Raw genomic sequence first — 59,969 nt, forward strand, 5'->3', positions numbered from 1 at the left:
TTGGTAAATATGAGTGTCATGCGTGCTGTTTACTGACATCAGACGGCTTCTGGTTAAGTTTTTTTTACCAACACGCTCCCACCAGCAGCCAGCAGCATATTAACATCCCAGCTGCAGGCTTAAATATGAGAGGCTTTCCAAATTCATAAACACAGTATCTGCACTTACTTACTGTAGTGTTAGTTTTTTGTTTGTTTTCAATGCAGAGGGAATAAACAGTTCTGCGCAGGTGTACTGAGAGTTTCTTCAGCGTGCGAGCTTGGACTTTTAACTTTGAAACAGCAGGTGAGTGCAGCGGTTTCCACTCGCTGTGGAACATCCTGTCACATACCTGAGAGCTACTTCCTCCTCAGAAAAACATCAATATTTACCAGAATACACAGAAGCCTCTAAATCTAAAAACCCCCAAAACCCCCGCCAGCAAGTTTTTCTGTTCTAGTGCCAGTTGTCATCCCACCAGTGCCAGCCCTACCACATCTTTATTTATGAGGGCTTTTTTTTTCTAAATATTCTTTTTCAGAGAGAGGACATTTTAACAGCATTCCTCCTGCTGGACCGAAAGCTGGACTCCAAAGTAAAGTTTACATTCCTGGGCTTGTGAGAGGAATGCTGCCCTCTGGGGCTCTGGACCAGACCTGAGGATTACAAGTCAGGGATCACGGATGGAGACTGGGATGCTCAGTTACAGGATGTTGACAACACACAACTTTTATCTTAGTGCGCCTGCAGAAGTGTCGATACTTTACTGATGATTTTGAGTTACTTTGTAGCTCACAGTATGTGAGCTATGGCTTTACATTAAAAAATGCAAAATGTATTAAATTAAAAGGTGCCATATGTAAGAATGAACAAATAGAGGGCAGCATATCACCAGGGTAACTGTTAACTGATGCTGTTGGCTAGTTAGCTTAGTTAGCCGTGCAGCTAGTGGTCCAGCCTGGGGGCTTGGAGCTGCAGGGATCCTAATCTTGACACAGGCATGAAAATCGATGATGATTAGTCAAGCCGACAAATGAGGCTAAAAATAACAGAACTACAATCAAAATTCTTACTTTTTAATCAACATACTCAGCAAAACTCACATTATATATCAGCTGTACAGCATTGAAATGATGTCACTCTTAAGTAACCCTTCAAAATACATGATGAAACAACATTACCCTGAGGTAGATCCAGATTCTATTGACATGGTTGGCCTGAAAGAGGGGTGACATCCTGTGGGCTGAAGCTAGGCATAAAAATAGTGAGGGCATCTGCAGCCATAGATACAGCACTGTTGTGATGGAGAGGGGAAGGACAGACGAGGAGAGGAGACAAGAGGATGCATAAAAATAGGACTCAGTTATGACAAGGACGAGGCTATTGTTAACACGCTTCTGGCTGAAAAAGTTATGTACTACTCAATAGCCGTTACTGCTCTATTTGATAGTCATTATTAGCTGATCTGTGCCCCCAGAGCAGAGCAGGGATTCATTATCTCACACAAGGACTCTTCTGTATGATGTCTGCTGAGGGGCTTGAATCTGAGCAGCCACTTTGAAGGACAGTCTGGACTTTGATCTGAGCTAATTAACATGGATCGGAGTATAAAAACCCTCAGTCGGGAGATATCAAAGCCTTGATTGGCTGTGATAAAGGTCCAACTAGTCTATTGGGCTACTATATGAGACGTATCATCCCAATCACATGCTTAACCCCTTGCATTTGTGTACAGGTGTGTCAGTATAGTGTGTAACTGTTGTATAACTGTACCAAGATTATTTCCACTACAAAGTAATAGCATTACCTAGTAGTATGTTGTGGACTTATTACACTGTGAGAGTTATGGCAGGCAGTCCAGCACTGCCCCCTGCTGGCAGCAATAGGGTTAGGGTTAGGAAAGATGCAAAGGAAAATGTATAAAATTAATATTCAGCATGTGCACATTTCAGGAAGTATAAAATATAATGTGATATGAAGTGCATTGAAAAAAGTTTTACCCAAAGATGAAAATTCAATCATTATCTGCTCACCCACAAACAACTTGGAGCTTGTGCAGCCACTTCAGTTGGGGTGCATGCTAACACTTTTTGCTTTAAAAAGTTTGTTTCTTTTTTAAATTGATTTGGGATCTCTTCTCTCTCTTCTGAAGACTTGGATTACTCCAGATGAGATGTATGATGTCATTTTTTTAGTTATAAAACAAGTCCCCATCGCCTTCAGTTGTTCAGGAGGATGTTTTGCTGTTAAGCTTCATGAATGTTTTGTGGACTGCGACTTTCCATCGGCACGGGGGCAAGTAGATTATGACTGACTTTTCATTTTGGGGTTAACTTATCCTTTAATCAGCCTATAATCAAAATACCAATACAAAATAAAGTAGACAATTTCATTATGTTAAAAATAATTTTGTTTCTTTTAATGTGTCTCTCCCACTAGTACTTTTATAATATCCCTACAGCCTCTGCTCACGTGGTTGTTAGTCCAAAACCAGATTTAATTGGCACATAACTCTGTGTCTTTGCCCCAGAGTCACCTTCACTGTTGCAATTATATATTTAGAGGAGCTACTTTCAGCCTGCTAATGGAAAGGAAAGCGAATAACAACCTGTTATTTCCTCCAAACCTTTCTCTAATGACGCACTTAAAGACCCGACTTCACTGAGCTCAGAGTTTGCCCGGATGAATTATTTCTCTAATTCATCGTCGTCACAACAGAGTGAAACTTCTGTGTGAGGCCAGCTTTTGCTATTGTCTGTGATTTTCTACATCAGCAGGGGAAAAAAACATGTCCCCTTAAAAAACAATTCAGTAAGTCCCTACTGTATGTGTCTATCCAGCTCAAACTTCCTTTGCGCTCGGTCAAACTTTCCTCATCCTCCTCCGCTGTGACGTTCTGTTTGGAAGGAAAATCCTGCTCAGCTCTTTGCAGCAACCTGCTACTTTCTGTGTGTGTAACCAGCCCAAAATACTCCCTGTCCTACTGACGCCCAGTTCAACCTGTCCTCTGCCCCAGTGATATATTTACAACGCTGTGTCCAAAATTCTCCTCATCTGCCACTCGGCCAAGGAAACTTTTGCTTTCTGCGTCACAGCAAGTCTGTTACTTCCACATCTCAATCCAACTCTAACACCGTCTGTTCTGACAAATACAAGCTACCTCCTGTCTGCTCCTTGATCTCATTCTCTCATGGCTGCCTTACTTTTGACAGTCTGTGCAGTAAACAGGGAGATGACACGTGTGTTTAAACTCTTTTTGGACTGTTTTAAAAACAGTTTTAACAAAAGGCGTACCACAGGGATCTGTCGTTGGACCTCTTTAATTTGTGTTTTTTATGTTTCTTTATTAAAAATGTGGTTTGTGACATCATAAATGTAGATTTTTACTTTTACACAGATGGTACCTTGTCACGTTTGGTTCATCCCTAACAATTAGTGAGGTCCTTATTCAACAACAAGGTTCAATCTGAGCCTTTGGAGGCTGTTCTTACAAGCAGAAAACACTGAGTTAATACAGTTTGAAAAAACAGGAACAAACTCTTGCATCACAGGCCGATACAACTGATGACCATCTTAAATCAACGACAGCTGTTGCCAACATCATGCTCATCAAGCGTCATCACTTTGAGCCGTCAGTCCCTATTAGCCCATGCAACAAAGTTAGGCAAACTGACCTTTATAAACATTTATTTTCCTGAGGAAAGTCAATTGAGGACACATACTGTTTTCCAGGTTCACCACCAAAATGCATCTACTGCCCTCTACTGATGGATACAGTTGAATTAATCATCAACAGTTACTGACGTAGGAAGACCATTACTCGTTCAACTTCCTTATATATGTTCCTGAGAGAGTTATGAAATTCAATCTTTGTGTTTTTGGAGTCATTTGTAGCTAAATGAATAAGGACCAAATGATAAGTAAAGCAACCTGTCCACTGACTCTCATCCAGCAGCTGGCCAGTCTGTTTCTCTTTTATTTAATTTTGAATGTTAAACTATGGAATAAATAATGTTTCTGATGTTTGTATTTTTTTCTGCAGAATAATGTGGCCATTAGGGGTGTCACAATTAGATTTCCTCCAACAATGATGGCTATACTGTTCAAAGACTTGCACCTGGATTTGTAAAGATCATCAGATCATTGGCTTTACGCCCTGACAACTGTCATTTACATGTCTTCAATTCATGTGTAAAAAAGATTTTACAACACTTGACTTTTTGACTTTATCCTGGGGGCTTTTTGGAGGGTCGGGTCAGTCAAGTTCAAATTATATTTACTAAAAATACAGATTAGAGTTCTACAAAATTCAGTGATTCACCAGTGAACAACAAAAAGATAGAAATTCAGTTTGTTACAAAGTTCGGTTTTTGCAAACATGCCCCTAGGAAACCCTCTTCCTGAACAAATCCATAAAGGATCTCTGGCATTTTTATTAGTTCAGTTCAATTTAATTCTGGTTTTCTTCCCAAGAGTAAACCCTCTTCTCAAAGAAATCAATAAAGGATCTTTTTTTAAAGTTTTCTTTCTCCCTTTGGATGAGTCGCCTTCACGTTGGAAAGAAAGAAGACTGAACTTTAAGTGGTTTTAATTAGAATTTGATTTAAAATAATGGGATCGTAAAAAAATCATCAAAAACTACTCCACTCATTTCATTGTTCGGTACATTCAGGTAATTTATTCAGCACATGGTAGGCAGCTTAATCTCAGTATTCAAAATATACATGTGATCATCATTTTTCATTCGGGTCACAGAGTTGTAGAAAATAAGTGTTAGTGTTTGCTTTAACATACTCTAGTTTTGGTTATTAAGAGTTTGGTTTCTTCACGTTAGGAGTATAGAAATAAAAACAGGTATTGTAGGTTAATCATACGTGACTTTTCCGTGAGTAAAGGCCCTACAGGCACGCTGTCAACCAACACAGGCCAACTTCAACATGGAATGAGGTCTAATCAAACACATAACTGAGGACACGTGTGTGGTGTGTGGGGCCTTTACATGAAGCACATATACTGTAAGTACTGCACATTAAAACAAACAATAAAACACAACTCCAGCTGTTGCTCGACCTTCGCCTGGACCATCTACTGTACATGTGGCACCTTACATTCTTTGTGTGTGATCATCTGTGACGTGACAAGTATGTAAATCAATAAAAAAAAAAGATTTTCCTTAACGTCCATGCAATCTTTCTAAGCTGTACAGTTAAAAACAAAGGAAAAACACCACATGCACACGGTATCAAAAAAAAGTCTTCTAAGTACTTGAAATGATTGGCTAATAATGGTGTGTAATGAAAATCTAGGATGGGAATGAACAGTACTTATTGATTTATCGTTAGGCTTCAACAACATGATTTTGAACAGAAATCAACTATTAATTTTAATCAATTATAACTTATAACACAGGAGACAATAGACAACAAAGTGGGAGTTGGACTGCAGTAAACTGAATGCAGTTGGGCTACATGTACTGTGAACCAGGGCTGACTTCTGTTTCTTCCCAAATTTACATAGTGCACTTGATTCATAGTTTAATTTCAGAGAAGCTTTTAGCATGTGGACCTATAACATCTAACCTGATAAAGGAAAGCAGCGGCAGCAATATGACATTTTGACGAGACGCTTCTGAAGGTTAATCCCCTCTTACCCACCTGCAGCGACGTGCCGCTTCATTGCACCCAGAAGCATTGTCTGTACTTTAACTTCATTTAACATTAAGAGCTTTAGGAGCCAACATGGCTGCCACTGAACACTCCAATACTCCACCTGTGTGTGTACACCTCCCCCTGACAGTCTTTCCTGTCAAAATAAATCATGCCTAATAATAATAATAATTCAAATAAAGCTGAATTTAACAGCAAAGCTACAAGGGCTCGTCTTGTTTTCACAGTGAAGGAGTGTGTGGTCCTGTCGACGAGGACAGCGATAATCTTAATCGTAATCAATGCATGGAAAGACAGATTTCGTGACTTCCCTCATGGTGGGGGTGAGAGAAGGAGGAGGAGGATGAGGACAGGAGAGGAAAGGATGTTGCTTCACCCTTTTGTCCAGGCTGGTGACTAAACAGGAGAGGTGGAGGGGAGGAGGAAGAAGAAGAAGAAGAAGAAGCCCTCATGATGATTTGGTAGCACCCCAGATGATGAGTCCGATAACAACAGCAGCTACAGCCAACACTATCATGAGGATGCACATCTTCTTCCGGGACCTTGACTGGGGGGTGAAAAAAAAAGGAAAAGAGGTTATTAGTGTTATGAAAAAGTATGATTTATAATCTAAATTTGAATGAAGAGACAGATTTATTTACTAAGTTATTAAGTGACTCACAGCTACTACATGAATCACCTTGTGACTCAACTTTTTATTTTCATTTCAGCTTCACGCCTCTTTCTCTACGTCTTATTTACGAAATCGAGCTGACTAAGAACTTGGTTACACAAGAGAGTCTTTGTGCAGGAGGTGGAGGAGTCATATATGCACACATACTGTTACCTCGGAGACCTCTACAGCAGCCAGATTTAGATTTCTTCATTGTTTCACTAGTTACAGGCCAACTTCTCAAATGTTTGTACATGCGAAAGCCTCTCCATTCTTAGATTCTTGCCTTAAAGGAAAAGTTATTCCAAAAATGAAAAGTCAGTCATTATCTACTCATCCCCATTCCGATGGAAAGTCAGGTGAAGTTTCGTATTTCACAAAACATTTCTGGAGCTTCTCAGCAAAACAGCGTTGCAGCATTCTCCTAAACAACTGAAGTAGATGGGGACTTGTTTTGAAACATTAAACAATTAAAATAATTGGCTCCATACATCTTATCCGGCATAAATCCCAGAAGGCCCGAGATCCCACATTTATTTGAAAAGATTTTATTTACACCATTGACGCATGGTCAAGCTGGTGCACTAACTTCAGATGGGGCTCGTGCTAACGCCTTTAGCTTAGCAGCTACAGTGAAGATTTCATCTTAAAAAATGGTGTAAATAACGTCTTTTGAAATCAATGTGGGATCTCAGGCTTTTCGGAGACATGGATTACACTGGAGGAGCATTTTTATGGAGCCATTTAAGGTTTATTTTGTGTTTTTTTAAATATGTTTAAAAACAGGTCCCCAGCTACTTCAGTTGTTTAGGAAAATTCTTCAGTGCTGTTTTGCTGTGAAGCTAGTTTGTCATGTTTTTAGTTTAAAGCTGACTTCATCAGCATTAAACTAAAAACTGAGTAAATAATGACTGAATTTTCATTTTTGGGTGAACTTTCCCTTTAATCCCTTGTTTATGTATTTGCCCTTCCTCTCTTCTGTGCATCGTCCTTACTGTCCCATGGAGATTTACCTGGTAGTCTGCAGCACGTGCCAGCTGCTGCGTGGCGCTCTGGACATGCGTGTCGGCACTCTCCACGTTGGCTTCTATACTGTCTGCAGAACACACAGGAAACACACACACATTGTACATGCAGCAGGTGGGAAGAAGGGGGGAGCACATGTGGCGCAAATCAACATGGACAAGTCTTCATTTGTGTTTCTAAGTACTAGATTAGCCTTCTGCTAACTTATAGGGGATAAAATGATTCACTTGTGTGGCTGTTCTAGACTTTCCAAATGTTATTAGACCAAATGGATCAAATTCTGATGTGCAGCCAGTCATTTCATAGGACTGTGACACAGAAAAAGAAGTTTGGCCACTGTGTCAAATAGGCTTCAAAGCCTGGCTCTACTCCTGGGCGTTGGGGAAATCTGTCCAAAAAAAAACAACATCCATCTGCCAGCACCTCCAAAGCTCACTAGTCACCGTGCTTGATCTTGTTTGTTTTGCGGACAGAGCCAAGCTAGCTGTTTTCCCCGTGTTTTCCTGCCTGAGCGCTAAGCTAAGCTAACTTGAAACTGGCTATAGCTTCATATTTACCGTACAAACATGAGAGTGGGATCGATCTTCTTATGAGACTCTCAGCAAGAAAGAGTACGCACATATTTCCCAAAACTTTGAAACTATTCCTGCAGCACATTTGAGTAATGTGGCCCTCTCCTGACAAACATTTTGATTCATAAGAAAAAAAACTTTCAAACTAAGGTGGCAGATATTCTCTAAAAAGCTGTTTCACTGCGACATTCAGCAATTACTGTAGTTTTCAACATTAATATGCAGATTTATGCAGCTAAGTGCTACATGTTCAAAGCAATTGCATCTTCTATTTTACGTTACTGTTAAGAGGAGCTTGTGGTGTCAGCTTGACAGGTATATCTTGTTTTTTTAAGCTAACGGGTTCGGGATATGATAAGGAAACATATGATTAAGTTTTTGGATGATATAGAGTGTTTTTTCAATGAATAAAGATGACTGTTGACCCGAGACACGTTCCTGTGGTCATGTCACAGTTTCAGTTATTAGAGGAGCTCACCTATCATGTCTCCCTGCTCATGGACCATCATCCCCAGGTCCTTGAAGATATCATTGATGTCGGTGATGTCAGACTGAGTCATGCAACATAAAGAGGAATGGTTCGTGACTTCACGGTGAACACAGAAACACAGAGCAGATGAGATGCTACATAACAGTGGCCGCGACCGTTTGACTCTTATTTGTACCTCTAACTGCATGATGGCCGACTCTCTCTCCTGGATCAGCCTCAGGTCTTCTTCAGTGATGGCCTCAGCCTGAGCCTGCACCTGGGCATCACTGCAGGAACAAATGTAGATATGAAAATATAGTAATAACAATAATAATAATAGAAATTATAGTAATGATCATAAACAGGGGATCTACCCAGGGAACGGAGGCATATTTCCAAAGCTGTCCTCAGGCTGTCCTCCCTGTTAAAAGAAAATACGGTTTAGATTAAAAAAATACTGTGCTTGTGTCCTTTTTACTGCAAATACACTGTAGAGGACATACTGTGATTTTGTGTGCTGTGGTGACTCAGTACATTCAGGGCGCTGACTGTAATACCTTGTTAAACACAATTTGGTTACACAGAGCAAATAAAACTTGTAGCTTTTAATTCCCCAGTCAAGATATGTTTAAAATAGCAAGGAACTGCTCTCCCGCTTATCAGCGTGAACACAGCAGACACAGTTACTTGACTGTGCAGTCAGATAAGCAGTGAGGGAACAGAGTTGCCAAGCAAGCCAGCTCTCCTGAGGGCATCGGTGACTAAAACAGTCACAGTTAAAGGCTCTGTCGGAGGCACAGTAATGCGAGAGCTACTGTTCGTCTTGTGGAACTCGTTCTGTAAACTCTCAGTGTAAATACATGTGATTACACAACGAGGAGAGAAGCTGATAAAAACAAAGAAATACAGGCTCAACAGCACCTTCCCTTTGAGTTCTGATCAGCAACTTATTGAGAATTCAATGAGGAAACTAAGTGCAGCCTAAACATTTAGATATTGTGATTTATTGATGCTCATCTGCTAATGTATGTGCAGCTATTGATACATAAGTCATAAGCTGAGATGAGCTCTGGAATTGGTTGACTGCAGTGGGAGATGTTGCTGGAAGAAAACAATCTCTGCATCACCTCATAAACGTGAGTCAGCAAACCTTGTTGAGAAACTCTTGAGAAAACTCATAAATGCAAAAAACAACGATTATCTGGATGCTTTCATTATTCTGTATGCACATTTTTTATTCTCAAACCAAAGTTTTCTACATCAATACCTAAGAGCTGATACTTCCTCCTCTCTCTGACTCTCTGGATCACTTCTGAAACAATATGGAGCTTTTCCCCTGAAGCCTCTGACTGGATATGTCTCTATTTGTGTTTCTGAGTACTCCTGGTTTTTGTTATTATCATAAGGCTGTATGGTTTAAAAATAAAAAGTCCCAAAACCCACAAAGCAGAGTGAAAAGTGCTGTCCCAATCCTATTACACTATTTCAGCCCCTTGCAGACTCTCTCAGTCAAACACTTACCGGGTGACATCAGCTTAGTCTGTGAAGTGATGAAAACTTTGAAGGTTGAAACGTTTCATCATTACACTTTTGGGAATCTTACAGTATTCTGAGTGCATACTGCCTCTCATTCTCCTTTGTATGCACCTGGTTGGATGTGTAAAATATCCACCCTGCACCTAATATGTCTGTCTTCACTTATCAGGTTGATGTTAGTGTGCAGAAAAGCTTCTTAACATGAGGAAGATTAAAATTTGTTGAGGATGATGTTTTGAAGGACCTGCAGACGCCCTGTATCGGTCACTCACTGACTGTTTCACTGGACCTGTGATGTTGCAGGTGCAGCAGGTTACTCACCGACACCCTGGAGCTGGCTCTGACTCTGGCCACGAACTCTCTCTCTGCGTTGGCCGCCTGCCGCTGGATCCTCTGGAAGCTGTTCAGAGCGGCGGAGAAGTCGTTCAACAGACGCTCTTTCTGTATCTTCCTTTGCCGCTATGACACGTCGAAAGAAAATGTTAATGAAAAAAGCCAATAAACTTACAATACGATACAAAATCCTTTATTGCCCCCGTGGGGAAATTTTTCTTGGGCTCAGTGCTGCTTTGATACTTTTGTTTGGGAAAGAATGTTTTCAGTTGAGTCCAGTACCTGATCGGGGCCAATAGGAAGTGCACTGAATGCCTTCATCAGTCGGTCAGTCTCCTTTGCAAGCTGGTTGCCTTGCTGCTGTTTCTGTTGCCTGGTGACCAAATACAAATATTCTTTGATTTTGTGAAAGTAGAGAAATACAGGCCAGACGGAAAAGAAAAAAGACCGCTGAAAAAATGCATCAAAATGAATTCTTCATAACTTTATGACTGATCACTTGACAACTTTGGTTTAACCTTTTCTCCACCTGCATTTGTACAAAGATATTCACTGTAATAGACCGTTTATGCAGAACCAACCGAGTCCCCATAACTCACAGCGTCTGTTGCAGCTGGCTGCTGTCCTGCTCTGTTCCCAGCAGAGCAACTGCCCTCTGCAGCTCAGAGGCTGGAGAGGAGAAAATACATTGTTTGTCTGTACAGAAGGATCTCCATGTCTAAACCATGATTCACATTTAAGTCCATGTATTCTGAATGTTGCAGCTGATGATGGCCTCTGTGAGTGTGTGTGTGTGCGTGTGTGTGTGTGTGTGAAATGTAGTGTGTGTATTACTCAGTAGCGTCAGCTTCTGGATGTTGGAGCTGATGTTGTGGACCAAAACATTGGGCTCCTCTGCAGTCCCAGCATGGTAAGCCATGATGGAGAGCTGTGAGGACACACGACAACACGTCTGTCACTTTATTTCCTCACGAGTCGGACAGAGAGGTCGTCAAAAGTAATGGTTAAACAATATCTAAAAATAACAGACAGACAATTGAAATGAAAAGCTAAATGTGATGAATAAACTGTTATAGTTAGCTTAATATAATGGATAAACAGCTGAAACAATTACTTAAAATGAATGCATAAACTCCTGGAATAATCAGCTAAAAAATAATAGAGGAACGATTGAAATAATTAGCTAAATAAGATGAAAAGGCTGTACTGTTATAGTGAGCTAAACGCATAAACAGTTGGAATAATTAGCTAAATGTGATGAATAAACTGTTATAGCTAGTTAGCTAAAGGTCATGGATGAACAGTAAACTAACTAGCTGCAATAAACAGTTAAAACAATTAAACTTAATAGATAAAGTGTTGAACAATTAGCTTACAGAGTCGTTAAGGACGCGTGTGAGCTCTGAGTTTCTTAACCGGCCTTCATGTGGGTCGCCAGGGCTGGTCGGTTGAGTCAACGACCCACAAGTGGCCCTAACGACTCTGAAACTCAGAGCTCACACGTGACCTTAACGACTCTGTGAGGACACTCCCACACAGAGGTTAAAAGCCTGCAACTCCCCTCCAGTTAGAAGAAGATGATGAAGATGAGGATAATCCTCCGAGCGCACTTTAATTTACATTCTTGAATCACGACATGCATTCATTGTTCTGTGGACTCAAGTAAAAAGGCACTGAAAGAGAGATTTTTGTCTTGTCATGTCATTATAAGCTACATTACAGAAGGTATAGGTCTGCTGTGTTTCATATGACTGAGCCTGCAATTAAAAATATAAAAACATTTGTTTATTTAAAAATATTTAGGCTATTTGATTGTTCTATATAGATTATTTGGGCATTTTTCTGAAGTAACTAAAACGTAGCATAATAAGTTATACATTACTCTACACAGACAGTAATATTGTAACCTTATATATTACTTTAAAATGAAGGTAACTAGAAATATGTAATATTTTGCATTTTGAAAGTAACTTGCCCAACACTGCTTATCACGATATAACGATATCCAAAATCTAACACGATATATAGTCCCATATCTTGATAACGATATTATATCTTTCTGTATAGTCACAGAGGAGTAAACAAACCAGATAGTATTCACATTTAAGTCGCTTGAATCAGAGAATCTTGGCTTTGTTTCTTAGAAAAATACAAACCCGATGATCAGAATAGGTGGCACTTAATTAAATAATTAAATTGTGATCTCTGACAGGGTGGGGAGTGTGTACCCAGGCTCAGTCAGGCAGACTTCCTGTGCTGCTGACTCAAGAGGATTGAAAATGATATTCAAATAACCATCTGCTGGGAGACTCACAGCTCAGCCCTGGTGTGATGTTAACAAATAATAATGTCAACCCTCTTTATTAAACCTAAAACACTCCTCTGACTGCTGCTCTGTGCTGTCAGTGGACCTGCTGCACCCTTCCTGCCTGTGTGTGTCTGTGTGTGTGTGTTTGTGTCTTTACTTCACCAACTGCCTGCGAGAGAAATGCGGAAATCAACTCGATCACTTTCCAACATCATGCAGAGGAGCGCATGACTGAACACCGTCTACACACGATGACACACTTCTTGTTTTTAAACGTGAACTTTAAACTCTTTCTTTTCCGACACGCAGAGGGAGCAAAAGTCATCAAGTTACAATCAAAGTCGCAGCACGATTTGAAGATCTCTCCCTCTCCCTCCCTCTCTGCCTCGTTTTACTGACACATCATTATTTTTTTAATCTGTTTGCTCCTAAATATTAAAGACACCCATCATGAGATAGTGTTGATTATGTGTCTGCGGTGTCAATCCTCCCCTGAATGTTCGTGTTAGCTGAAAGTTTCCACTTTACCTTTCTTGTGGCTTGAAGCAGCGGTGTTACTTCCTGACTCTCGGCCACGCCCCCCGTCACATGACGTCTGCAGGAGCGGAGGCAGACTCATTGGTGGAGATGTGACGAGGCGAGGTATGGAGGACTAATACTGCCAAAATAAAATAAAAAAAAAAAGTTAATGTCATTAAATGCATCAAAATAATATTTAAAAAAAATAATATATCATTGTCATTTATAAAACTGTGACATCGATACTTATTCGTCATTTAACTTTCATATAATTTTTTTTACTTTAGCAGCACAGATAGAAACTATTTTTGTGCTGGACGTTTGCTATCATAAGTAAACCCGGCAGATGTTTGCTCATCGAGGTTCAGACAGGTTAATCACACAGCTACTGCAACAAACTCCAGCTCCTGGTGAACCAGCCGTTCTCATACATCTGTTCAGGCCAACAGCCAGTCAGGATCACAGTTGTTGTAACTAACTACAGTGGTGGAATAAAGTACTCTGATCTTTTTAAAGGTGCATTATGTAGTTTTGGGGAAGAACCTTACAGACAACACAATTTCACTTTGTTTATATTTGGCGGACCCTGCCACCTTCCTAGCTTCAAACAGTGTTCTGGGAACCTTATTTTTCCGCTGAGAACATCGTGTTTATTCAGTCATGAAAGCATTATGAAACATTTTAATGTTGTAGTTCTTTAATGTGGAGCCAATTTTCAGATTTTTATAAGGAAAAACATAACAAGTATCTAGTGTCAAATAAATGTGGTGGAGTAAAAGTCCAATATTTTCCTCTGAGAGTTATAAATTAGCAAAAAATGGTAAATACTCAATAAATCCATACAGACCACAGGAGGACTGAGGCACGTCCACTTTCCTGCACATGTCACAAGTCAATTGACTTTTTGTTTCATAACTAGAACATGAGGTTGATGACATTCACGTGGAACATACGTGATTGGCTGTCTCCATCCTGCCTTGAGTTTTCAGGAACAAAACAAGGGCGAGTTATCTCAGACTATCAAGCTGCTGGTAGCCAAAAAACTCTTACAGAGACTGTTTGCAAAAAGTACATGGTGGTCACTTACTGTACATGTGCAGATGTGGATACACAGCTGTTGATCGACCGGACATACAGTCGCTCTTAACTTGTTATCAGACTGCAGACGAGGTCTTGAGGTTTTTGAGAGCTCCCTTCACTTTTTTCCACATTTTGTCATGTTGCAGCCTTATGCAAAAATCATTTAAATAATTTCCCCCCTCATCAATCTACACTCAAAACACCATAATAACAAAGCAGAAACAGAATTTTAGAAACTTTTGCAAATTTATTAACAAGGGAAAAGTGAAATAACACATTGACGTAAGTATTCAGACCCTTTGCTACGACACTTGAAATTCAGCTCAGGTGCCTCCAATTTCTCTTGATCATCTTTTAGATGTTTCTCCACCTTGACTGGATGCCACCTGTGGTAAATTGAATGGACATGATTTGGAAAGGTGCACACCCTCGCTATATAAGGTCTCACAGCTGACAATGCACATCAGAGCAAAAACCAAGCCATGAGGTCGAAGGAACTGCCTGCAGAGCTCAGAGACAGGGTTGTGTCGAGGCACAGATCTGGGGAAGGCTATAAAAAAAATGTCTGCTGCATTGAAGTTGGAACAACCAGGACTTTTCTTAGAGCTGGTCGCCCGGCCAAACTAATCGATCGGGGGGAGAAGGGCCTTGGTAAGAGAGGTGACCAAGAACCCAATGGTCACGTTGGCTGAGGTGTGTGGAAATGGGAGAAACATCCAGAAGGACAACCATCACTGCAACGCTCCACCGAGCCGGGCTTTAAGGCGGAGTGGCCAGACGGAAGCCTCTCCTCAGTGAAAGACACATGAAAGCCCGCTTGGAGTTTGCAAAAAGCACCTAAAGGACACTCAGACTGTGAGAAACAAGATTCTCTGGTCTGATGAACTCAAGATTGAACTGTTTGGCCTCAATTCTAAGTGTCATATCCGGAGGAAACAAGGCACCGCTGGGACTGGGCGACTGGTCAAGGTTGAGGGAAAGTTGAATGGATGAAAGTACAGAGATATCCTTAATGAAAACCTGGTGGAGAGCACTCAGGGCCTCAGACTGGGCCTGAGGTTCACCTTCCAACAGGACAATGACCCTAAACAAACAGCAAAGACAACGCAGCAGTGGCTTAGGGACGACTCTGTGAATGTCCTTGGGTGGCTCAGCCAGAGCCCTGACTTGAACCCAATCGAACATCTCTGGAGAGACCTGAAAATGGCTGACGGCCCCCATCCGACCTGACAGAGCTTGAGAGGATCTGCAGAGAAGAATGGCAGAAAATCCCCAAATCCAGGTGTGCAAAGCTTGTCGCGTCATGCCCAAGAAGACTCGATGCTTTGATCGCTGGCAAAGGAGCTTCAACTAAGTACAGAGTAAAGAGTCTGAATACTGATGTCAATGTGAAACTTTGTAAAATTCTGTTTCCGCTTTGTCATTATGGTGTAATGAGTGTAGATTGGTGAGGGGAAACAATCATTTTAATGATTTCAGCATGAGGCTGCAACATAACAAAATGTGTAAAAAGTGAAGGTATCTGAATACTTCCTGTATACACAGTACATTTTTTATTTTAGACAGACAATGAAAGCAAAGGGGATCAAGAGCGTTACATTAAATGGATCATTGTGAGTAACTTTAGAGTCAAAAATCTTCTGCCAATCACATTTTAATTTACATCCAATGTGCCACTTGACATTCAACTCTCAGATGTGAAAAACCTGAGTGATTGAACAGTAGTGAAACACTGTTGAGTGAAATGATTGCCCTTTTATGTCGTCTTCACTTGATCTTGTGTGTGTTCTGTTTTCGAAGGATTTGTACAATACTGCTCCCTACGTAAACACATTATCTTATCTGTCTGCGATTGAGGGTCCAGTGAACGACCTGTCACATGGACAAAGGTGAGCGGGTGTATCTGTATGTTTGCTCGTGTGGGTCAGAACATGTAAATGCGGGCAGAGAGTATATAAGCCTTGTATCTATGTGACAACTCTCAGTCCTCTTGACTCTGACCCTCTCCGCAGTCATGCTCCGTCCAACGGTCCTCGGCCTCCTCTTGGCATGCGTGGTGTCTCTCTGCAGCTCTGGTGTCATTTTAGACAATGGCATGCCCATCCTGTGGGCCCACACGGCTAGCCAGGTGACTGACATGCCGATAACGGACAGCATCCTGACTCCAGACCCCTGGAACTACCTCCAGCGCATGAGTCTGCTCCGGCTGCTGATATCTTCAACAGACCCGTTAATGGGTTGCATGGGGGGAAATGCCACAGACAGTCCTCTGTGGGGACTGTCACTGCAGCTTGGATGGATGTTGACTTCAGGTAAGATCAAAATTATTTTCTTTCCTAATTTATCTATAACATGTTTAAGCAACTCTACTTGAGAAACAGGATCATTTGTCTTGTCCTAAACTGAGTGAACATTTTAAACCAATCAGCTCACGGCGTCATGTACAATATGCTGGTTCTGTAGGGCGTCTCGCTGACAACACCGGTGCGACAACCTGCGGCCTGCAAACTGGAGATACTATGTGCATTTCTCCTCAGAGCTGGTGGAGCTGTGAGTACAACAAACACACACACACGTATATACAAATACAAAGAGAACACTAAACACTAAACCACTTCTTCCTCCTCCAGGTGTGAACTACTTTACCTCTGTTCTGCCCTTCCTGTCTGCTGCACAGCAGGGCTTCATGGGACCAGGAGTTCAGGTACCTGTGCAGTTCTGGGTGGGTTAAAGGTGCACTGTGTAGTTTTGGGGAAGAAAATTCTCAGAAGAGGAGGTCTGAACTGATTTTTTTTTTATGCCTAAACAAACAAATTCTCTTTGTTTTCATGACTGATTAATCGAATACACAAACTGACTTTGTTTGTACTGGCGGACCCTGCCACATTTCTAGCTTCAAACAGTGTTCTGGGGACTTTTAATACCTCTGAGAACAACTTGTTCATTCACTTATGGAAAAAAGTTTATATATAAAGAGTTTAAATTTATTCTCCAAAACTGCTCAGTGCCCCTTTAAAGTACATCCTTTTTCTTGAGTTACAAAGCTATGACTTGACTTAAACATGATCGGTCAGCTGCAATGACAGTCTGGCAGCAACATTAATGATAATGTTGTAGGAACAACACCAACAAGCTAAAAATGCTCACAATAAGGACGGCAACATGCTAAACTTCAGCAGGTATGATGATACAGGTTTACCGCGTTCGCTATCTTAGTTTAGAAGGTTAGTGTGTTAACATTTGTTCAAGTACAACTGAGGCTGAAGTCATTAGTTTTTAAGGTATTTGGTCATAAACCAAAGTGAACAAATTAAAACTTTAACCTGCTGATGGCGCTACATGTAATTAATGCAATTCAGCCTTAGGGGGACATGAATGTGTTAGTGCACTACATCTCACAGACATTTTAATAAATAATACATATTTTCAACCTCATGATGGCGCTAGAAGAAAAGTCGTTGGATCACCAGAGTCATTAGGATTCATCCAATAGGGCACCATTAAAGCAACACCATGTAGAAATTGGCATTTTGTGCGATCTGAGGATGATTGTTGTAATCACTGTTATTGATCTTATCAGGTCCAGATGATGGTGCCTGAAGGCGTAACAGACTATTGCACCACATATACTGACTGTGCAGCTAAATACGCAGACCCCATGAGTAAGTGGGACGCCTTTTTCCAGGTACATGCAGTGCACACACACACACACACACACACACACACACACACATTTTATTTTCATGTTACTGATTATTTTGATATAGCAATAAACTGGTGAAGTGTTTCATTTATTAAGCCTTTTGAATACACACAATGAAAATAATATACCAAAGGGACACTGATCTTACACATTGAGTTCAGTTTACAAGTCTAAAAGTCAAGATATCTCCGCCTGTTCGCTGAAGTACCTCTTCAATGTTTAATGTGTGTGATTACAGGGCCTCAAGGCTGAGACTGACCCTGCTGTCACTGACAGTGAGAAGAAAGACAGTCTCCTTGGTCTCTACTGGGAGGCCCAAACGTCTTCCACTCATGCCTCTGCTGCATGCAACGACAGGTAATCTATCTATCTAGGGTTAGGGTTAGGGTTATTTATCTTCTCCTTCGTCTTTCTGTCAAATACAAGGCTGCAACCAGTTTGCAAAACAAAAAAACTGCATACCTGCACCTCTCAAGCAGCGGTTCCCAACCTTTCTGGCTTTGTATGTTTGAGCAGCAGAACTTTGCTTCTTTCTCCCATCAATCATGATGAGGCACGACCCCTGGTCATGACAAGTGATGGGGCACGACCCTCTGGTCACATGACCGTCTCATCTCTGTTGTGCTTTCCTGTCCTTCAGGAAGACCTCCTACTCCTCCAAAGAGAGGAACTTTATGAAGAGCTGGCTGAACTCAGCAGAGTACGTTTCCGCATCCCGTTTCCAGTCCAGTTTGGAGAGATCTAAGGTTTTTCTAGAACCTCTGCCAAGTCGTATCCTGCAGGTACGTGCCCACATCTCCATCAATCCATTCTTTCCTGAACCTGTCATGTTTTTACTTCATCTAAGTTGTGTTGTTCCTGTCACATCTGAACATCTAGGAGGCTGACGTTGCACCCAACATTGCCGATTTGAGTCTGGACGAGAACAACACTCTGAGTACCTTCTCCTGGCTGGATAGAATCAACACTCTACTGGGTATGGCAGACGCACACAGACGCACACAGACACACACTTTAAGCTTTTAAGGGTGATCCCAATCATGTGTCATCTTCCAGGCGGGTCGCTGGTGACGATGTGGAAAAGAGCCATGTGTTCCTTCGAGACCAGAGAGAAAGGCAGGGTGATGATGGAGCAGCTGATGACGAATCCCGGCGAAGCAACGACCAATTTCATTTCTGTCGTCACTCAAATAACTAAGAGCTGCTAAGTAAATAACACAACGATTACTTTTATATTATTATTATTAGTCATGTTTCTGAATTTGAATCGATGATATACATCACATATCAAGCTTCTTTGAAACTACTCAGCAAGATTTGTTTCCACAGAACGTCTTCAAACTTACAACTGCAATAAAGTTGAGTATGTCACAATGTGTGCGGCACCGACTGATTTTCATGTTTCCATGACTGAGTGAACTGCATAAACAAAAGGACAACACAATTGATTTGAGTATTTCTGGTCTCTGTAGGCCTACTTTATATTTCTACTCCACTACAGTAATAACAGTAGTAATAACAATCCAATTAAGATATATACAATAATAATTGGATATTCTTCATCAAACATACCTACTTACTTACTTTTGATATTTAAAGCTGCTGTTAAACAGTGATTACTGTTGGAATATAGGGCTAGTTAACACTTATTTTAATAAAAATATATTGTGTACAGCAGCTTTAAGTATATTTTATAAATATTTACTTGCCTAAGAATAAATTTTTTCATACTGCAGAACTACTGCTGTTACTCCAGTGAAATGATCTGAACACTTCTGTCATCACTGATTTATTTAGTTGTGATTGTAAAGACAGTCAGCTAACACATCCTCACATTAATTCATGTTAAATCATGTAGTGTTGTGGGTCATTACAGCTTTACTCTAGTCCAATAGTGCTCTCTAGTGGTGATCTGATGAAAGTACTAACCTCTCATGAAACGTCAAAGGACAAAGCACAGACCGTGTATCATTTCCAATAATGTGATGATAGCATATACATCTTAAATAATGTCTATACTATAATGAAATATGTATTCTTTGAAAAATGGTGAAAAATGCTATGAGGGTTTGTGAATACACTGAGATGCTGGCAGATAAACAGAAAGGCAGCCATGTCTTCAGGGGAAAATGATGGTTTATCTCCTCAACAGATTACAATGGATTCATATCAGTCACAGCCATCTTGGCCAGAGCCGTATACACACTGCATGCCTTCATTCAGTTTGTGTATATGACATTAGGCTTTCCTGGATCTGGAGCGTCTTTCTGTGAATACATTTCACAGGCAAACTATGAAACAAGTCGATAAATCTGACATGCGAGGAAATTTATGGAAAAGTCTTTATTTCAACACAAAACATAACATAACATTTACTTTAACAACACATTTTGAATCACTGTAGGTGATGGCATCAAATAAAAATGATATCTAAGACTTTTTTTTTTTTTTAAAAGGAAGACACAAAGGGTCATGAAACCCACCATGGAAAAGCACAATAAAACTCTGCATATTATTAACATCATGTACTGTATCTATGCTAGCTCATGATTGTCTGTGGAAAAAAATATCAAATACAAACTCACAATAGAAAAAAAACTGAAAATGCAGATTGTGATATCCTGTCGAAGCTTGCACACTATGTGTACTTAAAGATACTTGTTTTTTTTTATTTTGAGCTTATTCTCAGTGTTCCTTGTTTTTAGAGAGCAGTAGGTGACCGCTACCACATTTTTTTGCTCAGAACAGAAACATAAATAACATTGATGGGGCTTTTATGTATATAAAATGTTGAGAAATCCATTTCCAATATCAGCCTTACCCACATAAAAATTCAAAACGTCCAGAAAAAAATCTGGGTACGACTGCATTTATAAAACAACAAAACAATATTAAAAAAAATCGCACATCACCTGCGCCAACTTCCCGACAGGGCTAAATACTGCTTCCTCAGGACATGTATATGATTCACCACACTGCCAGTTATATACTCATGAATCAAGGTTCGATAATACACACACTGTACTGGTTAAAATGCAGCAGTGGTTCCCAAACTGAGGGGTGAGGCCCTCTGGAGGGGCAAAGAGGTACAGCAGGGGGCACGCGTCCACAAAAAGGTGAATAAATCTTTTTGTCTTATCTTATTTATCTTTTCTAAGTATCTAAAGACTTTAGAGTGTATTTTTTTTAAAAGAAATCTTAGAAAAAACAAAAACACAGCGCTTAAACTGTGTTTTAATCTGCTGCTCAAACGTTAGCATGCTCAGCTACCACCTTGCTGTTATCTAGAGTTAAGATAACGCAACTTCCCAGCTGTGTTAAGATATTATGTGGGATTACAGGGTACGTAGAAGCCAATGCAATAACAGTACTAATGCTAGGGCTAACTAGCTGTACCCTGCAATACAAGAATGCAATTTATTTGCCTTTATGTCAGCCGGCCTATCAAGGAGGCTGACTTTAGCCTCTTTGGGGCTGTATCATGTATTTTGAGCTAGCTAACTACAGTTGAAGCCGATAAAGTGCCCACATTTCTGAGAATTTTAAATGGTAAATCTGTCCCAATCGTCACTTTAAACTTTATATGTCAAATAAAAATGGACTTGACTTAAATTGACTGTCCGAGGAAGTTTGACAGACATAGCAAAAGTGGCCTAGCTAACCAAGAGGGGTAATAGTCATTAGGTCCACTCGTGCTAGTCACTTTTTGGGCCATAAGGAAAAGTTTGGGAACCACTGATTTACAGTAACAATGATCTCCTTGACAGTAACATTGGACCATTATCAACAATAAATAAATAAGCGTTTCATTCCGTGTAAAGAAATGTTATAATTTTTTTGTAAAGTGTCAAATTGAGCACCATGGTATCATAGTAACTGTAAAGATACAAAAAACAGACGTGGATTCGAAATGTCACCGCGCACCGACAGGAATGACAGTCGAGGCTTGTTTTATCGCCCCATTTCCTCTTAGCGCTGGATATAAATCGCGCGGAGCTTGACAAAACCTGTGAAAGATGGCATGACTTACATTGAGTCTGTCCAGATATGAAATAGGGATGTCACTGTAAAATCTAAACACAGGAGAGGAGTAGAGCTGGAAGGAGAAACTTAAACAAACATCAGTCAAACCCAGGCAGGTTCCCCCTCGCCGTAGAGCTCGAGTAGCGAGTGAAACAACTTCGGCGCAAAACTCTGGGACGAACGTCTTCCAACTCAAATACATTTAAATCACGGGGAAAACATCCAGGGACTTGCAGATGTTTGGATTTCAAACCAGCATGTACTTCACGTACACATGTACTACACAGTATTGGCCGTTATGTTGCTTTGGCTTCTCGCCGTCTGCCGAGTGGTGAGGTAGAGAAATGACTGCATGGCAGGCCTGCTGTTCGCTGACTTATGGTCGAGATTGCATGTTGATGGCGTTTGCATCTGGAGTGTGTTGCTCGGCTGTGTGAGAGCTCGAGGATCTCACAAAGGAAACTGCCCTGAGCCTGTTAATGCACTGGAGTGTGTCGGTATGTGTGTGTGTGTGTGGAGAGAGCGTTTGCATCTGTGTGTGTTTGATACTATCTGAGAGAAAGTTTTTTTGCTAATGAGTGGGTATGTCAAACAGTTAAGTACAAATATATATATATTGTGTGTACGTGTGTGTGTGTTGAAGAATGTCCAGGAAGTTATGCTTCTCCGTAGGCTGAGGCTTTGTCTTTTAACAGGTCCAGACACAAGTGACAGCTCCAGCTCCCTGAGAAAGGCGGAGAAAGAGAGGGCTGAAATGTTAGTCGTCCTCACTCCTTTCCATGTATAGCCTTTGTTTATAGCCTCTGTCACACGACATATATAGTACCAACCAGCTGATGTATAATAAAACACATGAGCGCAGACGCTGTACCTTCTGGAGGCTGGGTCATCGGAGGCTTCAGGCAGTACATGTGGTATCCTCTGTCGCAGTCATCGCAGAACAGCAGCTGGTCCTACGTTTGCAACACACAATCGATATATTACATTTGGGATACCTACCTAAAGTCCTTTTTCTGTTCTTATTGTTGTTTTTTTGGTTGTCGTGTATCTTATCTGCTTGCCACGTACAGTGAGTTAAAATCAGTGTAGCGTATTGCCTCTGACAGGCTGAATGCTGACTGTGCAAAGGTCACGACATTAAACAGAAAGCAAGTCAAATTTGGTGCACTTCAAAGCAAATTCAAATCTAGTCGTCTCCTACGTCGTACATACATCGTTCTCTGAGGTGCCGCAGATGCTGCAGGACTTGCACTCTATGCACTGCCACTGGTACGTCCTCACCGCCTGCATCATGTTGTCAGTGAACTGCAGACATGTGGGGTGACCTGCGGGGGGGAACGGCGAGAAGAGACGAGAAAAGTGAGGAAGAAGGAAAGAATGGATGGCCAGAGGATGAACAAAGCACATTCAGTGTTCTCTTATGTAACCGGTTAGAGACGCCTGTTAAGAGACGGTGAGCTGACAACAGACGCAGACAGACACATCTAAACATATTTACATAATTCATCGAAAGTGGATTTACATCATCTGCAGCTGTAGCTGCTGCAGGCTCTGAGGTGCAGCAATAATGTATCTCCTATGTTAATTAAAATGAATAAATTATCGACAGTATTTCTGTGCTCAGATTTTGAAATTCTCCTTTTAGTTTAAAGACATTTCTTAATGCTGTAGAAAGAAGTGTTTCAATAAAATGTTTTGCCCCAAAATGATTTCTCCCTTCAAAATAAGACTGTTATGTCTTTTTAAGAGCCAGCAGTGACTATCAACTAGAGCCACAATTTTAGTAATCGATTAACTGCTTCAGTCATTTCTTTTTTTTTTAACAAAAATGTCAAACACTTTCTTGTTCCAGCTCCTTAAATGTCAGGATTTTCTGCTTTTCATTCCCATTTCTGAAAATAAACGAGGAAATAATCTTAATATTTGAGTGTTGGACTGTTGGTTGGACAAAAGAAGCAATTTGAAGGCGTCACTTTGGGCTCTGGGAGATTGTGATAAGCGTTTTTCATATGTTTCTGACAGTTTAGTCGCAGCCCCAGGGTTACTTGTGTCTGTGATTCAAACAACGGTCCATACAGCTGTATGAAACGTAGCATCAAAGGCAATCTAACCACAAAAGACAAGTGATTATATATCTGGGAAACAAAACACGAGCAGTGGTGTGTGCAGGCAAAATGTTATCATCTCCCCATAAATCTACAGCTGTTACGACAATAAGAGCTTCACGGCTCTGTCGGCATCTCGGGAGCGCAGTTATCTGCAACGCCCTGGTATCAATGGGGTATCAATGAGCCATGAATGAGCCATAATCAAGGATGAAGTGATTTACATCTGGACCGGGAAGGCAGCCAGAAACACTGAAAACCCTCCCTATCAGCCTGTGATGGGGGGAACAAAGAGAAACTTGATTAAATCTAAAGCAGTTCAAGTTTAAGCTGCTGCCTGCTTTCCCGAATAAATGGAGGAATTAGAGTCAGGGATGGAAATTAGCTGTGGCAGTTTAAAAGATGGCCTGCCAGCTCAAACAGATACCACTTAGCAGCAGGCAGGAGTAAGTATTTCTACTCAGAGACTACCGATAAAAGAAAGGATCTAGAGAGAGGAGCAATGGGGTGCCAATTGGCTCTTACCTCTCGGCTACCTGTCCTCTTTAGCCAATGGAGTGACTTAAGAGTCCACGTTCCACTGGTCTTGCTATTTTAGTCCAGAATATAATAGGTTGTAGCCGTGAAGTTAAGTCTATCGTGTTGATTATCTCACGCAAGCAAAAGGAGGTTAGTGTTTGTTTATGGAAAATGGAAAATGTCTTAATCCACATGTGCATGGTTAAAAAAAATGCCCGTGTATCCATCAGGGGAAAAAAGGATGGCCTTCAAGGGGAGCCGCTGTAGTCCACTCTTCACTTCAAAGTCTTTCAGCGTTCAGTCAATGAAAACGTTTACTCTGCAAATGCCTCTTATTGCCACGAAGTCCAGCTAGCCAAGATGTCCCGTTATCAGCTGTCCGCATCATCATCATCATCATCGTCTGAAAACAAAACGTCTTCCAGCTCTGCTTCTTCAAAGCCATGAAACGTGGAGGCATCGCTGTCTGACGCGCCGCCGAACAATTCTTCGAGAGCACTCGGCTTCCTCCCATCCTTCTTCACTCCTCCTCCTCCTCCTCTTCCTCCTCTTCTTCCAGCTACCATGAAAACATCAGCGTCAGAGCAACACAGACAAAGTCCACACACTCTCGCAGCTGACTAACTAAACTCTACCGTAGCAAGAAAACACCTCACGGCGCTGATTAAAAAAAAAATGTTTTCTGCCCGTGATATCCAGCAGAGGCGTCTTTGGGTAGTGTGTGGAGAAAAAACAGGGTGGGGAAATGAAACAAAAATGCAGCCAGATGTGCCATAAAGTAATGCATGAGAAACGAAAGAGTGAATGCATGTCGTCTAAAGGCAGAAGTCCTGACTGATGGACGAGGCTGACATGGAGAAGCATGCAGGATGGAAGCAAGCAGCGGAGCCTATCGATCAATATTATTTCTAAGAAGGGAAACGGCAAAGCTTTTCCTGGAGTTGGCGCTCACTTCTTACGGTCTACATGGCTCATTGATAACCCCTTGAAAAGACACCGCATCATGAAAAGCTCAATTCATTGCGTAATCAGATCTACATCATCAGGGAGAGACAGAAATCAACCTGTGTGAACAAGGATGACTAATAATGAAATGAAGCTGTCACAAATTAAAATGAACTTTACTGCAAACTTTATAATAATAACATTGATCCAAAAGATATTTCGAATGAATCATTATCCATTAATCTAAACAGAAGTTTGATGCAGGGAGTTAAACTGCATCACATCTGTGGCCATTTCAGTCCGTGTAACACCAATAAACATCGCAAGGAAGCGAGGAACAGACATGAACAAGATTGTGGACAAAAAGGAAGTAAAAGGGAAACAAAAATGAGATGTGTAGTAGACACAAATTAAAGTGCTGCACTAGCGAACAACTAATTTCTGAAAATCCCAATTAATTCCTCGGGAAATACGCTTATTTATATTCCGGCTGAGAGTTAGATCAGAAGATTAATACCACTCTTATGTCTGTGTGTTAAATATGACGCTACAACCAGGAGATGGTTAGCTTAGCTTAGCTGAGCTAGAAGACTGGAAACAGGGTGAAACAGCGAGCACAGCTCTGTCCGAGGGCAACAAACTCTTCCTACCAGCACCTTTAAAGATTACTGACTAACATGTTATGCCTTGTTTGTTTACTCCATACAAAAAAGCTCTCGGTGACAACAAGCCTCCAGGAAGTCACTGCACCCCGCCACGACAGAGTCCAGCACATATAATCTCCTGTAAAGCTTGTTGTTTTTACAATTCAGGTTTTGTATAGACTAAACAAACAAGATATGAAGTGTTGTTAAGAGGATCTTGTTATCTCTGGACGGAGCCAGCTGTCCTCTTGTTCCCAGTCTTTATGCTAAGCTAGGTTAAGGGTCTGCTGGTAGTGGATTCATACTTAACGTACGGACACGAGAGTGGTGTCAATCTTCGCGTCTGAGTCTTGGCAGGAAAGAAAATAAGCATATTTCCCAAAATATCGAACTATTACCCTTGATAAGAGAGTGATTTATGAGTGGTTTCTTGCTGTGCCATTGAAAACACTCGTATGACATTCTTCTAATTCAACTGGCAGGAAAACAAAGGCATTAGCTTGTGGTCTACATTAATGCTAACATCATCAAAGAAGCTAAGGCTTTAACGGAGCCCTCCATGTTGTGGAGACTGGGGACTCACCGGAGCGTCCACAGTCGGAGCAGGACACCAGCTCCTCGGCTTGGCCCGTCTTCCTGTTGGAGTCCTGGTCTCCCAGGCAGAAGTCACAGTAGTCGTTGGGGATGATGGAGCCATCTGGGGCCTTCTGAGCTGTCGGCAGGAACAGATACATGTAAGGAGGAGGATATATGAGCTGCTCTTGAGCTGTTGATCTGTGTAATTAAATGGTCACCGGCGACTTACGTTTGTGGTTGTCTGAATAACGTGGAGGAGACGGGGGCATATCTGTTTCCTTTTCCTCCTCACCCTCCTCCTCGGCCAGGTGAGTGTGGGTGTAGTGGTAGCTCAGGCCGGGCCGGTTCTTGTAGCGCTTTCCACAGACTACAGGTGAAACATCACAGCGTCATTAGAAACACTTAATTTAATGGAGACAATTTGCAGAAACTTCAATTGGCTGTCAGTATTCATGTTTGATGTTTTGCACTCAACTACTTGAGTATTATGTGAATAAAAATCATATATGTTGCAGAGAACTGTTATATTTTTCTTCTTCACTTTAGCTTCAGACTAAACTTGTGGGACATTGTTACTACTTGTGCTGTTACCATATATCAGAATATAAAATGTCACCTATATTACTACAAAAAAAACTACAGTGTATGAATGGGTTCACTTTTTTACCATATGAGGCAACAAAAGCACGTAATGGGATTCGTTAAAGACAGCGTTGTTGAGAGGATATATTACTGCTGCTAATTCACTAAGAAGAGGCTTTAACTTCTACATATCTAAAGGTGTAACCTGTAAGATATGGCCAGAAATTGAAGGTAGCTCAAAAAAAATATAGGGGGATGCATAACGGCTAACTGCTGCTCACTAAACTGTTTGCTAGCTGTTGTTAGCTTATTAGCTAGCGGGTGTGAAGACAGGCTCTGAGACCGACAGATGCCGGTTTGAAGACAGGGAATATAGTATGGAGGTGATTTACAGTGGCATGAGGCGGTGAGGAGAGAGAGAGAGAGAGAGTCAGGCATCGGAAGCGGGAATATTTTTGTATTTATTTGAACCAAACCAGAGGGGATTGTGGGAAGACAAACCAAGACTGTTTTGGTGAATTTCAATTTGTTTCTGTCGAGTGTGTTTTAACGTTAAATTAAAAAGACAATGAGCTTTAATTCAGACCGTGTACGGTTGTATTTAGAAGGGAAAAAGTTGTAAAAATATGGTACATGATAGGTATTAAAGTAGGTAGTAAATCTTCCAGAAACTATGGGGGCTATTGGACTATTGCCTTGAGTTACAAACTGGTATTACGTGAAAGGGCGGGCCGGGGCTAGCTTGTTAGCATGCTAACTTCAGCAGGCATCTCTGCAACACAATACATTGATGTCACTGACACTGTTGTTTTTGTTGTTTGTTTTTAAACAAAAATTCTGGCCATATCCTACATATTACCCCTTTATTGCTATGGAGTCTAGTGTATAGATATGGGGACAGGATACAAAAGGTGTGTCAGAGGTTCAGTAGCTTAGAACTGATTTCAAAAACAGGTTATAATCAAGCAAATCAACACACGACGAGAGCTTGACACACACCGTTTTACCCTGCTGTACTCTACTGGGAAGTCACACAGATTCTTTCTACTAATAATATAAAAACTACAATCTATAGTCTAATATTGTCGCAGTTATTGGGGTTATTAATAAGCACATTCGAGCTGTAGCCATCATAGAAGTTGGAAGTCATTTCTGTTTCAGCCAGATTTGGGTATTTTACCACAAAGCAGCAGAGCTTCAACATTCCCCTGTGAACTCACTGCCAATCCATTCCCGTGGTTAAAAACTCCATATGGAAAATTTTAGGAATCTACCCAGCGTAAAGACTTCTACAATGGCTACATCTGTGGATCACGTCACAGCTAGCGAGGCCTTAAGAAACATGCATCTGTCAGAGCGACATTAGCTGCTGCTGCTTAAGCATCATGTGGCGCATGCCTTGCAAAGAGGAAGCATTAAGGCAGATGGCATCGCGCTAGTGTCATGCAATGCTTGCACTGAACGCAGGAGCGGACGCTCGAACTAGCATAAAGCATTTAAAGCGTTAGGCATCTCCAAGGGATTAGCATTCAGCTAGCCATTCCCACAGCCAGATGCCCATTAGCAAAACAAAAAAAAAGCCAGTCATGAAGCCCTTAGAAAGACAAGATGGCGACAGGTTCGATACCTTCTTCAGCCTTTTTTGAGTTATGCTTTTGTTTGTATCTATCTGGAACAGAGAAGACACAAAGCAAACAATAAAGGAAAAGACAGAACAGAACAAGACACAAAAATGAGGATGAGATTCAGTTGTTCGAGCGGAGGCCTATCTCTTTCCACATCCCCATGGCAATCCATTCCTGGGGGGATTCTGCCCAAGTACGTAAGTGGCATGCTAGTCAGGTCTGGATTAACAGCAAACTCTTTCTTCATGCTGCAGAGGACTGCTCTTAGAGGAGAAGGAGAGGGGGTGTCTCACTGAAAGATGAGAGAAAACGACTAGTCTGCTGGTTTCTCTCCACTTACTGGAGCTTTGTGAAACACTGTGATTCTTAATTTAACATGTAAACTAAAGGCACAGGATGTACAAAGTTTTCTTTTCCCTTACTGTCGCAGACGTAAGGTTTGTCCTGGTCGTCCGTGTTAACCGGCTCTGTCCTTCTGCGAGTGGATCCTCTGTTCTGAGAGGAAAGAAAACATGATCCGATGGATGAACACAAATTCTGGATATTTAAAAAGAGTGCAGTACTTATAATTTTACAATATAAACTTAAAAAAACGTTTCAGATGAAGCAAAGCTCTTGACATTTAACAGTTGGGCAGATAAGTGTCACATAATACACTTGATAGATCAGATTGTGTATTGATGAAACTCTGTACTCGTTCTCTTTTATGCCACACACATTAATATATATGCTTGTCTTCGTACACACTCACTTTGCCTCTGTTTCTGTTCTTTCTCTTTGGAGTATCCAGTTCAAAGTCGTCGTCATCGTGGAAACCGTCCCCATTTTCCTCCGCCTCCAGAACTCTCTGCAGAGCAAACATGCAGACAGAGAGAGGCTCAACACACAGGGAACAATATGTGTGAAGAGCTCAGAAAGAATGGCTAATATTTGGATGATTTCACAGTGGACATAATTCACGTGATACCTGTATCTCCAGCAACGTCTCCTCTTCCTTACAGATGTTGTTTTTTTTCTCCAGCAGGTTGTCCCCCCTCAGGAGGGCCTCCAAGGCCGTGGCCTCCCCCGGGGGACCCTCACGCTTCGGGGCCAGCTCGGCTTCTGAGGAGGTGGCGGCAGAAGAGAGAGAAGGAGAATGAAAAGACCATCTGAGGTGACAGTTTGTGCGTGTTACAGTTTTGCATCCTCAAAGATGCTTTTTTTTTTTTGCTGAATATCTTAAACAAAGAAGTTAAAGCAGATCTTCTTCAGGCTAGTTTAGTGCCAGATCACATCTGATTTATAAAGCACTTTCAAAGAAAGCTCATTTTTGGATGAACAACATGCAGAGAAAATGTATCAGTATCAATGTGTTCCCTCTGTTTAGAGTTTCACAGATTCAACATCAATAACAACGAAGGTTCACAGTAAGTCAGGAGGAAATGATGAACCAAAGATAGAGAAAAAAACACTGCTCATAGGTCTAAACTACATCTCCAGTATCTCACTGCTCTTTTATCCTCTCCCTCTTTTCATTTCCCGGGAGATGAACTCGCTGCAGCGTTGACTCTCTGTCCTCGTCTTTGAACTCTAACACCGGGATAAAAAACACAATGAAAGTCGGGATGTGATAAGAAAGGAAAGGAGGGAGCAGGGATACTGTTCTTATTGAACACAGCTCTGCGTCTCCTCTCCTCCTCCTCCTCCTCCTCCTCCTCCTCCTCTTATTTCTTTGTATAGCTTGACTTTGACACAGACATTTCCTCCCTCCCCACAGTCCCAAAAACCTCTCCCTCGACTCTTCGGGGGCCAACTGAATGTGCTCTGCCAGCAAAAAGACCCCTCCACCCTCAACCCCATAAGAACAAACGCCCATGCTCACACGAATCATATTGATCCACAGCTAACCCTAAAGGGCCACTCCACCCATTTTACACATGAAGTGTTTACAGATTTTACTTGAGTGCTATTTAGCCTGTGATTTTTTTTTTTTTTTATAATGTCCTCTGTGGCTCTCTGGAGAGCTTTCTAAAGCCTGTAAAACTAACCTTGATGATGTCATAGTGATGTCAACTGGGTTTGGTTCTGTGTTTTACACTGGAGGTGTGGCGGTTGAAAGAAATAGGCATTAAGGAGACGGGGGTATAATGAAGTATTCTGTTGAGCTGAATTATGGGGAATGTAGGATCCACATGTTTTAAAGCTTGACCCACACTTGGGATGATAAATCAGGAGATAACCTTGTAGAAAAGCAATAATAAATCTCTGGAGTAGACGTCTAATGTTGAGGAAGAGACATGAGATGACGGCTTTTCACATTTGAAGCCTATGTTGAGGTTTTCGAATGAAGCTTTGAATGTCTCTCATTGTGTTTTATGATATCATCACAAAATACAGTTTGAATGAAGTGATTAGTTGTTGTTTTTTATGAAATCAATTATCTTTAATGAATTTTACTGAGCGTAACTCGATTTCTGCGTTGAAAATGTTGTTTTTGAGATTCAGCAAAAACGGACTGAAGCTGAATATTCGGTGAGATAAAAGCATGTGGTGTGACGACCTTAACTGGGGTTATTGGAAATGTTTGGATCACACGAGTCAGAAACAATCCTACGTGTCCACCGCAGGATTGTAAATCTACAACTTGGCAGTGAATAGAAAAAAAAAGCTGCACGGCATATTGATTAAGATTGAAGCTTCGAACTGTTCGGTACAGCCCTGCTTGATGAAAACATATGAACGTGCACGGCATCACTGAATCATCTAAAACCGATTAATTGTCTTCGTGAACAGGGAAGCAAAATGGCTGCTGACACAAGGCCACTCGAATGTTGAGCTGCGACATGAAGATCTACAAAACAGAAAGGATTTCGATTCTGGTTTCAAACTGCACGACAAAGCCTCTGTGTATCACACACACACACACACACACAGACACATACACACACACAGACAAACCTCTCTGCTCAGGAAGCATTAAATAAACATAAAGCATTTCCAAAAGCCTGAAAGGGGAGCACTCACATTCCTCTGTCGTGTTATGATAGATATCTGGGCCAAACTGCAGAATTGGATCTCTGGAAAACAAAACTGGAGACTTCTCCTCTCTTTTACTCTCAGCTACAAAGGCTTTCCTGCTCTTGTTAACTAAAGTCTATCGCTAGTTTTCTGTCCCTTTACGTGCTTTGTTTGGGGAGTGTCTCTCCACAGAAATGTCCTCTGCTTAAAGCTGAATCGTTCGAGGTGAACGACTCTGGAGTATTATATTGCTTCTGGAAGACAGCGAGGGGGAAACAATAGTGTGGCAAAGCCGAAACAAAGACTCGCCTTCATTTCTCCCCCTTATCAGGTTCCTGGGGCATTCCTTCACAAAAAAAAATCCCCAATAACACACACATATGCATGCATGGATGCACACACCCACACACACACACACACACTTCCACCTCATAAGACTCACTTACATTCTAATGCCTCATGGACAAATGATTATAGAGGCCCAGTTAGGGTGCTTCTGTGCTGCAACGGAGAGCTGGAGTCATGTGTGGGGGTGTTGTGTGTGTGCTTGTGTATGTGTGTGTGTGCGTCTACTGCCAGAGAATAGAGAGAGGAGGCATTGATTCAGGGGAGAGAATGAACCTGGAGACCTGGCGAGAGAGACGGGCTAACCAGAGCCAGATGGTCAGATAGCGAACGTGAACGTCGCCGAGCACGCCTAAAGCTCTGCGCAACACAACGTACGTTCAGATGAAGGCGGTGGGTGCGACAGTTAAAAGTGGGCTTTGCATTGGTACGGGTCAGTACCGCAGTGGGCATGGGGTTCAACCGTGCATGCATGTCAATGTGTGTGCTGTTTGTCTTACCTAGTCGGAGCTCGCACAGGCGGAGCTGGGGATCCAGGGGTGGGTGGAGTCGCCTCTTCTTTCTCCAGCAACGAGCGGGGTAGGTATACATCTGTCCTGCTGCCTGGCCTGGACACACACACACACGTATTCATGTATATAGGCGTACACACATGCAGAGACACAGGCACACAGGAAGAACTTTACAACCACTGGCAAGCGTACAATTTTAACAAAACTTGCATTGAGACCCCTGAGCACACACACAACCAAGTACACACACACACACAGTGGACTGGTCTTACTTTCCTGTCACTTAATATGTCCCGATTACAGTCAGGCTGATGGTCCATGTCGGCTATTCATAAAAATCCTGCTCTTATATCACACACAACCTGAAATCTGTAGCTATTTCATCAGACATGTCTGTGTAGAAATGTTACCTAATTATGAGGATGGCTGCTGCTTTGTCATTATGTCAGTAAAGCAGACTTCCTCTACTTGAACTGAATATTTTGGCCCTTGTGTCTGATCATATTTCTGCCATTAGTTTTGACCAAGATGGACAGAGAGAAGTACTTTTTTTTTCAGCACCAGCAGAGGAAAAAAAAAAAAAAAATCAGGAGAATGAGGGGGGAGGGATAGACCTAGAATAAATGCATATAATGTGAGTTAGGCCTGCCACAAAGTATAGGGTGTGGCCTGAAGGGCTTTGCATACGAGATGGAGAGCAGGCTATTTGTGTCCAGCTCTCAGTAAAGAGCAGATTGTTCCCTTTGGCTCTACAGGCGACCCAGATGTGCATAAAGCATCCTGACTGCTCGTCTCTGGATAAATCGGCAAATGGTAACTCAAAGAATATACAGAAGGTGGTGGTGGTGGTGGTCCATCCATATTTATGCATTTCCTTTTTATTCGCTTGCATGCTGAGAGTGACATGAAAGATTGATATAGACCTCTGTGCGTTCAAGATAAGCTTCAGCCTGCAAATGCTTAGCTTAGCTTAGCATAGGGACTGAAAACAGCTCTGTACAAACCTACCAGCACCTCTAAAGCTCACTAATTAACATGTTGGATTTCACTCAAACCTTTGCACAGAGCTAGGCTAGCTGTTCCCCCTTGTTTCCAGTATATATGCTAAGCTAAGCAAACCAACATTTAGTGTACAGATAAGAGAGTGGAATCGATCTTCTCATCTAAGTCTCGGCAAGAAAGTTACGTGTATATCCAAAATGTCAAACTATTCCTGAGAGATATACTGTGCAACATGTCTGCATTTTAATGACAGGATCTTTGGCACATTTTGTTGAGTTGTAAACTTACATTATCTCTTTCAAGTTAACGTGTGTTTCATTCGTTCGACTGTGATGATAACTTGATAAATCAACGCTACATAACTCTTAAAGTAACTCTGGAGAAAGATGGTTGACTGTTGAGTCTCATTTCCAGACAACAACTCCCATAATCCCACGCTACAAATGTTTTCTTGTTTTGTTTGATTGAGAAACCTCTGACAGCAAAAAATTACACACTGTGCCTTTAAATAAAAGTGAAAGTAGTAACTAATGTAATGTAATATTGCCAAATGTATATGTTAAAAGTCATATCAGTGAAATGAATCTGCGTGAGAGGATCACCTGGCTGGCGGTGGCGCTTCTCCATCCAGATGTAGCAGTTGTTCTGCGCCACACCAGTCTGCGAGTCCAGGAAGGGCATGCGGACGCTGCGTTCGGCACAGAGGCGAGCATTGTAGCTGCGGCAGTGTTCGATGGCCTCCCTGTAGAACTGGTCACCGAGCCTGAGCACAGACAGAGAGACAGTCAGAGAAGGTGGCAGGTAAACATGTTGAAACAGACGGACAAGAAGACACAACAAAAAGACCAGTTGTGATTTATCTGACTTAATGCATCGCTCATTATCATCTACGTCTCCGGAAACTGCCCCGTTCATTCAACATCTGACCTAAATGTGCAGTATATTTCATTGCCGAACTCAAGTTACCCACAAGTAACATTATAGTCCTATTTCTGCCATCGATCCAAGCTATTTGCAGCATGCTGCTTCAATTTCTGCTTTTCTGTGCGCTGAGTCTTTCCTGCTGTTGAAGCCCTATCAGCTAAATGTTCACGTTTTTTTGGGGACGGTTAATGGCAATAACATGTGCTGGGCGGCTGATGATTTGGTACGGTCTGCAAATCAAGAATGAGCGGGCCTGTTTAGGGCTTCGGCTTAATATAACACGCCCAGACTTCTCTCCGTATTTTGGCTTGGCTTGTTGTGTAAAGTCTGGATTTGCTGCCTCACATCAGATGCAGCACAGGCAGGAACATCTACGCAGACTGAGCACAATAAGGGAACAGGGGATACGGAAGGTAATGATGGTAACTGTGTGATTAGAAGACATGTTTCATCCTGTCAAACTGATAGATAAGTGAGAGTGCTGGCTCAAGGTCCACACGGCAGATGAGCCACACACACACACACACACACACACACTATCGACCAACACGAGAGTATAAATCAGGATGTGAGCCATCAATAATCTCCGCAGTCTCTGTCTAGAGGCAAGGATTTCTGCCGCTGAGATCGTTAGAAACAGATGGAACAAACCAAGACGAACTCATCTTTGCAGGAGATAAAATATGAACCTTGAGTAGCTTATTGTTTATTAAATTACATAGCTGAACGATAGAGGATAGATAGCTCTAATGGTCCGGTCTTCAGCCAACGGGGGCAACCATGGCTAGTCTTATAGTATCTTCTATGTACGCATCGAAGCCGACATAATCAGTGACAGGAAGGTTGGAGAAAAAGAAAGAATGCCAATAGGATCTCTTGCTCTTGGGGGATTTTCTCCTATCTGTTTATGTGCATACATGTCTATCTGCCTGCCCATCATCCTGTCTCTCTGACTGGCTCTGTGGATTCTCTACAAAGATATGTTAAGAATGCCAAGCTGGACAAAGACCAGCGCTCTGGTCACACTGAATCTCACAAAGATGTGCAGTGTTTGGAGTTGGGGGGGGAGCAGAGGGTGGATGGACGAGGAAGAGGATGAGAGGGGTGGGAGGAGGGTGAGAGGTTGGAGTGAGTATAGCGACTGGGGGGTGGATGTATGGATGAGGGAGATGAGAGGAGGAGACACGTATGAGGAGGATACTTGATTTGTGGCTGAAAAGAGGAAACGAAAACCTGATTAAAAAGAGGGAGAATGGGAACGTTGAACATGTGGGGAACAGATGAAGGTTCCCATCTCGTAGCTGCGTTACGGCATTGTCTTCACACTTCTATAATGTGAATTACACCTCGATTTTGGCTACCGACTGCCGCATCTGGACAAAGATCAGAGATGAATGGGAGATTTGTTGCTTTTGACATGAGTTGATGGGTGGGGGCGGCTCAAAGTGAACAATGTGGAGAGAGAAAAACAGTTGGTAATATATTCTGGGCTATATTTTCTCAAATGAAAGCAGCTCATGAAGCTCATAAAGCTATCGCTAGCAAGAGGAAAAAGGCTACAAAATAATCATAAACAGAAAAAAAATTAAGACTATTTATGCTAGCTAGCTCTTTATGCCAGCTCCACCTTCATCTGTGCCAAACAGATACAGTATGATACTGGTATGTATTAGGGGTGTTAGGCAGACTTTATGCCTTTGTACAGAGCCAGACTAGCTGTTTCCCTTTGCTTACAGTCTTTATGCTAAGCTAAGCTAACTGTCAGCTGGCTCCAGCTTCATATTTGCTGGTCAGATAGCGTACAGTATGATAGTGGTATCTATAAGGTAATATCTAATAGGTGTTAGTAGGTAGATTTCTTTTCTTTTTTTACCTTTGGACAGAGCTAGGCTAGCTGTTTCCCCCCTGCCAGCTGTCTTTAAGCTAAGCTAAGCTATTTTTTCCTTGCTCCAGCACCAGTAGGCTAAAAATACTGTAGGGTACTGTATGTTATCTTCTCATCTTACAAGCAAGAAAGTCAATAAGCTAAATGTCAAGCTATTGCTTTAAGGTATAGATAGCTTTCTCTCACTCAGTTAACTTTTTTTAAGGGAGCTGAGAAATAAGTGCTACTGATTTGGACCAGAAGCCGTCAAAACCACGTAATATCTGTTTCCATGAATTATCACAGTGGTGTGTTGCAACAGCAGGCACACACCTCTATAGTGGCTTCATGTGCACCATCAGTGCCACACTGTACGTACACAGCACAAGGTCTGGGCTCGAACATGTCTGGCACTTGCTGGCTGAGGCTTTTTGTCAGAGGACCTACAGAGATGAAGAATGCAGCTGGTGTTTTTTGGTGATGCGTGTTTTCACAGTATGACCAACCAGCAGTCACCGTGATCCGGACAAATCCAAGAGACTTCCTGTCACATAACTCACATTCCCCGAAGTGAAGCGCTGTCTTCTGCTTTTACTGTTTGTTGCCTGAACTCCGGGCATTTTCCCCTCATCCTGTCTTCCCCACTTTTCTTCCCGCATGTGTCATCCCGTATCGCCCCGTACGTTTCTGTCCAACTACAAAGTGTCTGTACAACGTCCCCTGGGCACTGGCTTCATAAACTCTTACATAAGCAAAGTGTGCCCTGCTGTGCTTGCGCTTGCTTGTTTGAGAGGTGTGTTCATGTGTGTATATGTATGACTGGGAGACCATCTGTCCATGCGTGTCCTGAGACCCCCGCCTACCTTCCCCCCACGAACCCGATTCAACCATCAGAGATTGCACTGTGCTCCTGTTTGTACCCATTAGTCGACTTTATGTCTGATCCGAGTGATGGTGCTTATGTAAGTCGAGTTTTGCATGTCGAGAGCGCATTCCTCTCGGTCAACAGCTTCCTGGATACTGATGGAATCTGCAGTTGCTGTGTGTTAGTGTGTGTGTGTGTGCACATATTTGTGTGTACCACTGTGATTGTCTCAATTGCTCCCATACTAGCACAGAGGAGCTTTGTGTGTGCCGCTCATGCTTGTCAACGCCGAGCACAGAAGCAACGATGGTCAACGTTTCCAGGTAAAAGGTCACAGAGGTGGAACATAAATACTTAAACTCACACTTAGCAGAGGCAGTCTGCTGTCATTCAACCCACTCGATCTTGCAATTATCTGTCACGTATTTCTGTCAGTAATATATGCTCGCAGCACCTTCTCTTCCTCCTTGCTAAATAGAATAATTAATCACTGAAAGCACTCATCAGTGGCATAATAAATCGCTGTCATACGTCTCTCCACAGTCGCGTTCGTGTCTCCACACTCTTCATCTACAACGCGTCCTTCCCATTTCAACGAGATCTGAAACGTTAAACATGCGCCATGATGTTATACTATATGTTAGAGCTGATATGATTAGTTAATTATTCAGTTTACAGAAAATTAAACAATTGTGATCATCAATAAGGCATTTGAGTCATTTGTCAAGACAGTTGCACAACAGTTGACTAAATATTTTTTTAATTATTTAATTTATTCAGAAAAAACCCTGTCGATTACTTTGGTATTTTATTTATCATTGGTGTCGTCAGTGATGTTTTTCTTTAACAGAAAATAAATAAATTAACGAAGCCTCGACCGTTTTGCCTCATGCAGGAGCTGTTTTGTCCGTCTCGTCCTCCTCGCCTCAGCTAACCATAATCACACCTTTGTCAATCGTTTAAAGGAGCTCTCCGCTTTGAAGGCGCTTCAAGGCTGAAGGCTGAGGTTATTACTGTAGCATCCGTTTTGTTACTGTAACGTGAAAACTGAATGCGTTCATGTGAGGAAATAGTGAAATTCATCAGCCGCTGGTGATACGCAAAAGCTTTCAAAATTAGATTACACTCTGCTAACCACAAACTAATTCGAGTTTTATTTCTACACCACAAAATCAAACCTCAAATTAGATCAGCTGGTCAGAGTTTGCTTTCAGCATGCGTGCTGGGATTCTTGCAGGTGTGTAAGCAACAGATTTAAGTCTCTGTAATTACTAGCAGCTAATATGACAGCTGAAGGAGATGCAAATATTTTTAGCTTTCTTTGAAACTATGACATGCGTGAGGAAAGATCTTGTGACTTGGCAGATGTCACACATTAGACGTTACAGCCTGACGACACGTTGGTGGCGACAACACCGGGTAGAGCCAAAACATGAGCCGCTCCTAACCTTAACCAAGTGGTTTCTGTGTTATAGTTAGCGTTATTCGTACTCGGTCTTGTCTCGGTCTCTGGATTTTGTCCTTGTTTTCTTTGTGTGTTCTTATGGGAATGTGGATTACTCAGATCAATTTGAGGAGAGCCTTTGGTTTGCATGTCCCACACCACATTTTATCGTAAGTGTGTCATATGAGTATGGGACTTGTCTAGTCTCGGTCTTGACTCAGTCTCGCCCTGCCTTGGTCTCGACCAAGTCGATTTTGAAAAACACAAAAGTAAAAAACCCCACTGCTGAGCTGATAATAGCCTGTATGACAGACTTTACAGGCACATCATTTCTCAGCGTGTAGAACTGTTTACATGTTGTTTACATGACCTCATTCAGCTCACTGAGTCAGAGCTAAACTGTATAGGCAACTAACTCCACCACAATACAAGCCTGGCATGTATCACTTCACACAGATACATCTTTCTAACAAGCTTGCAGTACACACAGAGTCTAAAAGGGAAATCTTTGACACATCTTATAGTGTCAAGGAACGATAGAGGTTTGCTACAGATTAGGCAGAAGATGGTGAGGACAGAGGAAGTTCACTTTTGGTTTAGGAATATGTAAGAGGCCCCCCAAAGGAAGTGCAGGGCCGGGCAACGGTATGTGGGCACTGATAGGCGTCTTTGTGGCACTTTGCAGGGCGAGAAGAGGAGGGGGACGAAGTGGAGGAGGAGGAGGAGCCAAGGAGGCAGAATGGGAGGGAAGAGGAGGGGTCCGATATGTCCCGGGGCACACGTGTTCCCTTTCAAACCCTGTCACACTCATTTTCTCTCAAACGCACGGATGTGTGTACGCACGAGCGCACTCGCACACACGCGCGCTCGTCCGTGCGCAAACAGACACACAAAGGGAATGAAAGGGAAAGGTGCAGAGTGCGGTCGGATGGGGGGGGGGCACGGGGAGAGGTAGAGCGAGCAGAATAGGAAAAGGGTGTTGCAAAAGGGGAAACCCTGATTCAGATGCTGCTGCTGTTGTTTTGGCCCGGAGGGGGAGGAGGTGGTGGTGTCGATTGGTGGAGGATGTAGAGACGCTTGTGAGGTGAAGGAGTGGAAGCTGGAGACCTGGGCTGAATGATAACTCACTTCAAGTCAACGTGTGGGGGGGAAAATCAGGGAAAATGTGTCTCCGAAGGAAGAGATATCATTTTTATGTGTGAGGGATAACATCCATATCTCATCCCTCCGCATAAAGAGAGAAACATGTGCCAGCTCCATGTGCAGAAGAGGGAAAAAAAAGAAAAGAGAAAAAAAAAGAGGAAGGATTGATCACTGCATGGAGCTTCTATTAAAAAAAAAAAAAATGTTCCTGGCCATTTAATTCCCCGTGCCTGGAAACCATTCCCGGACATTCCCAGTCCCCGGGCTCGGGTAGACAAAGGCCAGAGTTCGCCCCTGTGCTGAGGGTGTAGTATAAATGTATGCAGTAAATGCAGCCAGACAGACAACCACCCCCCCAACACACACACACACACACACGCACACACACCACCCCCCCTTCAAACCTCCATCACTCACTTATGTTCCCTCTCACGCAAATTGGGGGAAGGGCGGGCAGCTACACAACCGCCCACGCATTTGCAACAAACACACGCAACAAAAACACACACGTTGACCCCCCCCCCCACTCCACACACACCATCTCCTTTAAATCTCAGTCCTTTCAATCCTTACACAAACACAACCAAACCACTTTCCACCTGAGCTCCTTTTGTTCATTGAAACTAATGACAGGAGGTAAAAGAGGACACATCACATGCACGTAAACACAAATCCCTGCATGAATTATGTCGCTCATTTGAATACTTCTCATGTCAGCTCCTCATCAAGTCCCCGTCGCGCGCGGATCACAAAGAAGTCCTTGTAGAAACACGAGCGTTTAAACAAATCAAGTAAATATGCGCAGGCTGTGTCTGGACAGCCAGACGTATTTACTGCTGGATGATGACGGCTGTAATGCCTCTTTCGGAGCTGAGCGTGGGGGCGAGATTATGAGCACGTTATTGAGTGCATATGATTTACCGTCCACATCCTGGGGACAGATGACAAGCCGGGCCTATTGTTTCAAGCAGACAGTGGACTCAAACAGCCTGGAAAGTAGACCGCAGCAGCATTTCCCATGGCAGTAACTCACATGTGATATCAGTTCACATACATTACAAGTTATCTCTTGTATTAGGGTATGGGCTTATGTTTGGTTGAGTAGGTGGAGTCCTGAATCCAACCTACACATGCACACGTTTACATTTTTGCAGATATTGCACGGGGTCAAGGCCTATATGAAGGGCAGATGGGGTCCCCCCCCCCCGCCTCCATCCCTCCATCTCTGCCTCAGCATCAGTCTGTCTGTTTTTACATGTACCTCTCCCTCTCTCAACAGATGGACCCCGGAGAATACTGGGACGGTCCTAATCTGCTGCACACACACACACACACACACACACACACACACACACACACACACACACACACACACACACACAAAAACACACATATATATCCACATTCTCTGAAGCCTAATCTGTTTCAGCAGAATACAGCAGCTTAGAGACGTTTTTTTCCCCCCCAAGTCCCGGGTGTACAGTAAGATATTTTTGGTTGTCAACAAAGAGCTCCACAAGACAAGAGCATCACGAGTTCTCTCATCCTGCCTTCCCTTTCACTCTCAGTATTAATACACATGATGAAATCAAGCACATTAACGGTTTTTGAGAGGATGTAAAGCTGATAAGGACGGATGAAGAAGTGGAAGCAAAAAGATATTATATGCCTCATTTACGCCCCAATGCTGCTTTATACACTTCCCTGCTGTTTATGTTGAGTTCATACGTGTTGCTTTTGCCTTTTAACAGTCTGTGTTTGTATCTACATGTCGTATATGCACCTTATTCCTGCCGTTTATGTCCCCTTTTCATTTGTTTACACTTTCAGCGTTTGCTTTTGCTGCTCTAACACTCAATATTTACTTATTTACTCTTTCTGTAGTGGAACTTCTCTGTCAAAGAACGTCACAGGGGTGTACTTGGACAATAAACATCTTGGATTTATCAACAGCATCGCATCCAAATGCGTAAAAATCTCTTGAATTGTTTGAAACACTCATCTGTACCTCTTGCACAACAGATTTTGGGGATAACTGTCTCAGTCTCTGCACATTCCACATGACCAGTGGTAAACATCTGCTGTCAGCCAGCAGCAAGACAAACATGCATTCACTAATATGGACCGAGCTGAGAGTTATGGGTGCACGCACACACACACACACACACACACACACACACACACACACACACACACACACACATAGAGGGGGGGTCTATCCAACTGGTAAGATTGAACACATCTGCTTTTTTTTGCATTTTCTTCTCAAAGGTAACACAATGTTGATGCAAAGATCACACCCTGGCACCGTTAAGAGATTAAAATGTAAAACTTAAGGGAGAACTGCACGCCCCCCTGATTCTGCCTCACACTGCAGGTTTTTCTCTACATGCATGAAAGCAGATTAACACTGTATCATACCATGTAATAATGCGCTGTGCATTGTGCATTCAGCAGCGGTGAGCCAGAGTCGCCCTCTCAATGTGCGCTTTGTGACATTAATTGCATGAAATTATCTATGCAAATTCACCCCGTCCAGCGCTGACAAAGAGCCTGGCGTGCAAACTTCTGTCAACCGCGTTTGTAATACAAAAAAAACAGAAGGAGGACGATGGCAACTTTCATCAAAGTGCACGGGCGTAAAAGTGCGGACATTTACGCGCGGGGTTTGGAGATGTTTCCTCTGCAGACTGTGCATGCTTTCCTATCAGTCTTACACAACACACACAGCTACGGTAACAGCAGATAACACACACGGAGAAGGTCCGAGTACAAGGCAGAAAGTGTTCATTTTGCGCGTTTCAGCCTGCACACATCCTGTGCGCATCACCGCATGCACGCGAACAATGCAACCATTTCATAATTTCTTTTTTTTTTTAAAAATGTACTTACGATTTTAGAGGATTATGAATGACAGTCGCCATTTTCCTGCTGGACTGTAACGTAATATTCTAAATCTCGGTGTAGTTTGGGACCCTTATGGAAAAAAAACAGAAGAAACACAACAGCCAATGCGGTCCTGGGCACTATGCGCCCTACCAATACAACAGCAGCATCAAGACGCGAGGCGTGGCCTCACAGAAAAATATGTCAAGATCAATGTCCCAGAGTCCTCAGAGTGGTTATCATTTCATCAAATACAACCTGTATGTCCTTATTGTAGTGAAAACAGCACGAGAAGATGAAATATCATGAGCTCTGTCATAGTGCCATCGATTGTTGTGGTTGGGTTTGCGGTTATAACAATAACGCTTCAGCCTTTAGACAACCATTTCTTTTTAAATCGTCAGTATTAATGAGGGGTACGTTAAAATGAAGTTTGGGCTGTTTACGTTTTGTGTTTGCACTTTAAAAGTCTTTTTTTTCTGTCAATCAAATCAAATAAAAGAAATTCCTCCTTTATTATTCTGATGCGTGGCTGACGAAGAAAACAACCAATGAATGCCTGCCACGTCATACGCTATTGTTAGCGACTAGCCAATGAGTTTCACTTGGAGGCGGGACGACGTGGCAGGAACTCACTGTACAGAAGTAGTTAGCTCATGAGGTGTTAAAACTGTCTAGTTTTGTCATTTTATTAAGGAATTAAACATTTTTACCTCCGAAGGAACAACTATTAATCAACCTATTAAAACCTTCTTTGCGTCTACTCGTGCTTTAATGTCCAACAGTTACATAAAGATGTCGAAAAAGATGTTTAGCTAACGTTAGCTCATAATGCTAATGCTTTAGCTAGGTAAGTTAGCAAACAAGGTAAACATGCTGCACTAGATGGCCTAACACGCTTGTATAGATAGACGTGAATGAAAGAAAACGTGGCGTGAGGAGTCCGAGCTACAAGCAGAGATGAAGAAGTGGAACTGGCGAGAAGGACAGCGACCCTACCGGCGAAGAGGCGGTGGTCCACGGCACAGCTGGTACAGAGGCAACCGGCAGAGATCAACACAGGACGAGCAGTGGTACGTTCAAAGACATGTTGACACATGTTTGAGGTGCCTCGTTTAAAAAGTATGATGTGTCTCTCAGTCAAACAGTGTCTGCCACGATCCACTTGTCCTTAGCTCAATGATAATATCCTCTGTTCACAGGTCTGGACATTATGATGACGAGCCATCATTCAGAGCATCTCAGAGGAGACATGAAAATCAGTCTGCCTCTTCCTCTACCTCCTCATCTTCCTCTTCTTCGCCCTCCTCATCCTCCTCCTCATCGTCCTCTTCTTCCTCTAAGGCCAGCAGTGCTGCACCAGGTCAGTGTCAGATAGTTGTCAGAGAGTTTCCATATATTATCCACAGATTGCACATCAGGAAAACATCAAATCTGGTTATTCCTACTGTAAACTAGATCCTCAGAGATGTAGCTTGAAAAAGCAAGAAGAAACATGTTCATGCTTAACTTTACAACCTGTCCCGTCTCCAGAGCTGCCTGGTTTCTACTTTGACCCGGAGAAAAATCGTTACTTCCGCCTGCTGCCCGGACACAACAACTGTAACCCACTGACCAGAGAGCAGCTGCAGGAGAAAGAAAGAGAGAAACAGAGGAACAAGATGCTCGCAGAGGATGAAAAACTTAGAAAAGTGAGTGACTTCTTTCGTCACCATCACAGATAACCAGTCAATCATAACACACAGAAATCTAATATAAAGTGAAACTTGGGGGTGATTTTTATCTTATTGCCCGGCTCTGTTGTACATATTTTACTGGGCTGGGAATGGTCTTTAATAGGCTCACACGCTCTGTTGGTTTCATGCTTGTTTAATGATGGGACACGTATTATCTTCCTTATAGAAAGCACCAAGAACAGGATTGAATACTTCGCTACTGCTGCAGAAAAGACACCTTGGCCTGTTACCTGAGAACTCATATTGCAGGTACTGTATCGCACTGAATGTGTGCATGTGCATACATAGACATAGAGGTGTTTACCTTGTATTCATTAGAGTGCTCCAGGGGTGACTTATTTTTGTAGCCCCCCCCCGAAAGTTAGCATCACCCGGGTTCCCTTTACAAAAGGCATGTGGGATTTTTTCAATTAGATTTTGGATTTTTCCTGAAAAAAATAGACAGCTCTGTGACAAACAAAAGTTTAAGATACATACACATTTTGTTCAGCAAGATAATCTTCACAGATGAACACCACTTTTTTAAAATAATTTTTGAAGCATAAATCTGATTGCCAGAAGTAAAAAGCTAATGTTAAGCTATAAATGAACTACACCACGGTCGCATGACTTCAGCGTCACCCCATCTAAACTTTCTGCTGGAGGATTAGTGAGTAGATGATTCTCTGCGTCAGGCGTGATGACATTTTATCTCTTTAGCTTCTTTTAGCTACTTGTTAGCAGCAGCCTGTATCTAGACATGTAAACGCTTTACAATTCACAAATGGCACATTAACTGACATACAAAACGAGAAAAACTCTTAAGCTTGTTTCTCGTTTCTAGGACTCATTCCAGCAGCACTCTAAACACACATACACACAAGGCAAACACCCACAGCTGTAATACATTACAGACAAATAACAGTGAAAAAAGTTTAGCTTTAATGATAATCAGTTCTGTATGTGTAGAGTGAGATTTCTTTGGAGCATTGCCGGCCTCTAATAATGATGCTAATCCCTTCTGACATGGGTTTGAAAAACATACTAAAACTGCAAAATTCTGCTGCCTTGACAGTTTGAATTATATGAACTGAACTCATCATTGTTGCAAGAGAAATCCCAATAATAATATATTCATCCTATTGGCAAACATTTCTGTAAATAAATAAGAACAAAGGCACACATCGTCAGAGAGCTGAGAGGAGTCGAATCAATGATTGTGGTTAAGTGGATCGTCCACATGGGGTTCTAGTGGGTGTTACCATGGTTACTGTGTGTCTCCAGGCTGGTCCATGAGGTGAAGGTCGGCGGGATGAGACGCCACAAACTGGAGATCCAGAGCACGGACAACAGCAACCCCAACACTGACAACTTCAGACTCATAGTGGTGAGAACACACACACAGACACACAAAACAAGCTCCGGAAATACAAAACATCATTGCACTGTCGCAAAAACATGTTTTGACTTAATGTAGAGTTGGAAAAATCATTAATCGTTTTGTAGAACAGTTTTTCCTTGTGTAATCTCAAACCTCCTTGTTCCTTTCGTCTTTCTCAGGGGGACTCGGCGTGTGAGCGAGTGTTCACAGTCAACGACGTGTCGCACGGAGGCTGCAAGTACGGCATCATGAACTTCAGCAGCAGCAGCCGGGGATCTCTGTCTGTGGAAATGTGTGACAACCTCTACTTCACCAACCGAAAGGTGGGAGCTGGAGCAGTGACTCTGAATATGTAGACATTTACTATAATAATCCGTTTTTTTGTCAGTAAAAGTTTAAATGTTGGAAATGTGTGTGACAGTTTTGCTCTGGGTAAATGTGTTTCAGGTGAATTCCATCTGCTGGGCCTCAGTCAACTACCCGGACTCCCACGTGCTGTATCCTTCCTGAGCTTTTGCAGTGCTCCTCTTTGTCACCCTATGTGTCTATTTGTAAACTCAGGTGCTGCTCAGACAGTGCCATTATTTTTCCTTGACTGAGCTGACTGTCAGATTGTGTCTGGTAGGAGCGGCAGACACGCCCGGCTGCGTCAGTTTACTTCCTGCTTCCCTCTTCAGCAACTCAAACCCAGGTTGTATTAGAAGCCTCTCAGTTTGATTCACACAAGCCTACAATTCATTATTATTCTTAAAGGTAGATTGCAATTATTTTGCATGATTTGTTTATTTACCGCCCCATTTTAACCTGTCTCCTCTCCTATGTACTCCTCTCTCCTCAGACCAGCCCGGGATGCTGTGTAGCTTTAAGATATCTTCAGCCTGGTCTTGTGCTTGGTGTCTCAACCCCCAGTTTGACAAGACCTTCAGCACTGGTTTGTCAACATCATTTGTCTTGTCATTTATAATCAAATTATACTTGTAATCCTAATCTGATAATCATCATCTGTGGCCTCTGTTTTGGGGTATGAAACAGTCTCTTAAATCATAATTATGTGGTTTGGGCAAAAAAAGCAGCTTGAATCAAATTATAGAGAGAATTTTCAGTTGTTTTTAAAAACGTATTTGCACGATAAAAGAAAAAAAAGATTTTGACATTCATGTTGGGCTTCAAGTTTGCATTAATGCATTCCGTCCTCAAACTTTATAAATCTTAATCATTGTCTTCTTGCCTGTGTCTGCAGGCCTGTCTCGTAGGGTGGTCGTGAAGGATGCAGAAACAGGCCGAACACAGACGTACAGCACCGGCAGCGATGTCTTGGCTCAGCAGTTTGCCCTCAGGGTGAGTCATCTGTTCCATTTAGGTTATTAAAGCATGTTTGAGTTCACTTCTAACACGCTGTTGTACGGATTTCTCTTTACTGTAAGAAAGAAAAAAAGACAGAAATGTAAAATTGCTCTTTTTTTCTTTTCACAGGTCCCTGTGCTGTTTAACGGTTGCAGATCAGGGGAGATCTTCAGCATCGACCTGCGTCAGCGCGGCCGCAGGGATCAGAGCTGGAAGGCCAGCCGCTTCCATCAAGAGTCAGCCATCACCTCCGTACGCGTCCTGCAGGACGAGAACTACCTATTGGCTGCCGACATGCTGGGCCAGGTCAGGAAAATTAGATATTTTTAAATAAGAGTTCAGCTTTACTCATTTATTTACAAGCTTGTTGACTGTTTTTTTGTCCAGAGATGAGTCCCCCCAAGTTGAAGCAGCTACCACATGTTTCACGTCTCTTTTAGATGGTAGACAAGTCACCCTTCTAATCATAACGCATTACGAGCTATTTACAAAGATTTAGAGACATTAAACCACACAATCTAATGCTGGTAAATAGCTTGTATTTACCCAAATTCAGAAGATAAATAAAAGTATTACTATCAATGCTTTAACTGTGTGCTCTTTTCTTGTTTATGTGCAGATTAAGTTGTGGGATGTTCGAGTGACAAAGCCAGTGCAGGAGTACAAAGGACACTACAATGAACACGCCTACCTTCCCATCCACGTCAATGAGCCCGAGGGGCTTTTGTTGGCAGGTAAGAGAGGACCAATCAAAGAGATGCCAGGTTTACCGTTGCTATGCTTTGACATACTTGTTGTAAGACGACACAAGCTTCAAGATCGAGCCGTGGCACAGTTGCAGATAAAAATACACTATGGCCCGATAAGGTGTTACAGAGATAGTTTGAAGCCTGCCAGAGATGTCTCATGTCTCTCCTAAGATGCTCTTCAACTCTTCACCCTCTTGAGTGGAAAACCAAAACACTAATCCTGCATTTCCTCCTCCTCTGTTTCGTCCTCAGTCGGTCAGGATTGCTACACAAGGTTATGGAGCCTAAAAGACGGCCACCTCCTGAGGACTATCCCATCACCCCACCCGACCGCGAACGACCTGATACCGAGCGTCGTCTTCTCCTCCAAGCTGGGCGGCTGCAGAGGGCTCCCCGGCCTGCTCATGGCCGTCAAACACGACCTTTACTACTTCCCATACAACACCGACTACCAGGAAGGAGGAGAGCAGCAGGCTGGCTTTTAGGAAAAGACTGAAAGTGTTTCTGAAAACAAGGACGCCAAATATGTAAATGGAGTTACATTTATATGCAAAAATCTACAGGTATTTATATTTGAAAGGGTTTGGCCTGAATGCAGTTAATTTCCATAAGGTTGTACTGAACTTTTGGTCGGGAAGAGGAGTTACATTGAAGTCTCAGGGGAATGTTATTTTTGACCGACTTGTTTGTGCCAAAACAAAATCGAAGTGCTACATATGAGTGCACACAATTACTACAGTTAAAAGGTCCAGTGTGTGGAATTTAGTGGCATCCAGCGGCGTGGTTGCAGATTGCAATCAGATACCCCTCATCCCACCCTCACCCCCCTACGATGGCTGATTAAAAACGCGAAGGCTGTAGAGCCAGTGTTTGGTTTGTCCATTCTGGGCAACTGTAGAAACACGGTGGACTCACTTCCTCTGTAGGTATAAAAAGCTCATTGTAAGGTAACAAAAACACAACTATGCTTGACACACAACAGAAGTATGAAAGTTATATTCCATTTCTGCCGATACATCCCGTACACTGGACCTTTACAATGGTGCTTTGTGTAATCTTTACAATAAAAAGTGCACTTATGATAGTTTGATTTTGAAAAAGGACAATACTGTGTTCACACTGTACATCAACATGTTTTCTAATTGTTATTGAATGAGTTAACACTAGAGCTGCAACATTATTTGATTAGTTGTCAGTTATTGAATATTTTGAAAATCAATGGTTTTAGTACTTTTATGGAAAAAAAGTCTTAAAGCTTCTTCAATGTGAATATTTTCTGGTTTCTCATCTAAGACAGTGAACTGAATATCTTTGGGACATCATCTTGGATTTTGGGAATTTTATCAACAGTTTTCACCTTTTTCTGACATTTTATAACCAAACTAATCAATTAATCTAGAAAATAACTTAGTTGCAGCCCTAGAAAACACAGTGATCTACTGCATCGTATTTGCTCCTGAATGACACACACATACAGACTGAGTTTCTGCAGTTTAATACATACTGTATGAGCATACATGAACATAAAGGTATTGATTTGTTCCTTGTGATATTCATTGAACGTCTCTCTCTGAGATAGGGACGGTGAAGATAGTTCACCGACTCAGGTCAACGCGTTGCGTCAGCTTATTTGTCGACAAACAAACTCTTCCAGTCAGTCATTGAAAAATAAAATAAAATCCCAGGTTACCCATCGCCGCAGTCAGATCTCGCAATGCCTAGGCCGTTCATTAGAAAGCCAAACTGCGTCTTGTTGCAATGAAGGCAACCGCAAGCGTTGCTCACTTGGTGCTCCTAGCTAACTAGCTACACAGCCTGAGTAGACAGAGTAATGGATTACTCTTCTGATTAGTATCTCCTGTTTTGAGGGGCCAGCCTCAAAGATGGTTTGAAATCTTTTTTTCTGTGTCGTATTGCTACCGTGAGCCAGCCACTCTATAAAAAGCAGTTTGTTGCATTTCCTCCCACTGCACTCACTTTTATCTTGATAGTAGTTTTCACATTTTTAAAAACAAAACGAGGCCATTTAAAAATTTCCCTAATAAAGTAAACTTTTTTCCCATATAGGTATATTCTATGTAAAATTTAAACAGTCCACATGGACAGCATTGTTAAGGCTGCTCTATTAATGGCTGCCCATTCAAATGCACAAACAACCACTAAGGATTAAGGGGATTATGTAAGTAGTTATTACTAAGTAATTACAGTTGGAAGTTGGAATGCATCTCTGTGCTACAGTACGTCATTGGCTTCTGATAGTTTGAATCCTCCTGAAGCCAAAGAGCGGCAGGAAAGCTGAAGCTTGCAGGGCTGAAGCAGAGGAAAATGACTGTACACATTCAAACAAGCAGCAGCTTTTTTTCAGGTTTCCTCTAAAGCCAGCCCTGAACGCTGTATCCAGGGCTCCTGCAGAGACAATCTTAGAATAAAAGTGCTTACCTGGATATTGGTTTAAGATGCTCAGTACTACTATTAATATAAGGTTTACACATGTAGCCCCAGACTACAAAAGGTGCTAATATTACTATTGTGTAACACTGGGGATTGTCAAAGGGGATCAGGGGTTTCATGTGCATTGATACAAACGTTGAAGGAGCAAAAAGGAACATCGAAGTTTACCTGAACTCAATCATTAGCAAGCTTGTACAATACTCTGATAAAAATGTTGTCAAGTTGTCTCATCTCTCCTACCTTGTTGATATTCAAGTCTCACTCTGACTGGTATTCACAGTGTAAAATATAGGCATATTAAAGTGAAATAGCGTCAAGGGACTGAAGTGACGTGAGGACAGCGTTAAAAAACAATAAACTGAGTCCGACCTGCCACAGACAGTCTGGTGGCAACCAAAAAATGCCACTATAAAGATAATAGGGACCGGAAGCCTTTCAGTCAAATCGTTGTCAGTTCCAGTTTTCGTAGAGGTGGGAATCCTTCACCGTTTTTCCACCCCCTGACTCCTGCCCCTTGTCCTGCTAGAGCTCCCCGGGTTTCTGACTGCAGCCGTTGCAGACCCTCACCGGGTGGTCCCAGCCGCGGGAGGGCACGGCGCGTCGCTCCTGAGAGCAGTCGTCGCACACGCCCTGGCCGCAGGCGCGACAGTGGTGGATGGAGAGGCGCGGGGAGAACTCCCGCTGGCACTCGCTGCAGGAGTGGATGTCCTGATCTGGGACCCAGTAAGCCGGGCGGGCGGCGTCCTTCACCAGACCTGGACACAGAGGAGAGGAGGCAGTAGTTGGTAATCTGTCTACTGAATTTGATGACCAAAATCAGGGACATAACAGACATCTCTGGTACTACGATGCAAAAATGATCATGACCGATCACTGACAGTGAGTGGATGGGTGATTTTCAGCTGAATCCTACAGAGTCACAGGCATATTCATCAATCGTTCTCATAAATCCTCTATAAATAGAAACGACTGCAGGTGAAAGTGACACAAACTACCACAATCTTCTACATATTTAAAGAAGTATTTGAAAGATGGTCTTTTCATAAAACTGGGCTGATGCAGTAGAGAGATACAATTTTCAAATTGGTGACATGTTACCAGAAAAAAAAAAAAGGGCTGTGATATTCCCTGCCTCATTTTACAGTTTGTGAAACAGGCATACAAGAATACGTTAGTACAGCCTGTGGTTTGAACAACAGCCCGAGGCCAGAGAAGGTTTGAGTTATGTTGCCAAGTAAGCTCTGGGTTCTAATGCTCACCAAGAGGTATGTCGATGGCACCAACCACAGCACCTAACGTGTTCTGAACAGCCTCCCCGACCTTCCTGGCTATCAGGGTGCCTCCCTCCTCCTCTAAGGCAGCATCCAGCAACTCTGAAACGGGAAACATGCGTACAATAAAAACAGGCACTCACCGGTCGTGAAGAAACACATCCAGGAAACCATTACAACTGATACGTGTGATGATTTACCAGTTGAGATTTCCCTGTTGTGGAAACAGGCGTCGCAGACCCGCACAGGTGCGAGGCCCCAGCCTCTCTCCGGGACCGGCCTGGTTTTTGAGGAGCAGGAGTCGCAGAAGCCCTCTCCACAGGCACGGCAGTGGTGCTTGGTGTCGTTGGGCTGGAACTCTTCCCCACATTTATGGCATTTCTGCATCAAACACAATGTCACACCGTAGCTGTAATTCCAGAGAGCTTTTGTAGACGTCTTCTCTCCACAGCACTGAAACTTTTTTTTTTTCAAATCCAGCTTTTTAGTTACATACCAGGATGAGGGAGTTGGGTTTCCAGTAGGCGGGAGCGATCTGGTCGGTAAGCCAGGAGGTGACAGCTTTGGCAGGCTTGACGCTGAGTTCGGACACGGACTGAGAGATGTACTTGACTCCATCCAGCAACCTCTGGGCAGCGTTGTTGTTGTCTTTCAAAAAACCGTCAGACTGTAAAGAAGCCGAGAGGAGCACAGCAGAGCTGACAGATACAAATAAATACACTGGCTGACAGACTTTCACTCAATTCTCACTTTAACGTTATTTGTTTCAAGTGCAGTATTTCAGTCATGTTTATACAAATGTGACCTATTATCACTGAACACCGGCCGCCATGCTAACAGAAATACAGTCATGTGTCACTCTAAATTGCTAACAGGCAGTAGCTGACATAAAGCATGATTTATGCTTGACATTTAAGCTTCTCTACTCACCACTATTGACTAAATATGCTCGGATAAACATGTTAAAATGAAACAAAGGTCACAATACTTTGCATTAGTTTCCCGGGCATCTACATACAACCAGCTGGCAAGACCGTTCTGCCCTCACAGCTCACAGTGGACGTGACAACATTAATTCCACTTAAAACCTTTGAAATCTTGGCTCGCAACTTTGCATAATAGGCTTAGACAAAATCTCATTTAGGCTGTTCCACTGTGTTCTCACCCCAGGCCAGATGTGCTGGATCTCTGTTCTGACCACTGTTTCCACTGGGTCCTGGTTTCCGTACCAGTACTGCCTGCTTCTGTAGATCACTGCGCAGTTTGGGCACTCGATCACATATCTGGACAAAGACAAAAAAAAAAAAAAAAGGTCACAGTTCCAGTATAGAAGGACAGATTCATGATGACTCTTCTGTTCACTGTCACATACAGAACATTTCTTACAGCACTATTTGTTGTTATAACTGAGCTCGGTAACTGTGAATGGAAAACAGTTCCACTTTAAAGAAGGGCGGATCATCACTTGTGTCATTTTCCCATTTTTTTACCATAATAAACGGAGACGTATTAATTTATTTCTGCCATTTCCAATCATCTTCCAAATGGTTCTGCGGCAGCCGGACTCACCCAGACCAGGCGTAGATGGCCAGGCCAAACCACGGTGAGTCAGACGAGGCTGTCGTTTTGGGAACCACTACCACCTCCTTCCCTCCCTCGTAGCAGGCCTGAAAAAGTGAAGCACGGACACTCAGAAACGCATCGAGTAGGCATACAATACTTCATGTGTCCGTTGTTTTTTTTTCAACTTGCCTTGCAAGTGTAGATGCGGTTGTCGTACTGCCCAGAGTAGCGGCAGCGATGTTTGGCTTCGTGGTCGAGTCCTTCCTTCAGGTGATTCATGCTTCTCTTACAGCCTGAGCTGAAAGTGGGAGGAAACCATGTCAGAGACAAAGGCCAGAATTTGTTTGCAAATATTTAAGGGGTTTATTAATGTGTTTTTTTTGTTTTGTTTTTATTTTAAAAGTTGTGTATTCTCATCATAAATAAACTTGGCTGACATGTACTTTTTGTCCTTCAATCAAAAGGGTAAACTATGTTAAGTTAAATGAAGTCTTGTCTTGATAGGGCTGGGCAACTACTGGAATTTAATTTTATTTCCAATTACTATTCCGGCTTATGAAAACAAAATAATTAAATCAATTATTGAGCCGTATTCCATTTCGCAATGATGCTCTCATTTTGTCTTGTGTTATACATCCAGCACACCCCCTTCCCTTTTGAGCAGTGTGCTCTCGCCCTCCCCTAACAGCCCATCACTCTCGGCTGCGGCATGTTTTGTCCAGCTCACTGTGGTCAGCAATCCTCTCTCACATTTTATATACCAAATAAAAAGAGCATTGTAATACATAATGCAGCAGCGAGAAGAGAGACACGTACCCACAGCTGAGGCAGAGGCTGGAGCAGGTAAAGTACTCATCTGGAAAGAATGAGTTACTGGTCATTTGCTCATCTGGAATATCCCCACTGAAGCTCTCGCTCAGGGCCTGAAGGCAGGAAGAGATGGAGGGACAGGGAGAGTCATTAAGTGTTCTCCCTCCATTACATCAGCAAATATCCAGAAGCCTGACTGTCAATCGAGCACCACTACCTGCAGAGCCTTGTAGATGACGCTGGCGGAGCGTGGCGAGCGGGTGGTGTTGTTATCCAGCTGTTGCTCCAGGCTGCGCAGCAGACCGCTGAAGTCTGTGGGAGGGTTGTAGGTCCGTGTTCCCCGGTACTGGATGGAGCTGAAAGCCTCTGGGAACAGACCCAGCTTCCTGAAACGCTCCTGGAGAAGACGCTCGGCGGACTCAGTCGGTTTGTCTGGAGATGGAGAGCAAATAGATTAATCTAATTCCATCTTCATACGGCTGAAAAGGTAAAAGAGAGGGATCTATTTCACGTACCTGATCCGAGCAGTTTGGTGTGGACGGTCTCATGGAAGATGATCACCCCAGGACCCAGAGTGGACAACGGGACGTCCAGACCGCAGCGGGTGGTGGTCGCCTTCAGCTCCTTGGTGAAATGTTTCAGGTAGGCATCTGATGCGTCACCGAGGAACTTGAAGAGATCGTCGTGGAGACGGTCGGCATGGGTTCGGTAGATGACCACATCAGAGATAGCCAGGACTTTGAGGAGCAGCCGGGTTCTCTGACCCTGATTGGCTCCTGATGAGGGAAAACGTCATAGTGAGTAAGAGTTAAGTGAGAAAAACTGCCGCCCACTATCCCGTGTTTACTGGATACCAAGTAATCCATTTATTGTACCATTACCAGCCCCGAGCAGTCCTTCTGTGTCGATGACTACCACCCGGTGCACAGGGTCCATTGCCGCCCACACACCCACGGTGCAGGACTCTTGAGTGGGCGAGGTCTTGAACACTTCCCGTCCGAGGAAAAACGTGTGGTTCAGGGTGTGGGACTTGCCCTCCCCGGTGTTCCCGAAGATGGAGACCACCTTGAGGAGCTCATCTGGCCTGCACCTCAGTCTGCTCACAAAGTCCTCCTCATCCTTCACCTGAGCATCCACACAGGATCAAGCCCCATCATCACGACATCACATCACAACAATGAGGTGCCATCTAAAAGATCAAAACATCCTTCTCTTACCTGCATCTCCTCTCTGTCGTCCACCAGAAGGAAGCTGCACACCTTCCCCAGCTCGGCCTTCAGGATCTCCATCTGCGCCTCCCCGGAAGTCAGGCTGTTGTCCTGGGGTGCTCTCGCGGGGGGGTACGGCGTCAGAGGGTGCTTCCTCTTGTTGACGCCGCTGTGGGTGCGCTTCTGGCAGTCCAAACACAGGTTGATCTTACAGCCCTGGCAGCGCACCACCGCTCTGAGGCGTCCTCCGTTGACCGAGCAGCTGCTGTCGCCTTTGCACGAGTCGCAGAAGGGAACGTGGCCCGGTGCGATCCGAACCCGGTCGTGGTTCCTCATCCGCTCCTGGCGGTGGAGCTCCAGCTCGCAGCGGGCGCACTGCAGGCTGCCGCATTCATCGCACTCGAACGCGGCCTCGTCTGAACCCCCGCAGGCGTAGCTCTCCTGACAGCCGAGGACCGTGCTCATCCCCTTATCTACAGCTGGACCCTGACCGCTCATCTCAACCCCGACAGGTCAGGACCGACTGACAGTATCGAGGACTGCGGAAGACACAAAGTTATGGCTCGGTTGGGGAAAAAAATAAAAAATCTCTAACCAGGTGTGATGCAACCTTTTCTGTTCAAACAGCCAACTCACTCATGGGCAATACAGTCAGAAAGTGCTGGAAATGTTCAGCTGAGGACCTGACATTAAGGAGGGTCCAGGCAAAACACTTGTCCCGACTAACACTTACTTTTATTCATGACACAACAGTTTGCTAGCTAACATTAGCTGCCCCGCATCTCTTCCCCCGGTCCAGTTGCTGTTTAAAACTCCCCCCAGTATGCTCTTCACTTTATCCCCCCCAAAAAATATACGTGATGAAACTCAGTAATAAATAGTTTAAACAGCCTTAGCGACACAAAGAGACATAAACAACCTTCGTTTCAATCGACTGACCTAGCGGCGGCTACCAGTCCGACGGACGACGACTCGCTCGCTGAAATGCTGCCTCATCACGGTCTAAAACCGGACACGTACGCAGCGGAGCACCGCGGCACCATAGCGCCGACAGCCGCGGACAGCTAACGTCGGAGAGAAAGTTAGCTAGCGGAGCTATTTTGTGTCAGACTCCTGGAGATGTTGTTGCTTTCACACCAGCTGATCGGCTTGTTTTTATCCAGAGTTCAGAAGTCATTCGAACGCGGTGCATTGTGGGTAATGGAGGATTTTTGGGAGTTACGCAGAGAGACGTGAGTTTAAACGTGAGTCTTGAACTACATTCTGTATTTTTATACTGATATATATCAACTTACACTGTTGACATTCTCGAGATACTCTGACAAAAGCTACCTGACTACTCAAACAAACGGAGCACGGTTATCGATCAGATACTCACCGCTGCCCATAATGCTTTGCACCTTCCAGCTGCTGTAGGGTGCACTCCTTTTTTCAACCGGCGTACGCCGAAGCTTACACAGTTCGACGGAGACAGCAACTAATATTAGAACACACGACTTCACATCAACTGTGTCGTCATATATGTTTAATTATTAAGTGTATTAATTAGTTAAAGGCATCTGGTTGGTGTGAAGCACGCGTATCGGCGCTGCCAACCATCCGACTTTTATGTTTTATGTTAGTTATATTTCTCCAACAACATCCAACCCGGACAGCCCGGTGTGGGTAACGAGTGCACCTGAAGTGTGAACTGATTTTGGCGTCAGCTCGGCTGTACTGCACTTGTCCTGGGAATATTCTCTGTTTATTGCCGTAACGCGTTTTTCTTATTCTATATTTAACTGGGTATGATTAGCATCATACGTATAGATGCATGATTTGCAATTTCCCCTCTCAGAAACAACCACTTTATGCGACTGACCTTGCCTGTTGTCAGATAGCTCAATGCTAACCTGTCTTCAGCGTTAGCTAGCTAGCTAAGCTAACTGTTTGTGTTCCCTTAGCTAATGTTCGCGTCTCTTCGACTCTCCCTGTTGTTGTTGCGTTCATGATGGAGGATGAAGCCTTCTCTGACATTAATGGCAAAGCCATATCTCTGGACTGTCAGAGTCACTCCGGCTTTTGCAGGGAGTTCACTGTCAGCTCCCCCAAAGTGTCCGTCGGCAAAGTGATGGTGTACACCTGCTGTGTTTGGCTGCTGGCATACACCGTGTTCTTCTTCACAGAGGTCAGACACATCTCAACTTATTGCGAAATAATGCCCAGAAAATAATGTCAATGTAATCTGTTTTTCCTCTAGTATCACCATGTACAGTTTCTTTGATTGTTTTGAATGGCTATACAGGTAGCACGTAGTAAAGCCAACTTTTACAATTTTCTAAACTGCACTTGAACATATCACACAGTCTATATGACTTATTGATGTTGATGCATTCAGGCAAATATTTCGTCTTTTTGTCAGTATTTTTCAGCTTCAATAGCTATAATATTTACCACAAGATTATTCTGAGTGTGTTAAACCCTGTGCTTGAAGTATATTTACTCAAGAACTTGTATTTTCTTGAGTATTTCCATTTTATGCTATATTCTGACTTACTACTTACTTATTCTTACTTAAAGGTATTTTTACACTGTTGTATTGCTGCTTAAATGTTAAATATCTGAACACATTTTTCACTGAACCAAGATGCTTCTAGAGGACAAAATGTTGATGTTGTGCCTTATTATAATGATTCATATAAACATGAATTTCACAAATGTAAATGTCCTCCATTTCTTGCAGAACACTGCCGTCCTGTCCAGCGCCATACTCATCACCCTGCTCGGCATGATGCTTCACATCCACTTTGTGAAGGTGGACCACGAGTCACTGCTCGTCATCGGCTCCTTGGGCATCCAGGTGTCCTCCAGCTACGCCTCAGGCCGCGAGACCACCAAGTTCATCGAGATGAGCAAGATCAAGGATATTGTCATCAATGAAGCTATTTATATGGTAAATTTATGTCCTTGTATTATTCAGTTCATGCTTTTGTAAAATGAGTTGATTGATGACTAATGCTTTTTATTTTTAGCATCAAATCATCTACTACCTTTGTGTGCTGTTGAAGGACCCCTCAGAGCCTAACGCAGTGTCAAGTGTGGTGCCATTGTTTCAGGTGAGATTGGATGCAAAGTGTATTCTTATCTCATAAAGCAACTTCCTTGTGGTGTTTAGTTCTTTGTTCGCTCCTGTTTAAAGGCTTTTAATACACTCGGTGTCATTCACGGTAACACGTTTCTAATGAACCTCCTTTTTTTTCTTCCAGAGTTCGAAGCCAAGGCTGAACTGCTTGGTGAAAGTTTACAAAAGCTGTCAGGAGATTCTTTCAAAGTGCTGATTAAACACATGTCATACACTAGCAGTGTGTTTGCTCATGCATTTTAATATGTCTTTGCTTAAGACATGTTTTCAAGCAGGAAGTACTTATTTTACTTTGGTACATCTTGATTTAATTGTATGTTCAGTGTTTTGTTTTCTTTCCTTTTCTCACCTGTATGAATACTCTCATGATGTGAATACAAAAGAAAGTGCTGCCATGTTTTAAAAGACCAATATTGGTGTCATAATGACTTTATGTTGCACTTTATTGTGTAATTACTTGAACTTATTTTATTAGCACTGTCTTAAAAACTACTAGTTTAAACCCTAAAGAGTCAAACCTTTGTATTAGAGGATAGAAATTGAGCTTTTTTGTAACTTATTTATTCATTTAGATTTAAATCAAATAATTTTGCCAACTTCTGTATTTTATAATCTTCCCCACAATGTATTTTTGATATAAATAACTTTTAATAAAACATAACAATATCAATATGTTCCTTTTTGTGTCTTTGAGGAGCTCTACCTTTCTTCCCCAGTAGGGGGCAGCACCACTCTAACTGGATCTCACATCAATCACACTTTCATATTAGATTCATTAATGACTTCAGACAAGAACCCTTCATATAAACAGACAAATATATCCTAATCTTTGTTTCACCCACAGTGTCAGATACATTTGCACACTTCACATTAGAGTTATTAAAGCAGATGTATACATGCAGTGTCAGATGTGCTGCATGTACAGAACACTTTTAGAAAATAAACATCCACGCCTTCTTCCCCAATTATACTCTCACTTCCTCATAACTAGATATACCTTCATCTTCAAGATGCAGTTGGTCACGTGCACCTGGTGACTTGTTGATATACCAGACCTGTTTTCTAAAATGTGACTTCCTCACAAGTGACATTAATTACAGTTTATGTTACAGTGAAATGATGCTACTAACAGTTTGATAACACCTGTTCAGATTTTATGATGAGGTAAGTTCCTCTCTGACACTGCAGACTCTTATTGCAACCTTCTTGTTAAGTTGTAATTGGAATAATCGTGTGTTAAGAAGTTTAGTTTTTACTCACTATTAATGTCAGAACAAAGTATTTTTTGGTAACACCCAAGCAAAGAAGCAATGCTTTTTGAGTCAGGAGCATAAGTGCCCAGTGCTTTCTGAAAAGCAATGGTTTCACCTTTTAAATAAAGTGCTGTATTCAGTTGAGGAGAGTGTTGTTAATGATCCTCCTCAAATCCTCCCCCTAATGTTCCCTCCTCAAACTGCTTCCTGGTTGCAGCTAATCCATAACAATATAGCTGAAAGTTTAATGGGTCTCCAC

General features: G+C 42.7%; 6 protein-coding genes across 10 annotated transcripts; 3 read left to right on the forward strand and 3 right to left on the reverse strand.

The window, feature by feature from the left end:
• Positions 1-4,629: 4,629 nt before the first annotated feature.
• On the reverse strand, positions 4,630-13,149 carry stx7l (syntaxin 7-like). Of its 2 annotated transcripts, none has more exons than XM_073492303.1 (10): positions 13,070-13,149; positions 11,068-11,161; positions 10,833-10,902; positions 10,516-10,606; positions 10,222-10,359; positions 8,739-8,785; positions 8,561-8,651; positions 8,374-8,446; positions 7,311-7,393; positions 4,630-6,192 (listed from the first exon to the last, which is right to left on the reverse strand). In XM_073492303.1, the coding sequence occupies exons 2-10, from the start codon at positions 11,150-11,152 to the stop codon at positions 6,094-6,096; spliced, it is 777 nt and encodes a 258-aa protein (XP_073348404.1). In that variant the 5' UTR covers positions 11,153-11,161; positions 13,070-13,149; the 3' UTR covers positions 4,630-6,093. The 2 variants fall into 2 exon arrangements, with proteins under 2 accessions (XP_073348404.1, XP_073348405.1); XM_073492304.1 differs by lacking the exon at positions 13,070-13,149 and adding an exon at positions 12,699-13,035.
• Positions 13,150-16,004: 2,855 nt separating this feature from the next.
• Positions 16,005-19,217, forward strand: LOC141017600 (protein LEG1 homolog). The gene is made up of 9 exons (XM_073492302.1): positions 16,005-16,029; positions 16,153-16,452; positions 16,604-16,690; positions 16,771-16,844; positions 17,721-17,825; positions 18,082-18,200; positions 18,484-18,625; positions 18,723-18,819; positions 18,900-19,217. The coding sequence occupies exons 1-9, from the start codon at positions 16,020-16,022 to the stop codon at positions 19,049-19,051; spliced, it is 1,086 nt and encodes a 361-aa protein (XP_073348403.1). The 5' UTR covers positions 16,005-16,019; the 3' UTR covers positions 19,052-19,217.
• A 973-nt stretch (positions 19,218-20,190) lies between these two features.
• Positions 20,191-42,909, reverse strand: dpf3 (double PHD fingers 3). 2 transcript variants are annotated; one of them, XM_073492860.1, is made up of 12 exons: positions 42,851-42,909; positions 34,321-34,481; positions 32,705-32,812; positions 29,830-29,963; positions 29,614-29,709; positions 29,285-29,357; positions 28,865-28,906; positions 26,885-27,022; positions 26,663-26,791; positions 23,079-23,191; positions 22,738-22,819; positions 20,191-22,590 (listed from the first exon to the last, which is right to left on the reverse strand). In XM_073492860.1, the coding sequence occupies exons 1-12, from the start codon at positions 42,880-42,882 to the stop codon at positions 22,523-22,525; spliced, it is 1,176 nt and encodes a 391-aa protein (XP_073348961.1). In that variant the 5' UTR covers positions 42,883-42,909; the 3' UTR covers positions 20,191-22,522. The 2 variants fall into 2 exon arrangements, with proteins under 2 accessions (XP_073348961.1, XP_073348962.1); XM_073492861.1 differs by lacking the exon at positions 28,865-28,906.
• Positions 42,910-43,457: 548 nt separating this feature from the next.
• On the forward strand, positions 43,458-48,981 carry wdr21 (WD repeat domain 21). The gene is made up of 13 exons (XM_073492405.1): positions 43,458-43,917; positions 44,047-44,207; positions 44,378-44,535; positions 44,747-44,829; positions 45,844-45,946; positions 46,120-46,263; positions 46,388-46,437; positions 46,552-46,631; positions 46,779-46,871; positions 47,181-47,278; positions 47,414-47,590; positions 47,904-48,018; positions 48,286-48,981. The coding sequence occupies exons 1-13, from the start codon at positions 43,805-43,807 to the stop codon at positions 48,516-48,518; spliced, it is 1,608 nt and encodes a 535-aa protein (XP_073348506.1). The 5' UTR covers positions 43,458-43,804; the 3' UTR covers positions 48,519-48,981.
• A 531-nt stretch (positions 48,982-49,512) lies between these two features.
• Positions 49,513-56,703, reverse strand: zfyve1 (zinc finger, FYVE domain containing 1). Of its 2 annotated transcripts, none has more exons than XM_073492404.1 (13): positions 56,276-56,703; positions 55,346-55,875; positions 55,010-55,253; positions 54,644-54,904; positions 54,346-54,560; positions 54,135-54,241; positions 53,508-53,616; positions 53,325-53,422; positions 52,921-53,038; positions 52,252-52,422; positions 51,956-52,136; positions 51,744-51,857; positions 49,513-51,239 (listed from the first exon to the last, which is right to left on the reverse strand). In XM_073492404.1, the coding sequence occupies exons 2-13, from the start codon at positions 55,832-55,834 to the stop codon at positions 51,007-51,009; spliced, it is 2,340 nt and encodes a 779-aa protein (XP_073348505.1). In that variant the 5' UTR covers positions 55,835-55,875; positions 56,276-56,703; the 3' UTR covers positions 49,513-51,006. The 2 variants fall into 2 exon arrangements, with proteins under 2 accessions (XP_073348505.1, XP_073348504.1); XM_073492403.1 differs by having other exon boundaries at positions 55,004-55,253; positions 56,276-56,367.
• Positions 56,704-57,022: 319 nt separating this feature from the next.
• On the forward strand, positions 57,023-59,127 carry pigh (phosphatidylinositol glycan anchor biosynthesis, class H). Of its 2 annotated transcripts, XM_073492922.1 has the most exons (5): positions 57,042-57,121; positions 57,280-57,503; positions 58,059-58,268; positions 58,348-58,431; positions 58,582-59,127. In XM_073492922.1, exons 2-5 carry the CDS (start codon positions 57,324-57,326, stop codon positions 58,651-58,653), a joined length of 546 nt encoding a protein of 181 aa, XP_073349023.1. In that variant the 5' UTR covers positions 57,042-57,121; positions 57,280-57,323; the 3' UTR covers positions 58,654-59,127. The 2 variants fall into 2 exon arrangements, with proteins under 2 accessions (XP_073349022.1, XP_073349023.1); XM_073492921.1 differs by having other exon boundaries at positions 57,023-57,503.
• The last annotated feature ends 842 nt before the right edge of the window (positions 59,128-59,969 follow it).

The sequence above is a fragment of the Pagrus major genome, chromosome 22 (genome assembly GCF_040436345.1).
Source record: "Pagrus major chromosome 22, Pma_NU_1.0".
Classification (NCBI taxonomy): domain Eukaryota; kingdom Metazoa; phylum Chordata; class Actinopteri; order Spariformes; family Sparidae; genus Pagrus; species Pagrus major.

Excerpts from the sequence above, each read along its gene's own strand:
- stx7l (XM_073492303.1), bottom strand. The coding sequence starts at position 11,152 with ATGGCTTACCATGCTGGGACTGCAGAGGAGCCCAATGTTTTGGTCCAC. Across the intron at positions 8,652-8,738 it reads AATATGCCTCCGTTCCCTGG|TGATGCCCAGGTGCAGGCTC; the intron begins GTAGATCCCCTG and ends TTGTTCCTGCAG. Across the intron at positions 7,394-8,373 it reads TGAGCAGGGAGACATGATAG|ACAGTATAGAAGCCAACGTG; the intron begins GTGAGCTCCTCT and ends TGTGTTCTGCAG.
- LOC141017600 (XM_073492302.1), top strand. Across the intron at positions 16,453-16,603 it reads TGGATGGATGTTGACTTCAG|GGCGTCTCGCTGACAACACC; the intron begins GTAAGATCAAAA and ends CTGGTTCTGTAG. Across the intron at positions 18,626-18,722 it reads TGCCAAGTCGTATCCTGCAG|GAGGCTGACGTTGCACCCAA; the intron begins GTACGTGCCCAC and ends CTGAACATCTAG.
- dpf3 (XM_073492860.1), bottom strand. The coding sequence starts at position 42,882 with ATGGCGACTGTCATTCATAATCCTCTAAAATC. Across the intron at positions 29,710-29,829 it reads AGACGTTGCTGGAGATACAG|AGAGTTCTGGAGGCGGAGGA; the intron begins GTATCACGTGAA and ends TTTGCTCTGCAG. Across the intron at positions 29,358-29,613 it reads AGAACAGAAACAGAGGCAAA|AACAGAGGATCCACTCGCAG; the intron begins GTGAGTGTGTAC and ends CTTTCCTCTCAG.
- wdr21 (XM_073492405.1), top strand. The coding sequence starts at position 43,805 with ATGAAGAAGTGGAACTGGCGAGAAGGACAGCGACCCTACCGGCGAAGA. Across the intron at positions 44,208-44,377 it reads GGCCAGCAGTGCTGCACCAG|AGCTGCCTGGTTTCTACTTT; the intron begins GTCAGTGTCAGA and ends TCCCGTCTCCAG. Across the intron at positions 46,264-46,387 it reads TCTACTTCACCAACCGAAAG|GTGAATTCCATCTGCTGGGC; the intron begins GTGGGAGCTGGA and ends AATGTGTTTCAG.
- zfyve1 (XM_073492403.1), bottom strand. The coding sequence starts at position 55,834 with ATGAGCGGTCAGGGTCCAGCTGTAGATAAGGGGATGAGCACGGTCCTC. Across the intron at positions 55,254-55,345 it reads ACGACAGAGAGGAGATGCAG|GTGAAGGATGAGGAGGACTT; the intron begins GTAAGAGAAGGA and ends GTGGATGCTCAG. Across the intron at positions 54,905-55,003 it reads ACTGCTCGGGGCTGGTAATG|GAGCCAATCAGGGTCAGAGA; the intron begins GTACAATAAATG and ends TTCCCTCATCAG.
- pigh (XM_073492921.1), top strand. The coding sequence starts at position 57,324 with ATGATGGAGGATGAAGCCTTCTCTGACATTAATGGCAAAGCCATATCT. Across the intron at positions 57,504-58,058 it reads CCGTGTTCTTCTTCACAGAG|AACACTGCCGTCCTGTCCAG; the intron begins GTCAGACACATC and ends CATTTCTTGCAG. Across the intron at positions 58,432-58,581 it reads GTGTGGTGCCATTGTTTCAG|AGTTCGAAGCCAAGGCTGAA; the intron begins GTGAGATTGGAT and ends TTTTTCTTCCAG.